This window comes from Pelobates fuscus, chromosome 11, assembly GCF_036172605.1.
Source record: "Pelobates fuscus isolate aPelFus1 chromosome 11, aPelFus1.pri, whole genome shotgun sequence".
Taxonomy (NCBI): domain Eukaryota; kingdom Metazoa; phylum Chordata; class Amphibia; order Anura; family Pelobatidae; genus Pelobates; species Pelobates fuscus.
The window spans coordinates 122,742,450-122,807,420 of NC_086327.1; the positions used below are offsets into that span (position 1 = coordinate 122,742,450).

Consider the following 64,971-nt stretch of genomic DNA (forward strand, 5'->3'; position numbering starts at 1 on the left):
ATGTCACCCTACAGTAAACCAGAAAAAAAAAAAAAAAATGATAAGTAGAGGAACAAATAAAGGAGTGAGAAATGAGCAAGGAGATAGGAAATAAAAGTGAAGAGGTCAGCGGACAGAGCTGTAAACCTGCAAGCACTAACCACCATAACTACTTCTGCTTTTAGAAGTTGCTATGGTGGCAGGAGACTATGTGCAGGGGTTCTGCTTGGAAAGCTGCACATCCAGAGATATACTCACATTTTTTGCTGGGCACTAGTTGCACAGCATTTGTGACTTAGGCACCTGTGAATTCTGAGCAAAAATGATGCCTATACCACGCACAGCGGCCTGACAGACGTACTGAGCTTTATCATTGCAAGCAGCACCTGCAAAGTTAAGCTTGCCTGACTCCACCCTCCTCGCATTTCCTTTTTTTCCCCTCCATCCACCCCAGACACTCTCGTATACCTCCCAAAATCTGCAGTCCCAGAATCGTGACGCCGGTGGGATGAAAGGAAGGGAGGCGGGACAGTGGCACAATTGCACCACTGGCTCTGTCCAAAAGGGGCAGACATGCACAGAAAGAGGGCGTGCCCGCCCACAATGTTGTCCTGGTGTCAGTAAACACGACAGTCTTAGGAAATGGAAATTTCTGTAAAATATGTATGGTAGGCAATATTTCGCATAAATAACTTGGACCACACAATAAACACAGACACAGTTTCATTTATTTAATGGGCTAGGCTGCCACCATAACTTGATAACGGTAGCATATTCACATAAATGTTTCACTTTACTTCCAAAACCTTTAACTTTCACCATCACTTAATTGCCAGTCAGTCATAGCTAACTTGACTGCCTTTTATATACAAAACCATTTAACACATATCCTTCCTCAGAACTTCAACCTGAGGATGACTTTGCCCCAATGCCTTCTAACACCGCAACATTAATTATAAAGAAAGTTAGCAAAAAGGGGAGGGAAGGAGGGAGGGCAGCGGTCCGTCCGTGCTCCTCCTGTCCTGCAAACAGCTGACAGGGATTGAGCTTGCGCTGCCACCTTGCTTCCGGCGCTTCGCTCGCGGCCAACAACAGCTGTGTCACCAAATCTGCCCAGCTACTTGTCCCCACTCTGCCTAACAATCTAAGCAGGGGTCATTAGCTCTCACTAAACCTTCCCTAACTGTACCAACCGGACAACTTAAGCCTTTATTGCCACCATACATATATGCCACAGAGCTTAATGCCTGTGGCATCTTATTGGCGGGATTTACTAAGGAAAAGTGGAACTTTTTAGATCACTTACAAAACAATCAAAATAATGACGGAATTTAGCAGTCACTTTTCAGAACGCATTGATAAAATGTCCCCCCCATATGACCACATGGTAAAAACAGACAGTTACAAACAGGTGAATTTACAGTCCTTAATTAAAACGCACACAGTCAGAGGATGCTCCGTTGTCACACACCATTACCCACGCAGCATGGCAATGTGTGTATCGTACAGTAACCGATAGGCTTGCAGCAAGGTCATGTGTCTGCTAGTACAACAGACAAAAGGATGATAAAGACGATACACAGTATCCAGGTAACCGGAGATGGAAAGTACTGCACGGTTTCTTAAGCAATCCTCGCTTTCTTAAAGGGACACAGCTGGGCCCCCTCATTAACACACAAAAAAACATTAATGCCTTGTACGTTATAACAATAATATAAGTCCTGTGATTTGTCAATTAAATGGACACTAAAATAAAAAACATTACACTACACACAAAAATAAGGTACGGCAATAAAAGCGGACTGGTAAATAGAAAATAGCAGCTGGAACAACCCAAGTCGGAGTCTCTCTTGTCCGGAAGAAATATGAGGTAGTGGCAGCTCAAGCACATCACTTTTGGAGCTATTTAATATCTTCCTTTCCTGTAAATGTATCTCTTTTTCCTCCATACTCCTTCACACTAAAGTACCCTCCTTTAGTCAACTTATTTCTCATTGCAAATGTCACCTGAGGTCACATCAAGGTGCTAATCCCAACTTCTTACTACCATGAACATAACACTACAGTTTATTGAATTGTAACAGTTTATTGCCGACTGTATGGCACAAGGAGGGTTTGCATACACTCCCTTCTAGTTTTGGACGATAACATTAAGCTGTATTATTGCCCTCCAAATTTGTAGAAAAATGTGGAGAAGTTAAAATTCCTCATTATCTGGATGCCAGTAGACGGTTCGGTCTTTATGTGCAGGATAACAGCACCTACAGATTTTTTCACCATAACCACTTCAATAGACTGTAGTGGTTCAAGGGATCAGAAATGTTCCTTTATTCGCATGTGTCGCATGGCATCTATGTTAACATACACTGAACAAAATTATAAACGCAACACTTTTTTGTTTTGCACGCTCCCTCAAAACTTGCGACATCTGTGGCATTGTGCTGTGTGATAAAACTGCATATTTTAGAGTGGCCTTTTATTGTGGCCAGCCTGAGGCACACCTGTGCAATAATCATGCTGTCTAATCAGCATCTTGATATGCCACAGCTGTGAGGTGGATGGATTATCTCAGCAAAGGAGAAGTGCTAACGAACACAGATTTAAACAGATTTGTGAACAATATTTGAGAGAAACAGGCCTTTTGTGTACATAGAAAAAGTCTTAGAACTTTGAGTTCAGCTCATGAAAAATAGAGGCAAAAACAAAAATGTTGCGTTTATAATTTTGTTCAGTGTCGATCAACAATAATTAACAAAGGCTTGAAAGAAATTTGGATTTATAGGGGGAACTCCAGGCACCATCGTCACTACAGTGCGCTGTAGCAGTTAAGGTGCCAGGAGTCTAATTGGTTTTGCACAGTTTGCCATTTTTCTTGATCCCTTGGGATCCTGTGGTCTTACTAAAGAAGACGTTCCTATCCCACGTTAGCAGTAACACTTGCTGGATTCACAGTCCCGTGGGTTTCCTGCTTGATCCAAATCGAACTATAGTAGTAGGTTTTATAGTTTCTATATAAGATGTATCTGACTCGACACACATCCACAATAAAGCTGGTTTCACAGGAGTATCAATTATTATAATTTATTTAAATTAAGAACATGCTTGTCATCCGCTGATGTGGACCATAGGCAGATTCATTGGTCACGGTGCTAGTTAGAAATTTCGTTGGATTTAAATTCCTGATCAATTCAGACCAAAATGAATTGCTATTTTGGGTCAGTAGAAAAATCGTAATTTGTGACAAATTCGAATCAACTCATCAATCAGTCTCTAAAATACAAATTATAGGAACTCTTGTGAATGTCACCCAATGGAACGTTCTGAATCACCGAAATTGCTCTAAAAGTCTTGTGGAAGATAAACACGCATTGTAGCAATGCAATATGGAGGCATTCTTAGAACATCTCACTTTGCTTTTAAATTTCACTTATTTGGAAATATAGAGAAAGACAGAGACAAGATATGGTCTGCTATTTAGACCAATGGATTTAGCCAGAAGATCAGTTGGGATGGGAGAGAAATAACTGTACCCCATGCTACACCCAGTTTCTTGGGACAATCCCATCACAGTATTCAGATTCCCATCAGAAGAGCTTAAGAACCATTGCTTTACACCTTGGTTCTCACGGACTCTGCAAACCTGTCTAAATAAAATATATTTGTTCATCATCGCCTGGCTGCTTAATGTTAAATATACTTTTTCCTCTGCATGACTGACATCAGGTACACACTCTGAATGTGTATAAATCAATTCGATACCAGGCAGGAGACAGCAACGCACTACATGTTTAGCCATGAAAAATCCTTCAATAGTTTTTTTGTCAATCTTTCTTTTATTGAGGCAATAAAGGTACAATACAGAAGAAAAAGGAGTGTTGGAGGTTAAGCACATGACATATACATCTGCAATGGTACATCAACTCCAGTGTACGACAGCCTCATTTTTTTTTTAAGTAAAACAGTAGAAGTAAATCAATAGCAAGGTTGGTAAGCTCCACAAACTCAGGCACATTATCTCAGACAGTGATAATAATCTCGGCTAAGCATTAATACGTTGTCTATGCAAGTGTGACAACAGTGGATATGTTAAGTTTGCGAACTAAACAGTTAATGAAAAGCAAGATACAAGTCAAGTGTTATGAGTCACACGTGAGTAAGGCAGGCAATATACATTGATCTAAACATAAATATCACTGCATGCGAGATGCACAAAAACTGGTTAACTAGCGGTACACGTTTGTTACATAAGGGGAGCAAATTAGGAGAAACAATTAGGCCTACATGACTGACTAAACACACTTAACAATTAATGCAAGTTAAGCAGGTGGCAGAGCGGTTAATGTGAACACACGGAAGTAAGACGTAGCCATTGATATATAACTCGCTGCACGTGTATGTGAAAATTCTAGACGCTATATACTAGGCACAGGTTCTTACACAGCTAGTGAAACTATGCAAGCAATCGTCAGTCTACATGCCCTGCCATTCAATAATGCTGGGTGTCATTTGAAAGTCTGCCATACGTTAAGAGAAAGTAAAAGATAATAAAATAAAGAGCTTGTCCATTTGTCTACTGTTTGAGCAATAAGGATTCAACATTACGCTTCGTCTAGTCGCTTTATCTATATGCATGCTATAGCTAATTACAAAACCAACAGGTAACTTAGAAGTGAGGTTACAAACGGAAGTCCAGCAAAGGGAGGTCGTGTAGCTGAACAGGTTATGTCCCAACAGTCCTTAACCAGGGGTGGTGGTAGTGAGACAGTCTGTTAGCGGGGTTAGTTCAGCCTATCCCGCTGCTGGGTAGAGCCGTCGTGCGTGTCTGAGGGGTGGGAAAGACGGCCTCGGCAACTGGTAAATTCCACAGGGGTACGACTTGGTGCAGACTGGTGGCAGCTGTCTGCCAGCTCCAGGCCCCTGTGAAGGCCTTCACCTGTATTCCACCGACTCGGTTGCTCGGAGAGGCCGGGTCGTCCCTTCTTCGGGCGCCATGTGGGGCTCGGATGTTCTGCCGCCGCCAGCGGCGGGTAAGCCTCCGGCGGTGTGGTCGGTGCCTTGGAGTCTGACTCCATGTGGTCTTCGGCCTGGGAAGGCATTGTGGGCGGCCCTCAGTACCGCGTCCCCGTCGTTGTGGGTAAAGCTCTGGACCGTGAGGCGCATCTTTGGGCCTGGTCAGGACTCCGCTGCTTGTGTGAGGTGGTTTTGTATGTGTTAGGTGCACACTCTGCTTGTGGGGTCTCGGCTGGTCCCTTTTGCTCTCATATGCAAACTGGCAAGTGTTATAGCCCCACCATGTCAGAGGTCTGCTAATTTCGTGTGAGGCCTTGCGTTTAGGGAGGGTGTGAGACTGTACCTCATTTATGTGTCTCGAGGTGTTCCGCCATCTTGATATGCCATCTGGGGGGGTTGTGATTGTCGGAGTCACCAAAGGTCGGCGCCCAACGGCTTTTCTCCCCGCTTTGTGCTTACCGCCGGCTTTAGCGATCTTCTGCAGGGTGATCAGTCTGCGTGGTCCCCGCGGTCTCTTGCGTTGTAGCAGGTTTGGCTGGGTGTTCGGTAGCTTGGGGCGGTCCGCGGGTTCACACGGGCTGGTCTGGGTAAGTGCTGGGTTTGTCGTGTGCTGGTGTGAGGTTAGTGCACTCGCTTGTCGCGCTGCAAGTTGCGCCCAAAATCTGTTGAAGATCAGGTCTAGCTTTGCTTGCGTGATCGCTAGGTGGTCCACTGGCGTGGGATTCGTTATACCCTCTGCCATCCGGATTGCACCCTGCGGCTCTGCTTGGCATGTATCATGTATGGTGGTGGTCTTAGCTTGGTGGGGACCGGGATGACCCCCGCCGGTCCATAGGGGGGGGGAACGGGGATTTCGCCTGTGCCATGCGGTGCTTCGGGACGGCGGGAGAGCGGCCGTCTCCCCCGCGTCCGCCTCATGTGTAGGCCTCAGCGGCAGTATGGTCGGGACTCGGGTGTATGACCTCGGGAGAGGCATTATCCCGTAGGTCTTGATGTCCTGAGTCGCTTGGGAACCGGTAGAAGTCGGATCGCTGGTTCAGATTAGTGGGATTTGGCGTTATTTGTGTGAAGTTGCAGGAGCATCGGCAACATGCGTCCGCTCCGCTGTCAGGCCCCGCCCCCTCAATAGCTTTTTTACCTTTTATATCAACCGAAGTAGAAGTCCGTGGCTGAGACCAAAGACCGACGTATATTGGTATCTGAAGTGGTTCTCTACTTGTAATCCGGTTAGTAAGGAGAAACTGACAGACCCAATACAAAATAAATCAAATGGAAATAGTCTTTGTAATACAGAAACATCATCGTTGGCAAGCTTAAAAAAAATTTAAAAAAAATATCCATTCCATTGAAAAAAATAATAATTATTTGCAAGAGATTTGGCTAAGGCTTATTTTGACTTAGGGAATAAACGCTGCCATTATTGTTTGGAACATTTAAAGTTTCATACTTAAAAGGGACACCCAAAGCACCAAAACAACTTTATTTTAATGACGTAGTTTTGGTAGATCATGTCCCTTAAACGTGACCAGGAAATAGTGTAATCCAAAGGCTGAAAACCTGTTTTGCCAGAAACACATCAGATACACAAATACGTTAGAAGGGACACACTAAACGCCAAAATCCCCGTCTTAAAGGGACACTGTAGGAATTTTTATAACTTCATTTTAATGCTGTCTGCATTCCTGCCACCCCACACCTACCCCCCAAATCTCTGAAGTATACTAATAAGAGGGCTTTGAAGCCCTCTGGATATGAGAGCCGGAGTTCTACTTCCCGGTTCTCATACGGTAACTTCCCACGTGCATGCGCAGTGCTGTCAGTCATTGTATTCTCTGTGGCAGAATCTTAGGCGTATATCAGTGAACGCCGCACATGTGCCTACAGTGCCCAATGCTCCTCTATGGATTGGAACGTCATCCTGGAGGCATCGCGGCACCGCTGACAGATACTTGTCACTAGAGAAATAGTGAGTAATGGGGCAGGGGACCATAATTACAAGGGGCATTTGGGCGGTAGCGTTAGGAATATAGATATGTATTCCTAACACCACAGTGTTCCTTTAAGTTATTTGAGGGCATAAATGCCGCCGCAGTTTTGCTGTTGTACGCAGTCTTACTTTGTGTAATCCATATGCTTCAGGCACTGTCAGGTAAATACCAACTGGGGCTTCTGACAAAGAGATTCCATGCATGCAAAGTATGTTGACATCACAGACTGTGAAGAATCTGGTGATAGCTGCGCATTTAGCTTCTTTTTTTTTTTTTTTTTTTTTTATCAAAGTGTTCTGTTCAAAAAAGTGGGGCAAAAGGGGAGGAGACACCAATGTACTTTACACTATTTCTCAGAACATTTTGATAAATAACCCCCAGTGTCCGCAATGCTTACGACTATGGGGGTTATTATCAAAGAAGCATTTGATTGAACAAAAAGCATGATGTTTGAGGGCTGGACTTGTGCACAGATCCTTTCACTTGCAACAAACAAATCAAACCAGGCCGGTGTTTCCGTGACAGATCAACTAAGTTGGGCACAGATTAACAATTATACGATTTGTAGAACCCTGGAAGAGGGAAGGGTCAGGAATTCGAAAAGAAATTAAAAGTGAAATTCAAATTTAGGCCAAATTAAAACCATAGCGGACTTGAAGGATTTTTCCAATTCAGCTATTAATTGAACATTTAAATTCACTTAAAGGACCACTATAGGCACCCAGACCACTTCAGCTTAATGAAGTGGTCTGGGTGCCAGGTCCATCTAGGATTAACCCTGCAGCTGTAAACATAGCAGTTTCAGATAAACTGCTATGTTTACATATGGGTTAATCCAGCATCTAGTGGCTGTCTCATTGACAGCCTCTAGAGGCGCTTCCGTGCTTCTCACTGTGATTTTCACAGTGAGAAGATGCCAGCGTCCATAGGAAAGCATTGAGAATGCTTTCCTATGGACTGACTGAATACGCATTCAGCCGAAGAGGGAGGAGAGTCCCCAGCACTGGAGAAAGGTAAGTGTTTAACCCCTTCCTCCAACTTCAGCCCGGCGGGAGGGGAGCCATGAGGGTGGGGGCACCCTCAGGGCACTACAGTGCCAGGAAAACTAGTTTGATTTCCTGGCACTATAGTGGTCCTTTAAAATTCCTGGCTCACAGTGTAGTGAAACCCGTTGCAATACTATACATTTTTTAGCATCTGAAACAATTAGAACTACCTTAAAGTGTAATAGTTTTGACTAGAGCTATTTTTCATGCATGTATCTGCATAGACTGCTTACAGTAAAAAATGTGTGGGGATGTTATAAAAAAAAAAAGAATTGAAAGCCCTTAACACCGTAATGTCATTAACAAGCAAACAATAGTCAGGGTTATTCACCAATGTGTGAATTGTTGGAATTTCAACATAGACGTCAGTTTTTAGGGCAAAATAAGCGAAGAGAAAACTTGCAGATTTTTACAGTTTGGGTCTAAAAGGTAGACTTCAACTACGGATTGTGACATCAGCGAATAAATCCGGCGAGTTTATTCGATAAAAACTCTGACTTCTACAGAACTGATATCCGAAAAGCAAAATTAAGGTTAATGTAGGAAAAATTCTCCATCTCAGCACCAATCACTGTCTGTCTATTTTAGTAAAAATGTTGCCATTTGAATTACATTTGCTACAAGCCAAAGTTTAGTAAATAAATCCCTTGGTTTATATTTTGGATTAATATGAGATATACGTGGGTAGTACGAGATACTACAACCATCGGTTATGGAGACAATAGTTGCCCAGTCTTTGGCAGGTATAATTGTAATTCTCTGCCAAAAATAAGGCGATATATAAATAATAATAATAATAATAATTAGTATAATAAAAACGTATCGCATATTCACGCTGTGACATTATCATGGTATAAAGTGAATGTTAATGAAGGTTCTCTTACCTTGTTCCTGAGCAACGTGTGGTTAAAGGTATATATATACTGGAGTTCACTGTTTACATATTGTTTATACTCCCTATCGAACACAGCCTTAATCTGTTGGATGTCCTTTTCTGCAATAACCAGGGACCCCCCAGGGGCCCACAGTAGCAGCAGCAGAAGGCACAGGGAGGCCATTTCCTTGCGGAGAACGGGGGAGTGCTAAAAACTCCACCGCTTTGTGTACCTTCCAACATCAGCAAAAGTTCACACCACACCTTCCGTAATCAACCATTGCAAGGCCCACGTCACCAGCTGATAAACCTGAGAGACACAATAAGAAACAGGTAAGCTGACAAATACAGGTAACCTACAGCAAGAAGACAGGGCAAGGGACAAAACCACACAGACAGTTACAAAGGTAGAAGACAAAGCACCTGGCCACAGCACGCTGCTGACAGGGAACAAGATTAGCCAAATTCTCACAAGCAGTGGATAAGAACAGAAAAAACTGTCGTGGTTATTCGATAAAGTGCAAATGTTCAGAAATTGAAAGTAGTCAAATCCATCAGGGTTATTAAATACAATTAACTTTAACTTGTAGACCATACCAGATGCACTAAATGCATAGTTGACTTGAGGATTTTTTTTTACAATTGGCTACTGTGGTGTAAAATGTTAAAATTCACGTTGAATAACTGAAAACTCACTTTGAGATTTATTCACTAAATTCCAAATTGTAGTTGATTGAAATCCAACTTGACAAAAAAAAAAAAATACAGGTGAAAATTGCAGATTTTGAAAAAATGATTTAACTCAGCTATAGTGCCAGCTTAGTTAATTAAGTCTGACTGTTGCCATCCTTAGAATAATTCACTACATTGCAGAATTTAGTGAATAAACCCCCTTTCATAGAGTCAGCCAGATTGTCTGTTACAAAGGTTGAAGACAACTCACCCTTAGCCACCACAGGCTGCTGACAGGGAACAAGAAGTCAGTAGTCTTCACAGGCTGGGGCTAGGAGTCCAGATCATGAGTCAGCCAGTTAGTGGACACCCATAACAGTCAGAGGGGGGAGGTGGGGGTCTCTAACTGGACATGATCAGGGGAAGCCCAGCCTGTGATCTGGGGGTACAGCTGGTATACCCCAACCAATAACGTCAACTGCCCAGTCCCATGGAATGAATACACAGACAGTGATGTCACTGCTGACAGACACACAGCACACACAGTCTGGTTACACTGTATCAGTCACCGCGTTCTATCCGGTTCTCTCCCTTCCCCCCATACCTCCAGCCTTTCTCTCCGGTTTCCCTCCCCCCAAGTGGGTTCCAGGGTCCCTGTAGGGGATTCAGTCTCAATCCTTGGCTGTCTGTGTAGCCGGAAGAACAAATCACAGGAAAGCCAGCCTCTGGTGACGTCACTAGAGTTTAAAGGGCCAGCGTGAGAACCCAGTAAACATATCTAGGAGAGGAGGATAGGAATTGTAGGCACCGAGGTTGATTATAATAAAAGGTGTTGTTTTTTTGTTTGTTTTTTTTAATATATATTTATATATTTTTATTTTGTGGAAATGACAGTGACTTTCTTTCAGTTAAGTTGTGACAATTTATGTTTGAATGCAGGTTGGGCTGTATTCTGTACAGTATGGTGAAATCTATCAGGTTAATCACTTAAAGGGACACTCCAGGCACCCAGACCACTTCTACCCATTGGAGTGGTCTGGGTGCCAACTCCCACTACCCTTAACCCTGCAAGTGTAATTATTGCAGTTTTTATAAACTGCAATATTTACCTTGAAGGGTTAACTCCTCCTCTAGTGGCTGTCTACTAGACAGCTACTATAGGAGACTTCCGTGTTCATAGAACATGAAAAGTGTGTTATACGATGCTGGACCTCCAGCGTCGCCGATATCCCCATAGGAAAGCATTGAAAGCATTATTCAATGCTTTCCTATGGGGAGGTCTAATGCGCGTGCTTGGGCTTACCTTCAGTCTGTAGTTCTGCTTTATGTAGTCTGTATTTACATGCCGTAGATATGGAATTATTTAATCAAAGCAGGTCCTTTAGGGTCTTTAGGCAAACTGGTTTCATCCAGCAGCGTATGAATGCTGCATACCACGAGGCAGCGCTCTTCACCATCAATACGTAAATGGATGTGTGTCCAGGAAAACATAATGAATCTGGCATGCCTAAAAGGGACACTAGAAAAATACAGCTTTTTGTAGTGGTAATGGTGCAAGGAATCTGTGGATGTCGTTTTTGAAGGGGTTTGCTCAGTGTCAAATTGTGACACATTGGAGCCATTTGCAGATTATAGGACAGCAGACCTTTTGCTAAATTCTTGGTCAGGTGTATGTGTGTCCCTAATATGCTGGCTGTCAGGGCTGGGTTTACACCTCATGCGCCAATAATAATTCACTTCCTTTGTGCCTGCTCCATGTTTGTAAGAAAAGAGTCATGAAGAACATTTCAAATACTACAACGCAAAATGAATGACCGTAATAAAGAAAACGTATATGGGGGCAAAAACAAAAGTGTTGCCTTTATAATTTTGTTCAGTATATATATATATATATATATATATATACTGAACAAAATTATAAAGGCAACACTTTTGTTTTTGCCCCCATATACGTTTTCTTTATTATATACTGAACAAATATATAAAGGCAACACTTTTGTTTTTGCCCCCATTTTTCATGAGCTGAACTCAAAGATCTAAGACTTTTTCTATGTACACAAAAGGCCTATTTCTCTTAACCCCTTCAGGACGGGTGACGGACGAGGTCCGTCATCCAGGGGATACCCTTAATGACGGGTGACGGACCTCGTCCGTCACGCGGTAAAATTAACCCCAGATCGCCGCGATCGCGGGGTTAATGGTGCTCCGGTCTGCCTCTGCATTAGAGGCAGACCGGGAGCACCGGATCGGGCTGTCCCAGCTCATGTGCCCGCTCTGACAGCATGTCAGAGCGAGCACATGTGCTCTGTATACTTACCTCTGCCTCCCTGCACTTCCGGGTTCACTGTGAAGTGCAGGGAGACGGATCAGTGATGATCCTGCCCCCTGCTGTTAAAAAAAAAAAGTAAAATTAAAATCCCACCCCCCTTTACCCATTTTAATAAAAAATTAACCCCTTCCCTGCCAATTGATCACTGACTACAGTGATCAATTGGCAGGGATTACATTTTAATATGATCTGATTTTTTTTTAACCCCTGAGGGTTAATTCTTTTTTTTTTTTAACCCTCAGGGGTTAAATTTATTTTATTAATTAATTTAAATATTTTAAAATTATAAATTTAGCTAGCTGGGGAGGGTGGAAGTTAGTGGGGAATTGGGGGATTTAGTGTTAGGCTAACTAGGGGTTAACGTTAAAAAAGTTTTAAAATAAGCTTTAAAAAGTTAAAAAAAAGTAAAAAAAAAGGTTTTAATAACGTTTAAGTTAAAAATTAAAAATAAATAAACCCTTTACCCAGTCCAAATAAAAAATTAACCCCTTCCCTGCCAGTCTATCACTGCCTACAGTGATCAAAATACAGATGACAGTATTATACTGTGATCTAATTTTTTTTAACCCCTGACGATGAACTTTTATTTATTTTTTAACCCTCAGGGGTTAAATGTATTTAATTAACTAGGGTTGGTGGGAGTTATGGGAAAATGGGGAATTTACTGTTAGTGCTGCTTACTGCTAGTTAGGGGTTAACGGTAAAAGAAAAAAGCTTAGAAAAATTTTAAATCTGTAAAAAAAGTTTTATGAACGTTTAGGAAACTTAAAAAAATTAATAAGCAAAACAAAAGTTTAAAAAATAGTTTTAAAAAGTAAAAAAGGTTTTAAAAAGTTAAAAAATACATTTAATAACGCTCATTACCACTACACCTGGTACAAGCTAGCGGAAAAATGATCCCACGCTAAGGTTCAAAATATGCCTTTTGAAATACCCTGGGATGTCTTCTTTAAGAAATGGTATGGCTTTATGGGGTATTTGGATTATATAGCCTAGTAAAATACTCTAAAATGGGACATGGGCACAGCGTAAAAATTAAAAGTTTGGAAAAAATGGAATGGCTGTGTCCCAAATGTGCCCCTCCGATGTCCACATATACCTGGCAAAGGTACATACGGGGGTATTTTTGTACTCAGCCGACATAGCTGAGCAGCATATAAAGTATTATAGAGTGGTGGTACACATTGTGGTGGAATCTCAGTAAAAAATAAAATTACGAGGACAAGTTTGCCATGTGGCATATGTGTAAATGTTGTATCAGTTAGTTAGTTACACGTAGCTAAGATACAATCAACACTGTATTGAGCAAATGCAGGAATGCAGAAACTGAAAACACTTCCCCTCCTCCATTGTTCTGGGTGAGCCATGTGGTCTAACAGGTAAGGGAAGTTAGGCTTTGTTCAGCTGATTGTGTAAAGAGTATATGTGGATAGAGTTAACTATAGGAGGAGCTATATGTCTATATCATGCATTTACACAGTCAGTTCTGGGCTCAGATCTTGCTGTATTTTGGTGACATTAGTCCCTCTGAGCCCCGGTCGGTGAATCGAATAAAGAATCTCTTCCTTCCTGAAGAAACCTGTGTCCATCTCTCTGTGCTTGGCTTCCATCAGTTTCACCGGTATCAACATAAGGTTTGCAAAATATACTGTGCAAACTCACTTTGTGTGTCAAAAAGGCAGAAAAAACGCTTATTACCACTACACCTGGTACAAGCTAGCGGAAAAATGATCCCACACTAAGGTTCAAAATATGCCTTTTGAAATACCCTGGGATGTCTTCTTTAAGAAATGGTATGGCTTTATGGGGTATTTGGATTATATAGCCTGGTAAAATACTCTAAAATGGGACATGGGCACAGCGTAAAAATTAAAAGTTTGAAAAAAAATGGAATGGCTGTGTCCCAAATGTGCCCCTCCGATGTCCACATATACCTGGCAAAGGTACATACGGGGGTATTTTTGTACTCAGCCGACATAGCTGAGCAACATATAAAGTATTATAGAGTGGTGGTACACATAAGGTTTGCAAAATATACTGTGCAAACTCACTTTGTGTGTCAAAAAGGCAAAAAAAACGCTTATTACCACTACACCTGGTACAAGCTAGCGGAAAAATTATCCCACGCCAAGGTTCAAAATATGCCTTTTGAAATACCCTGGGGTGTCTACTTTTAGAAATGGTAGGCCTTTGTGGGGTAGTTTGAATTTAAAACCTGCGAAGATGCTTGGAAATTGCACATAGGCTCAGCGTCAAAATTCAAAGTTCTGTAAAAGCTGATATGGCTTGGTCTCCAATATGGCCCTGTAGCTTCACAAAATAGTGCCAAAGACATTCATTGGGGATGTCTTTTTACTCAGAAGACTTAGCTGAGCATAATTTGGAGGTTTTGAACTTAGTGGCACATATGAAATATACAAAATGCCCAGCAAAAATGCAATCCGTATGTAAAAAAATGCCCCAAATAATTTTTTACCACATACTTTGGCATATATTGGTGAAAAAATGGGGGCATGCTAAGGCACAATATGCACCTTATGATATACCCTGGAGTGTCTACTTTTACAAATGGTAGGCCTTTGTGGGTTTTTTTTGAACAGTCAAACTGTTATGAAAGATAAAAATGTGGTGAGAGCACTCAGAACATGCAAAGATAAAAAATATATTACCAGACTTGATTAAAAATGGGAATATCTAGAACAATAAAGCATAAATACATAGAGTAATATTGTCATAAAAGAGATAAAATTAAAAAATGAGACTGGTTACACTCACATATTACTGAGTCACTTTAAAAGCTGACTCAGACTTAGGGCTTTAGTGGAGATGAGACTTCTTCAGCTTTAGACGTCCTGTACCGGTTATGTTTGGTCTGCACTGGAAAATGATTCTTCAAATTACTCCAGGAAGCAAGATCCAATATAAAATTTCTTTATTGTAAAATAACTTGATATTAAAAAAATAGTATCATCTATCTTTGTCCAATACAGGTAAAAAACTTCCTTGAAAGCACAATACCACGACGCGTTTCGGCACTCTCAGCCTTTCTCAAGTGGTTATAATACCCCAAATGGAAGCATAGGCTCATTAAATCCGTCTCTCAAAATTCTACTGTTAATACTGAAAAGGACAGGTCTCCTGTATGGCACTGTAGCTTCACGAAATAGTGGCATAGACATACAATGGGGGTGTCCTTTTACTCAGAAGACTTAGCTGAGCATAATTTGGGGGGTTTGAACTTAGTGGCACATATGAAATATACAAAATACCCAGCAAAAATGCAATCCGTATGTAAAAAATGCACAAAATTATTTTTTACCACATACTTTGGCATGTAATGGTAAAAAAATGGGGGCATGTTAAGGCACAATATGCACCTTATGAGATACCCTGGAGTGTCTACTTTTACAAATGGTAGGCCTTTGTAGGGTTTTTTTAAACAGTCAAACTGTTATAATACCCCAAATGGAAGCATAGGCTCATTAAATCCGTCTCTCAAAATTCTACTGTGAATACTGAAAAGGACAGGTCTCCTATATGGCACTGTAGCTTCACAAAATAGTGCCAACGACATACAATGGGGGTACCGTTGTACTCAGCAGAAGTAACTGAACACATAATAAAACTTTGTACAGGAATAGCACACACCAACTTTACAAAATACACATGAGAAGTTCTTTGTTATACGTTTGTGTGCGAAAACCCCCAAAAAACACAATTTTACTCCAATATTTAGCAGAGGTTGGCGGTAAAATGGCTACGTAGAAAGTGTCAAAACAACCTTAGGTAAATAGCCTGTGATGTCTACTTTATATAAATATATACTTTTGTGTGGCAATTTTGTTTTATTTTATGGCTATTAGGCTTACAAGACAAACATACCAAATTCTAAAATCGCTCCACATTAAAATTTTATTTTACTCCTTGTGCTTTGTGACCTGTAACTACCAAAAAAAACTTAAAATCCCAGACACATTATATATTCTGTAAATCAGAACAAATAAATGAATTTATTTTTAATTACTTTCCTTAACCTGCACTAATTATGCACACATTATGATTGCAAAAACTGTAAAAAAAAACAATATTTTTCATTTTTTTTGCATTTTTCTGTATTTTTTTTATAATAAGTAAGCATTTATATATATATATATATATGTTATATCAAATTAAAGCCCGTTCTGTCCTTTAAAAAACAGTATATAATATGTGTCGGTGCAATAAATGAGAGAGATGCAAATTGCAGTTGAACGCAAACAGCAAGAAAATGCAAAAATTGCTTGTGTCATTAAGCGTAAGTCAAGCTTCTGAAGCTCTGTCCTTAAGGGGTTAAATATTGTTCACAAATCTGTCTAAATCTGTGTTAGTGAGCACTTCTCCTTTGCCGAGATAATCCATCCACGTCACAGGTGTGGCATATCAAGATGTTGATTAGACAGCATGATTATTGCAAAGGTGTGCCTTAGACTGGCCACAATAAAAGGCCACTCTAAAATGTGCAGTTTTATCACACAGCACAATGCCACAGATGTCGCAAGTTTTGAGGTAGCATGCAATTGGCATGCTGACTGCAGGAATGTCCACCAGAGCTGTTGCCCGTGAATTGAATGTTCATTTCTCTACCATAAGCCGTCTCCAAAGGCATTTCAGAGAATTTGGCAGTACATCCAACCAGCCTCACAACCGCAGACCACGTGTAACCACACCAGCCCAGGACCTCCACATCCAGCATCTTCACCTCCAAGATCGTCTGAGACCAGCCACCCGGACAGCTGCTGCAACAATCGGGTTGCATAACCAAGGAATTTCTGCACAAACGGTCAGAAACCATCTCAGAGAAGCTCATCTGCATGCTCGTCGTCCTCATCGGGGTCTCGAACTAACTGCAGTTCGTCGTCGTAACCAAATGCTCACATTGGATGGCGTCTGGCACTTTGGAGAGGTGTTCTCTTCACAGATTAATCACAGTTTTCACTATACAGGGCAGATAGCGTGTATGGCGTTGTGTGGGTGAGCGGTTTGCTGATGTTAACGTTGTGGATCGAGTGGCCCGTGGGGGTGGGGTTATGGTATGGGCAGGCATATGTTATGGACAACGAACACAGGTGCATTTTATTGATGGCATTTTGAATGCACAGAGATAACGTGATGAGATCCTGAGGCCCATTGTTGTGCCATTCATCCACGACCATCATCTCATGTTGCAGCATGATAATGCACGGCCCCAGGTTGCAAGGATCTGTACACAATTTCTGGAAGCTAAAAACATCCCAGTTCTTGCATGGTCAGCATACTCACTGGACATGTCACCCATTGAGCATGTTTGGGATGCTCTGGATCGGCTTATACGACAGCGTGTTCCAGGTCCTGCCAATATCCAGCAATGTCGCACAGCCATTGAAGAGGAGTGGACCAACATTCCACAGGCCACAATCAACAACCTGATCAACTCTATGTGAAGGAGATGTGTTGCACTGTGTGAGGCAAATTGTGGTCACAACAGATACTGACTGGTTATCGAACCCCCTGGAACCCCTCTTTTATTGTGGCCAGTTTAAGGCACACCTGTGCAATAATCATCCTGTCTACTCAGCATCTTGATATGCCACACCTGTGAGGTGGATGGATTATCCTGGACAGAGGAGAAGTGCTCACTAACAGATTTAGACAGATTTGTGAACAATATTTGAGAGAAACGGGCCTTTTATGTACATAGAAAAAGTCTTAGATCTTTGAGTTCAGCTCATGAAAAATGGGGGCAAAAACAAAAATGTTGCGTTTATAATTGTATTCACTGTGTATATATACATAACACACAGGAATGGATATCATTACAGTTAATGCACAATGTGTAAGAATTAACAATATCCTTAGTTGGTGCATTACGTACATGAATTACACATTTGGATGAGCTTGTGTCACTAATGTGCAAGATATAAAGCAACCACAAATACTGGAAAATATATGGAAATGTGCTAAAATGAAAAGAAGACCCAACGTGCATAAAGCAAGTCCCAGATTGATGCAGATAAAGCTATAATCTAATGCTATATCTATATATATATGTACGGAAATGGCATTGTGCCAGTTAGAGTAGTCAGGCCTTCATGTGTTGGGGGTGGCTTTTAATCCATGCATCCAAGGAGGAAAAGTATATATTGGGATATAGTAATAGTCCTGTGTCCAGTCTTCATTTATTTGCGTTATGCATGAATCCGTAAGCCGATTGTTCATTCTTGTGCGTTATGCATTAACTCTAAGGATACCCCTAATGTTTGTGCATTTCTTGGTGTCATTGCATTATTTCTAGTGAGCTGAGGAGTTTAGTGTCAGGCTGGGAGGCTCTTTTTAAATTACAGTCATTATTGCTTTTGTTACATTGCCTGGTTTTTATTTCCTTAGTATAGCACTATATTGTGCAACTCTGAGTTTGTTTGTGGTACGACTTGGCTGATTAGCCTTTACCTCTGATATTTTATTTTAAAGGAACACTGTAGTCACTAAAACAACTTTAGGCTAACGAAGCAGTTTGGTGTACAGACCATGCCATTGCAATCTTATTGCTCAATTCTCTGCCATTTTAGGAGTTACATTATTTTGTTTATGCAGTCCAAATCACACCTCCCTGCATGTGACTTACAAAGCCTTCCTAAACACTTCCTGTAAAGAGTCATCTAAAGTTTACACTTCCTTTATTTCAAATTCAGTTTAATTTAGAATTTCTCATCTCCTGCTCGGTTAATAGCTTGCTAAACCCTGTAGGAGCTTTCTCTAGGTTATTAAACATCAATTTACAGAGCAGGAGATACAAAATTTTAAAGTAAGTTAACATTGGTGACATCATTTTTATTTTTCATGCAGGCTGTGACAGTCACTGCCAGGGTAGGGGTGGTTAGGGCTGCATAAACAGAAGCGAACATTATTTATAATCGAAATGGCAGTGAATTAATCAGTGAGACCTTAAGAGGCATGATCTACACACTAAACCGGCTTCATGCAGCTAAAGGTGTTTTTGTGACTATAGTGTTCCTTTAACCTTTTCTAGTTTACCCATTTGTGATGTATATGTGGAATATCCTTTATCTGACCAGCTGTTAACACAGCTCTCCTCCGTTATGATGTCATGTTTAACCGCTGGCCACGTTTAATTATTTCTGAATTTCTTTCAGATAAAATAAATCAAACTGTAAGGATGGTAGTTTTTTTTTTTTTATTGTCTGACCACAGCTGCATCTTCTGTGACCTCCATTGAATAAGATGTAATGATCCCCAGCAGTACAATAGCTACTACTATAGTCAACACAAAAGCACCAGCAATTATAAGGGGGGGATGAGAAAAGACTGAAGTGGAGGGAGTGGCATTAGGGAAGACAGGGTTGGACAGATAAGGGAAAGCTGGCAAAAAAGGAGAGGAGTCACAAAGAAAACAGCGTTCAATGGCCAAAAAAGACAAAGTTTAAGACAGAGATAAAGTGGGAAAATGCAGATCTACAGAGACTGGGGACATAGGTCAAAAGAAATCAAATGAAACACAGAGAAAGCCTGGGACAGACCACTGGAGGATTAGGGAAAGAGCAGAAACAACAGGCTGTACAACAAACTGCTAAGGGGAATGAGAGAAAGGATAACAGACTGGATTAGTGGTAGAGAGAGAAACAGGCTGGAAGACATGGATGAAGATGATGATATAACCTGAAAGGGATGGACAGGGTGAAAATAGCCTGTAAGGGATGGACAGGGTGAAAATAGCCTGTAAGGGATGGACAGGGTGAAAATAGCCTGTAAGGGATGGACAGGGTGAAAATAGCCTGTAAGGGATGGACAGGGTGAAAATAGCCTGTAAGGGATGGACAGGGTGAAAATAGCCTGTAAGGGATAGACAGGGTGAAAATAGCCTGTAAGGGATGGACAGGGTGAAAATAGCCTGTAAGGGATGGACAGGGTGAAAATAGCCTGTAAGGGATGGACAGGGTGAGAATAGCCTGTAAGGGATGGACAGGGTGAGAATAGCCTGAAAGGGATGGACAGGGTGAGTGTCACGCCAAAGCATGAGTTGGCATTTGATATATGTTATGAGTTGTTTTTGTAAATAGGTACATAGCTGAAAAGACTTGTGTTCATCAAGTTCAGCCTTCCTCACATTTGTTTTTTGCTGTATATCCAAAAGAAGGCAAAAAAAAAAAAGACAGTTTGAAGCAAAAAATTCCTTCTTGACCCCAGAATGGCAGTCAGATTAATCCTTGGATCAAGAAGCTATTACCCTACATTAAAAAATGATATCCTCAAATCTTATGTTTTTGCAAGTTTGCATCTAGTTGCTGTTTGAACATCTGTATGGACTCTGATAAAAGCAATTCTTCAGGCAGAGAATTCCACATCCTTATTGTTCTTACAGTAAAAAAAAAATCCATCTTTGCCTTAGACAAAATCTTCTTTCTTCCAGTCTAAACGCATGACCTCGTGTCCTATGTAAAGTCTGGTTTGTGAATAGATTTCCACACAATGGTTTGTATTGGCCCCGAATATATTTGTATAATGTTATCATATCCCCTCTCAGGTGATGTTTTTCTAAACTAAAGAGGTTTAAATCTGTTAACCTTTCTTCATAGCTGATATGTTCCATTCCTTTTATTAATTTTGTAGCCCACCTCTGCACTCTTTCCAGTGCCATAATATCCTTCTTTAGAACAGGTGCCCAAATTTGCACAGCGTATCCAATATGTGGTCTTGCCAGTGATTTATAAAGAGGCAAAATGATATTCTAATGCCAAGAATGAATGCCCTTTTCATGCATGACAATACCTTACTGGCCTTGGCCACTGCTGATTGACATTGCACATTGTTGCATAGTTTGTTGTCTATAACAATTTCCAAGTCCTTTTTGTGTGTTGTTATCCCGAATTCGCTTCCATTAAGGGTATACGTTGCTTGTGCATTCTTTACGCCGAAGTGCGTAACTTGGTATTTTTCTACATTCAATTTCACCTGTCATTTGAGTGCCCAGTCCCCCAGTCTATCTAAATCCATCTGCAGCAAAGTAATATCTTACTCACATTGTATTACTTTACTTAGTTTTGTGTAATCTGCAAACACTGAAACATGACTTTTAATGCATTTTTTTTCAAGATTATTCATAAACATGTTAAATAGAAGGGGTCCCAGAACAGAACCTTGAGGGACACCACTTACCACCTCTGTCCAGCTTGAAAATTTACCATTAATGACAACTCTATGTACTCTATTTTTAAGCCAATGTTCTACCCAAGAACAAGAATTTTCATCTAGACCAATTTCTTTGAGTTTGAACACTAATCTATTGTGTGGAACTGTATCAAATGCCTTGGCAAAATCCAAATAGATCACATCCACTGCAACACCCTGATTTATACTTCTACTTACTTCTTTGTAGAATGCAATCATGCTGATGTTTGCTGATAACCATGTTCTTCTCAAGGAATTCTTGAATATTATCCCTTAATATCATTTCAAATACTTTTCCAGCCATGAAAGTTAAACTCACAGGTCTATAATTTCGAGGCAAGACATTGTGAACCCTTTTTAAATATAGGAACCACATCTGCCTTCCTCCAATCCTCTGGAACACTTCTTTAAAGAAAAGAATCTTGAAAGATTAAAAACAGAGGTTTACTTATTTCTACACTTTGCTCCTTAAGTACTCGTGGATGAACACCTTCAGGCCCCAGAGCATTGTTTATATTAACTTTCTTTAGTTGCTGCAGGACCTTGTCTTGAGTTAACCAATTACAACTTTTCTGCAAGTTTTTAGCAGCAATCATTTGCACATCTATTGCCATGGTTTCTTCCTTAATATATATACACGGAGGAGAAATAGTTATTTATTGTAGGCTTTGATCCCACATCAGGCCTAAGCCATAAAACTACTAGATAACCATAACCAGAGCTGGACAAAGGTCATCGTAAAAGGTATTGGTGCATATGTTCTGACTTTGGGGTCTTCAAAGGACAATATAATTTAAGAAAATATAGAGTGGGCAATAAACTGCCAGGCCAAACCCCTCTGATCCACCCAGGGGCCTGCTCACTAAGAAACAACTAGTTTAAGGCATTGTGACAGAGTGCAAGGCATTGTTATGGAATGAGTGTATATTTCTCCAAAAGTATTGGAATATGTAAATTAATAGTCCCAGTAAGAAGGTCTGTCTGTTTTAGTCAGAGCAATTTTGCAATTTAATATGGGTTCCTGGGGTGATGCATTTGGAGTGAAGGGAGGAGCATTGAGAAATGCTTTCCTATGGACTGACTGAATGCGCGCGTGGCTCTTGCCGCGAATGCGCATTCAGCCAATGACGTCGGAAGAAGGAGGAGAGTCCCCAGCGCTGGAGAAAGGTAAGCGTTTAACCCCTTCCTACCCCTAGAGCCCGGCGGGAGTGGGACCCTAGGGGTGGGGGGGACCTATTAACACTATAGTGCCAGGAAAACAAGTTTGTTTTAGTGGCACTATAGTGGTTCTTTAATCCCTATGTATATTTAAACAAATGGAGGTCATTTAGTTACTCCAATGGCCACTGGAGGGAATGCCCGCCTGCCAACGTCAAGGCAGATCCCCCCCTAGACAGGTCCTACTCTGACCCTTCACCTTGCTTCTGTGAGTTTCTGGCAAAGATATCTCTAATGAGACAGAAAAGGGTATTTTTTTTATATACACCCCTATATACTTATTAACCCTTAATAGGGAACACATGGGATGGGCGGCAGCATTGTAACCTAGCTGTGTGATACAAAAAGTGAATACAAATACAAAAAGAAAAGTCCTGCGCTCACTCGTATCACTCCTGGGCCGGCAGCAAGGACCACAGTACACATCAGCTCCAATACATATAGTAAAAACCAAAGAAAAAAGTTACCTGCGCTCTCTCCTTAATCCCTATGTATATTTAAACAAATGGAGGTCATTTAGTTACTCCAAAGGCCACTGGAGGGAATGCCTGCCTGCCAATGTCAAGGCAGACCCCCCTAGACAGGTCCTAGTCTGACCCTTCACCTTGCTTCTGTGAGTTTCTGGCAAAGATATCTCTAATGAGACAGAAAAGGGTATTTTTTTATATACACCCCTATATACTTATTAACCCTTAATAGGGAACACATGGGATGGGCGGCAGCATTGTAACCTAGCTGTGTGATACAAAAAGTCCTACTCTGACCCTTTACCTTGCTTCCTTGAGCTTCTGGCAAAGATATCTCTAATGAGACAGAAAGGGGTATTTTTTTTTTTACATATTATATATGTCTGATCAGTAAGGTAAGGTTGTGATACTATAACTCTACAGTGTGGGGGGCAACCTAAGATGCTCAGATATAAAGTCTTGGTGGTGGCAGTAAAGTGCGTACTAGGGTGTTAGTGTAGAAGGGATTGCAAGGGTTAATTTTTAAACCAGAGGTCTGGTGTCATTAAAGGGACTCTCCAGCCAAGCCTTTTTACCCACCTGGTTCCAGCGCCGGGAGCCTCGTGAAGCCGCACCCCCTATTTCGTCAAAATGACGAAATAGGCGGGTGCGAGCAGGGAGCAATCAGACGCTTCAATTTGGAAGCGTCATTGCTCCCTTGTGTGCATGCGCGGCTTCGCCACACATGCACACATACTTCATAGGGTGGCATTCATGGTACTGAGCGCACTACCGCGCACGCGCGCGGTGTGCACGGCCACGAGCTGAGCTGACTGACAGCTCAGCTCGCGGTCTTTGCCCGCCCCCTCTCCTCTCTGACAGGCTGGAGAGAGAAGGCGCACACAGTGCCTTCTCTCTCCTGCACACGTCAGACGTATTTTAATACGTCTGACGTGTACAGGGTCTTTTGAGGGCCCTACATGATAGGAAGTCCCTCTGGTGGCCGTCTGAGTGACGGCCACTGGAGGTATTCCTATCAATCAATTTAAACACTGTATTTTCTCTGAAAATACAGTGTTTACATTAGATTGCCTGCAGGGAGCTATAGAACTCACCTGAACAAATACATTAAGCTGTACATTTGTTCAGGTGACTATAGTGTCCCTTTAACCCTTTCACTTCCACATTCTTCCCACGGTCTCGGCTGGACCAATAGCCCATGTTTGTGACAGTGAGAATAGCCAGGAATGGATGAACAGGGGGGAAATGGACAGGATGGGATGGACAGGGAGAAAATAGCCAGGAAGGCATGGACAGCTTGGACTAGATGGATTGGTGAATAGGCTGGATGAATAGGATATAGATATTGGAAATGATGAAGACAGAAAGGTTAAAGGAACACATACACTTATTCTTGACCATATGGTGTTGGAAACACCAACTAGTCCCCCTGGCCTCCCACCAATTATAGTAAAATCTTACCTTTATTCAAGTTTGCTGCTGTTGGGTCTGCCCCTGATCTGCCTGCTTGGCTGACATCATCAGAAGTGTTGATCAAAGCCAATTACAATGCGTTCACATAGGAAAGCATTGGATTGGCTCAGATTATCAAGGAGGCAGATCAGGGGTAGAGCCAGCACAGGCCAAACAGCATCTTCTCATACAAATGCATTCAATCAATGCATCTCTAGGAGGAAAGTTCAGTGTCTCCATGCAGAGGGTGGAGACACTGAATGTCAGTCACACTGTGCAGCACTGCGCCAGGAAGCACCTCTAGCAGCCATCTGAGGAGTGGCCAGTGGTGGTATCCCTAGGTTGTAATGTAAACACATTTTACTGCAAAAAGCCTGAAGGGAATGATTATACTCACCAGAACAGATACAATAAGCTGTCGTTGTTCTGGTGATTATAGTGTCCCTTTAACCCCTTAAGGACACATGACATGTCTGACATGTCATAATTCCCTTTTATTCCAGAAGTTTGGTCCTTAAGGGGTTAAGAGTGAGAAATAGCAGAGATATAGAAGAGAATTTAAGAGATAGTGAGAGGATATTGGGAAGAGCTGCATTGAAAGAGAGGAGGTAAAACAATGCAGAACTATTAAAGGAGAGGGAAGGTGCTGACATGGGTAAAATAGATGTAACGCATGAGTATTACAATACCAACCACCTTCACTATTATGCTGACAACGCATGACAATAAGATATTCTGTCACAATGCATCTAATGATATATTCCTTAATCTTAAAGAATTGTTCGAATTTTGTAAAGCACTCAGGATAAAAGCGCTATATAAGAACTGTTAAATCAAGAGATTAGAAATAAATATATTCTAAATGCCATCAAGGTAAATTTCAGAGCCTGGACTATGGTAAATCCTAAAACATTTAAAGTGATGTGTATTTATCACAGGATAAAAATAATATTACTGGTTTCTGAATCATGGGGAAAAAAGGCAAATAATAGCTAACTGCCTTATGAATTATTACCACTAGGGGGTGATAAAATATTACATCACAGCAAAGCATGCTAAGAAATACCATCTATCTTTCTGAGACACTGAATACACCTGTACACTATGATGGCCAAATATTACAGCATGAATTTAGAAAACTCGGAAATGTAATTACAAAACAAAAAAATGTAAAAAAAAAAAAAAAAAAGAGAGAATTAATACCTCACTTAATACCTAATGGTCCTCCTTGGCCAGTGCTTCAGGTAGGGACTCAAACGCTAAAAATGGTTTTCAGTAAAGTGTTAATTGTCAAAAATTCAACACAGATTAAAAATTTTAGATCAAAACAGACAAACGGCAGATCTGGCAAACGTAATGATACCTTCACTGGGTTACTCATTAAAGGGAGAATTCAAAGTGAATTTCAAATTCAACTGTGCTTCCAGTTCGAATACATTGGCCTTAAATTTTAAATTCACTTTGAATTCTCACTACAGAGAATAACACGCTGGATTATTGTCTAAAGTAGGACTTGCTAGGAATTTAAAGTGGATTCAAAGTAAATTGTATGGATTCCAATGCCATCTTCCCATCCTCTGCCATTTTGCTATAGAATTGGTGCTGTACCTCTCTCTGCAATGCAATTCATATTATTGCCTGCAGGGATAATTGGGCAAGGAATAACATATAATAAGACATATAATAAGCATCTAAACCATCCACATACAGCTACTGCCCTTTTTCTGAACAGAACTAGTGCTGTTACTGTGTCCGTAATAATTCTAATAATTGTCAGAAGGGATGTGTGGGGAGATTAAAGGTACACTATAGTCACCAGAACCACTACGGCTTAATGTACAGCTCTGCATGGAGATGCTGAATGTTCCCTATAGAGATGCATTGATTCAGTGCATCATTATCATTAGATGAGGATTGGCACAGTACTGTATTTTGCAGCGCATGCTATGGGAAAGCATTGGATTGGCTGAGTTCATCAAGATTAATGATCTCAGCCATGGAGGCAGAGCCAGCTGCATGTAAACCAGTGTGGCAGGGAAGAGAAGGTAAATGGAGAAGAGGTACGATCACCTAAATAGCTTCTACAACACTAAAGTGTCAGGAATACATGTTTGTGAAAATAAGTCTCATAAGGGAACTATAGTGTTTCTTTAAGACCTACGGTACATAAGCCTTCTTTTTACAAACTAGGACACCCTTTTGTCATTTAGTTTGTGATCATTGAGACATTTGGATAGATGTAAACATTGCTACATTTTAGTACCCAGACTTTTCTGTTTAACAGCTGTCATAACTAGTGGAATCCTGATCTTGGCTTGTGTTACATTTTAAACCTTATTAACTGAACTTTCTAAGGAAGTCAAGCATCACATTATAGTTTTACAACCTTTCCCCAATGTATCATATAAATCTAGTTACATTTTGCTTCTAAGAAATATGACGCCAGTTATGGACTTTTTGTTTATAATGGACAATAATGTTTTTTTTAAAGTTGCAAATCACTTTTTGCACATATGCAGCGTTAGTTTCTGGTTCTGAGAAACATGCGTGGCCCTAACAGAAAGATGACAAACACAGGTGCGAATTTCACAATGGAAATTTTATATCTCAACGCCATACACACGTGACAAGAAGGGACAGACCAGTTCATGAATCCACGTACAGAAGCAGGAGAACTTAGGGTCCATATTCTACAGATGGGTTCAGAAACTGTACAGGTCTGAGAGGCAGACAGGTGAATCACGAATACTATAGGAAATCCACCCTTTACAAACTTTGCTGCTAACCTTTTCCTCCCCATTTGAAGCTACAACTGCACAGGATCCGTGCCGATTCATTCTGAAAGGTACCATCTCATAAAGATTTTAAGAAAGAAAATAGAGATCGGAAAACAACAAGATTGATATCATTATACAAACTAAGGATTCTGCCACATGCACAGCTTTATGCCTGTTAGTAACTTACATTAGATGTATGGGCAATAAATGAAGGTTGCTACTGGTCTGTAAAACAAAGGGTTATTTCTTCTGTATTGATGTTACTTCAGTGTCATATTCCCATGTTTGCACAACTTTCTAGGGCTGCGGTAAGAGCGAAAAGAAAGTGTGTCAGGAGTGCGACTTTCCAGTCATTCTTAGACCGATTCCCAGCCCTAATGCTGATGGTGTCTTGTAAGTTTAACAGGCATTCAATTCTCTATTGGTCCCTGGATTATCTAGACATTCTCAAACATATAATTCATACAAGCAATTCAATACAGATATATATATATATATTCACAGACACTTCCAGCATCTGCTGTCCCTGTGTCATGGAAAGACAGATACACAACGAATATACCAGGTAATAAAACAAATGCGGACTGGTAATTTGGCACAGGCTGTCCTAACACAGAATGGGTTAAGTGGAAAAAAAAATAAATGTATTTCTGCATTTTCACCTAAAACCCATTGACGCTCCTTTCATTTCAGCATTAGAACTCCGAGTACCAATACACGCACTAACCCTTTCTATGTCGGAGACATTCGGCAGCCATAATTACAACTCTTCAATTTGTGGTTTTGTTTTTTTTTCCTTTTTGTTTATGATAACACTGGAACACCATCTAGCATCCAGTGCCACGGCACATAAAGATGAAGTGTGAGTCTACCACGTGGTGCAGGGCTACAAGCTATGAGATGCATTTAGTGCGCAGCTGCTTCTGAAGTGGTATCCTGATACCAGCTTTTATTAATGCTACTCCACGCCATAGAGGGTTTGCTGTACAACCACCTGTGCGATGGATATCTCCATACTATTCTTGATATATACAGCACCCGCCCATTCAAGATATCATGCTGCTGCCTCTGGGGTAAAATCCAGGGTCCATTCTGCACCTCTACAGGGGACATTACCAATAACATTATTACTGCCCCGCAATATCAAAGACAGCAAAAAAGGATTAGCAGGAGGGTCTGGAACTGAGCAGGTGTATATGAGTTCTGTGTATATACACTGAGCATTAGATAAACAGCTGAGGCGGTTTTAGTGAGCAAGGGGGCAGCCAATGATATAACACCGACGACGAGATCAGGAAGAGGACAGGAATCAGGCTAGGGTGACCTGTTTCTCCTCTGGTGTTTCCTCTAGCAGCTGCATGATCAGTTCATGTAGGGGTCGGCACACCTTGGCGTAGCCAGCAGCAGTGAGGTGGAGAAAATCAAACATGTCATGCCGGGAGATGAGGCCGTCCGAATGCACAAATCCACTATCTACATCCAGCAGCTGCACCCCAGGCAGACGAGGAAGCCATACGCGCAGGAGCTGGTTTATACGTTCGTTCTTCTCACGCAGTGGGTTGGGCCTCTCACCGCGTGGCATCAGACCCTACATAAAAGAAAATGGAAGCGGTAAGATGGAAAGTGATTACAGTTTATGATCAACGTTAATGTGCAATCAAACATTACAATTACTCAAAGTATTAAAAGGTTACAGATAAACATTCTGCAGATGTACAACTATAACAAACATATAGACACGAACACTGGGCACAAGACGCTATATGGAGAGAATAACCACCAGTCATAGAATATACCATAAAATTACTTATGTAGAGGATAATCATGGATGCTGTTTTTAACTCACCAGTGCCTCTCAATCGCATCAGTTTTAACCACCAAAGATGTGTCAATTAACTATCCTTGTAGGAATTAAAGTCAAGGTGGTCCTGCCTTCTTTTCAACAGTGAATTAAAGCAGAGATTCAATGTCCCATTACGTCTTCTTTTATTTCAACTGCTTAAAAGATATTTCCTGGCCAACATGGCAGCATCACTAATGGGTTAAATCCCCACTGAGCAGTCACGGCAGGACATAACAATTAACAAATCTTAATAAATGCCCCTTCTTCTGTTTTTTTTTTTCCACCTGTCCTCCAGAAGTTAGGAAGGAGGCTGCTTACGCAAGCCCAAATGTTATTTTATGCTCACCGGGCCAATATTTTGAAGGCTGTGCCAGGGTTCAGCCTCTTGTCCCTGAGGAACCCGTAAACCGAAGCTATGCAAGGTGGATGTCTGAGTGTATCCCTTTTAGTAAGGGAGGGTCTAACCCAGGGGTCCTCAAACTCTGGCCCCCCAGATGTTGCTGAACTACAGCTCCCATGATTCTTTGAATTACAAAGATAGCTAGAGAATCATGGGAGTTGTAGTTCAGCAACATCTGGGGGGCCGAAATTTGGGGACCACTGGTCTAACCTAACATCTCTCCTGGAGGAGAGGACACTGGTACAGGGGTTCACAAGCAGGCCCCTAGTTTAAGCAGATTAGAGTATTAGTTTGTAAAATCCACATATTCCAGTGGAATACAGGCCTGCAGCAGCTTACCTGCCTCTTTCCAGGCTATTTGGTATTGCGTTTTCTGCCTCAGGTAAGTGCATCAGTAGTTTACATTACTGATTAGTAGGAGGACTATGGATTTTCTGTAGTCCCTAATACTTCCATTGAGGCTTTCTAATAACAAATGGGTCATATTTAGGAGGTTATCGGCGAGCATCTAGGTAAGTTTTATATTAAGCTAGATAAAAGCGTGCAGATAGTGGTTATACTACATAAGAAGTCTGCCTGTTTGTTAAAAACCTGAAAAAAATAAAATAAAAACATGCATGGGTAATTGACTATTATGCAATGTGGATTCTGTTTTTGACCTATTAATCAAGTGTTTGCGTTGGAGTTATCTTCACTCTGGTTAATCTTGGGAGAAGTAATTAGCCTCTTCAAATGTGAGGCAGGTGCTGCATAGTCTACTAAGTTCCCCTCCCATTTGTGAAGAAGATGGAGAATGGTAATATCTGATTACTCTTACAAGTTCAACAATCTTCATTTGCAGGATTGAAACTGTATTTTTCACATATCTGAGGTTAAAGGTAATAAGTAGTTTATGCAGATTTGTCCAATTTTGATATCTGTATGTGAACCTCACTGTGCTTTTCATTACATAATGCTGGCATCGTGTGCTGTTGTGTTTTTTCGTTTTTGTTTTCATGAACACTCAATGTATGTCAAAATACATTGAAGCAAATACACAAGTACCTACCTTTCTATTAAACAAGGGTTTGGTTTGCTTTTGCGGAGTCTGGTACCAAAATGTATTTATTTATTTTGAAAATATTTTACCAGGGAGGATACATTGAGATTTCTCTCATTTTCAAGTATGTCCTGGGTCCACAAAACATTGCATTGATACAATAGGGTACGATAAAATACAAAAACAATATTAATACACAATATATACAAAATTGAACACAGAACAGGTAATACATATATAATCAACCATGACAGGTGCATTCTGTTTTGAGATATGTAGAGAGGGAACTCTTAACGGATTTTAGGCTTGGGAAAGATTTGAAAGTGTGCGGGAAGTTGTTCCATAATTGCGATGCTCTGTAGGAAAAGGAGGAACGAGTTATACAATGTTAATATTAAGTTTATTAATGTGGGATTGCGATGCAGATGCATATACTACATCCCCATAATCAATGATTGGCATCAGCATTTGCTGTGCAATCTTTTCCTTTACTGTAGGGCTTAGGCACGATCTGTTTCTGTACAGGGCATCTAGTTTTGGATAAAGTTTAGATGCAAGTTTTTCTATGTGGAGACCAAAAGATAGATTGGGGTCTAACATCATACCCGAGTATTTGAAAGAGTGGACTGCAGTCAGTGGGCTATTTGATTTTGTTTTGATGCATAGATGGGAATTTTGTAATGTGTGTAATTTAGGTACTGTTCCAAAGATCAATGTGACAGTTTTGTCAGTGTTTAGGAAGAGTTTGTTTGTTGTGATCCACTTTTCTACCTCTGTGAACTGGTCTTGGAGCACAGCCTTAAGCTGCGGTAGATTGGATTTGCATGCATAGATTACTGTGTCGTCTGCGTACATGTGTACATTTCAGGATTTGCAGACATTAAACAGATCATTTATAAATAATGTAAATAGTAGGGGGCCTAGAATTAAACCTTAGGTAACGCCACACGTGACTGGGAGATGGAGATTATTTGTTCTGTGCAACCTTAAATGCTACATTTGATACAGCTCAACTTGCCTGTTTATCTGCCCATCAACTGGGTAATATTTACTGATAAACCTGATGTCAAAAGCATTGATTATCAATTTATATCTCTTTGAAATACAGACATCAGAGCACATTTTTTAATGATGCTATGCGGTTTATTTTTCTCTGAAATTAGCAAATTATGCTTATATAATGCAGTTACTTTTGGAATACCTATATTTTTTATGCAAACCCTAAATGTATCATTGTAATTGGGTTTTGTCCAATTGTATATTTATACTCCTATCCCTAGCTGGTATCTGACGTTCAGACAAGTTTTCTTAATTTTTGTTTTTTTTCAAGAAACTGATTTCTTTATATGGGCATTAGCCCATTGTATTAAAGGACCACTATAGGCACCCAGACCACTTCAGCTTAATAAAGTGGTCTGGGTGCCTGGTCCATCTAGGATTAACCCTTTTTTCTGTAAACATAGCAGTTTCAGAGAAACTGCTATGTTTACCTATGGGTTAATCCAGCCTCTAGTGGGTTAATCCAGCCTCTAGACAGCCGCTAGAGTCGCTTCCGCGCTTCTCACTGTGATTTTCACAGTGAGAAGACACCAGCGTCCATAGGAAAGCATTGATAATGCTTTCCTATAGACTGACTGAAGAGTATGTTTTCCTGGCACTATAGTGGTCCTTTAAGAGCTACTTTTAATTATTTGTATGGTGCACTGCTTTGTCATAACTCTGACATTTTATAATACAAGAATGTATCTACTCATCTGTTTCATTCTAAAGGGATTGTAATCTGATCTAATAGCAATATGGATAACACCCTTACTCTTTTCAATTATTTATTTTTTGGCATGCGTGGCATGTCATTCGTATTAAAGGAATTAAGTAACTATAATTACAGGAAGTGATTATTATTATTTTTTTAATCATATCCTCTTAGCAGATTTAGGGCGTTTACTATTTGTTACAAATTCCTAAATAAGTCAAGTCTCCTGTTCAACTAATCCACATATCAGGATGAGAAACAAATCTAAACGCTCTGGGCTTTCAATACCAGCGTGGCTTAATGCTATGGGATACTTGGAAAGTGGGCTCAGAGGACATATTATGGTACTTTATCTGTGGACAATATTTGTCTAGGTTCTCTTGGGCCTTCAATCAGACAGGTTAGATAAGACAGGTTAAAAAGGGACCAGGAAATGGTTATAGATTATGCATTCAAAAGTAAGTCCTACATGACTTGAATTTTGGACAAAGTCTGTATAGGCGTATCAGGATTTTACATCTATACTAAGCAATTTGAATATTCAAAGTGCAGACTAATTTGAGATTGTTAGAATGATGTCCCTTACTTTATAGTACAGCATGTCTGTTTTGTTTCAGGTGACCTACATATGGTTTTACCAGGGTAGCCATCAGGTGGTGACAACCATGGCGGTTATCACTGGCCCGGTGGTCCTGCGGGGCCCGGTCACCCGGGTACCATTTTCCCAATCTGTTGCGGCAGAACTACTGCTGGTGTACCTGCACCTGGGCCTGCACCATGATGTGGCCCCTGTACTTAGGGACACCCGACGGGCATATGTCTTCAGGGGCCCAGTCAGAACTTTTCATAGCGCGACCGGGCCCCTTTTAAAATTACAGCCGCAACAATTGCTGGGAGGATGTGACTCCCAATAGCCCATGTCACGCTCCTGCAACCAAAAGGTAAGAAACAGAAGGGTGGCTGAAAAATGAGCTGTGTGTGTATGTATGTCTGTATGTGTGTGTCTGTATGTTAGTATGTGTGTCTGTATGTCAGTATATATATGTGTGTATGTATGTATAAGTATGTCAGTATGTGTGTGTCTGTATGTCAGTGTGTGTCTGTATGTATGTCAGTGCGTGTCTGTATGTAAGTCAGTGTGTATAGGTGTGTGTCTGTATGTAAGTCAGTCTGTATAGGTGTGTGTGTATGGCAGTATGTGTGTCAGGAATGTCTGTGTGTCAGTGTGTGTGTGTGTGTATCTGTGTTTACTTTCGTGTATTTGTGTGTCAGTGTGCGCATGACTGTCCCTGTAACTGTGTGTCTGCATGTGTATCTGTCTTTCTGTATGTGCAAGTGTGTCTGTGTATCTGCGTGTGTGTATATGTATAAGTGTGTGTGGAAGTGTATACACTACACACAAATGCACGCCTACATTCAAACACCAACATTCACACACATACTCCATACAAAAACATGCTTACATTCAAACACAAATATTGTGTGTATACATATATACACATACACACACACACAAATATACATATATATATATATATATATATATATATATATATATATATATTCACACACACACACATATATACACATAAATCCAAAAGGCTTTGCACGAATATATAAACAAATAATTACCGGTGTGTGATCCACACGTAATATAATAGTAATAAAAAGGGCCAGTACTCCCAGGAATTTCTTTATCTTCTTTATTTGTAATCCACAATAAGAGAGAAAAAACTTTGTTAGCCAAACTGAAACAATCGACTACATGATATAAAGTTTATTTTCTCTCTTATTGTGGATTACAAATAAAGAAGATGAACAATTTCCTTGGAGTGCTGGGTCTTTTTTTCACTATTATATACATATATACAGGCATGGAGGTGGTCCTGTTGGCGGACTTGGAAGCAGGCCCTGTGGGCGGACTTGGAGGAGGGCCCTGTGGGTGGGCTTGGAGGTGGTGCTGTGGGTGGGCTTGGAGGTGGTCCTGTGGGTGGGCTTGGAGGTGGCCCTGTGGGCGGACTTGGAGGTGGTCCTGTGGGTGGGCCTAATATTTAAGCTCTGTTAGGGGCCCAAAAATTTCTGATGGCGGCCCTGGGTTTTACTAAAATGGGTGAATATTACCCTATGCTATATTTTACACCACTGTACTGTAGGTGGTTTGATGAGGTTTCATTCCACAACAGCAACTTTTATATCAACAATATCACTGATTCTAGTATGTTGCCTACACCCTCTTATCCCTCCCTGGATAAGGATTGGAGATTACGTCATTCATCAGACGTCACTTTACCTTGGCAATGGTGACATCTTGGGCATCTGTTTATTTAGGAAATAATTGTAGGGCTGCTACCTGGGCTTCAGATTCTACTTTTATAAGGAATTACTGCCTAGACATGCCTAAGGATAAAGGTACTAAATTTGAGTCCAGTCTATGTCCTCTAAATAACGCTTCAAATACACCTAATATTTGCAGTCCCTCCCTTCCTGGCTTGGGAATTCCAGTTAGTGATGGTCAGTGCATGAAAATGGCCAATAAAATAAAGTTACGGTAAGTATGGGTGAGAATTTTTCTATATAGTCACACAGTGCAAACAGTATAGCGGTTTAAAGATTCACATACAGAATACAAAGGAACTTCAAGAATTGGAAATAAACACATTTTATGTTAAAACATACTTCCTGAAGATCAAGATTCCGAGGAAGTATGTCGGAATACAAAAAACGCACTGATTTCCAGTTCACATAGTTCCTTCATATTCTGTATGTGAGTCTTTAAACCACTATACTGTTTGCACTGTGTGACGATATTACGCTATTTCAATAAAAGAAGAATTGCTTTTAAAGACTAGGAACCAGATCCATTTTTGATTATGGGACATTATATGTATTTTTGAATCACTTTTATACCATTACCAACCAAGCTTTATGCATATTCTAACACAATCATTAGTATGTTAATCAAAATAGCTTGTCAATTTAAACAAGCTACTAAAATGGACAAAACTGCTCGGTTGTGCTCAAGATTACACTCCTATCGCTTGCCCTGTGTGTAGATTTCATCATGCTCAAAAACAGAGCTACTTACCATGACGATGACTTTTGCCTGTGGCTGCAGAGAGTTGACAACTTTTACGATGGCCATCACACCTCCAGCCACTTCTTCCACTGTGTTCCCATGATTATTGGTCCCAATCCATAAGACTATGACCTGCACACATTAACCGTTAAATTAGCAGTGCAGTGCTTATGGTACCAAGAATGCCCTGGTGCAGCCCACCTCCCCCAATCTAAGCAGCCAAACAGATTTAGAATCCTTTGACAGCTAACCTGGGCCCAAGTGGTACCACTCCCCACATCTCCTTCTAACACAAGATTCTCTTAGCTCTCCTGAGTAATTCGCTACCAAGAAGGGCAAGCTCATTGGTTGAGAGCAAGAGCAGAATGGGCTTAGCTCAGGCAGAGAGTTTACAGGTCTCTGAGAAGTGGCGAACCCCATTTAAAAAGTAAAATTGCTACAAACTTAGCCATCTTTTTCTTTATGTGTATAAATTAGCACGATGGTCTGCTTGGTAAAAGCATCCCAGCTGGACTGACAGCTCAGGTGGCTGACCCTCTCCTTGAACTTGCACCTCAGTTCTCAATATGTGCATTTAAAGGGACACTATAGTCACCAGAACAACTACAGCTTATTGTATTTGTTCTGGTAAGTATAATCATTCTATGCAGGCATGTTCATGTAAACACTGCCTTTTCAGATAAAAGGCAGTGTTTTCATTGCCCCCTAGGGACACCTCCAGTGGCCACTCCTCAGATGGTCACTGGTGGTGCTTCCTTGGGCAGTGCTGCCTAGTGCCATTCGGCGTCTCCACACTCTGCATGGAGATGCTGAACTTTCCTCATAGAGATGCATTAATCAATGCATCTCTATGAGGAGGTGCTGATTGGCCAAACTGGCGTTTGGCCCTGCCCTCACCCTCTTGCTGACATCTTCAGAATTTATTATTTCAGCAAGAAGGCGGGGTGGGGGCCAAACACCGGCTTGGCCAATCAGCACCTCCTGCATACAGACGCTGAATTTTCCTCATAGAGATGCATTGATTCAGTGAGGAGGTGCTGATTGGCCAAGCAGACGTTTGGCCCTGCCCCCACCCTGCCTCCTTGCTGATTTCAGTCAATCCATTGGATTGGCAGAAATCATAAATTCTGATGGTGTCAGAAAGTATACGGATCTGCCAACATCGCCAGACCTGCATGGTGCTGTAAATAAGGCAAGTTTTATTACCTTTCACGGGGCTTAGAGAGGGTAAGCCACCAAAATGGTGGTTTTAACACTACAGGGTTTGTGTTCCTGACCCTATAGTATTCATTTAAGCAAGTTCCTACCTTAGGTTTAATATTTTGCAGCTCTCCATTTTGAAGTCTCCACAGGACATTGCATGTAGTATCTCCTCCAATACCGAAATTCAGTGCATGGAGGGGAGAAAAAAGCTCCTGCCAAATCTATCAAGAAAGTAAGGTAAGAACAAATTCACTTTGCTAGTGAGACAACAAATATGATGTTAAGACAGCTTATCTTACTTTGGGGTCTGCATAATCTCTGGTTCTGTAGAATAAAGAATGTTCTCTAAAAGCAGCACACTGTATAAACAGGGATTTAAACACTTGTATTAAACTGATATTGAACAGTCTCAGCCCTCAGTGTAGCTATGGCCCTTTTGAATATGTTATAAAGAAGAGAGTTCATTCTGTTCATCTCTTCACAAAGCCTGACCCTCTCTGCAATTGTACTTTCATAATCTATATAATTTATTGCACCTACAAAGCATAATATGAGATTGAATATTCTCCAATAAGACCTGTAAAGATAAATCTTAATGCACACCTTCACACATATCATATGAACTGATCAGTAATTTACAATCTCAATAAACAATACTCTTAACAAAACAATCATCCTTTGAACTGTGTAAAGAAAATGTACTGGTATACTTGATTATTATGTAGCTCACGTTCCTCACTGATATATTTTTATATACCAAATTTTTCCACGTATAAGACTATGTTTTTTTTCTAAAAAATGTCTTAGTCTAAAATTGGGGGTCGTCTTATACACGGAATATCACTGCAGGGGTTAAAAAGAGAACTTGTGCGCGGGGCCTAAGTTAAGATGCCGTCTGCCGTTTTTCAGTGTGCCACGGCCCGCACACATACTTAGCCTTCTTCCCGCCTATCCACTTCTAAATGCTGTGGCAAGGAGGAAGAGGACTCTATATGCATGGGAGTTGCAGCAGACATCGGCACTTACCACCAACGGAGCTACAGAGACATAAAAGGAGCAGCCATATTAAGGTTTGCGCCACCTCAGGTAGGTCTTGTTTTCTGATTTATATTTATGGGGGAGGAAATAAGGATCAGCGAGCAGAGGGAATATTACCGTGATGTCCCAGCATGCCCTCACACCACCTGCTGTAGTCTCCCCGCATGCACTATAGAGCCATTAACTTCACAGAGTAGAGGGGGCACGGCTTGGACTCCGACGAGAATGGCAGCATAAACAAAGAGCTCCGCTCGCCAAAGCCCTAAATAAGCAAGTTTTAAATGCATTTTCCACCCTTTCCACCGCTAATTGGGAGAACAAGCCGCACTGATAACCCCAAGACCCCCAGGAACCTGCATTCCGGCCCTCTAAAAGGCCCCATGGATGAGTTTCTACATACCCTGGCCGGAGCAGGCACGCGGTTTCGGATTCCAGCATTGTGCCGCCTCCACCATCCTTTCCGACAGGATCCGGCCAGGCCGCTCTAGACAGCCTATGTGCCAAACTGCAATCCCTACCTGCCGGGATGGTAGTCAAACAAGACCTGCAAACCCACACCTCCACGCTCAACAACACCATCAGAGCCGAAATGGCCCTGATTCGCATGGAGGTGAATGAACAATGGACACGTCTACAAGCCCAGGAGCAAATTACTCGAGACCTCACAACCCGGGTCGCAGCCTCTGATCAGGCAATATCGAGGCAGGGCACAATACTACTGGAGATGCGCAGCCAAATGGAAAACTTGAAGCGCCTACTTACCTCACTATTCTGCTTCATTATGGGGGAAGATTCACCAACAGCATAATATTTTGTGAGGGCCAAGGTCAGATAATCCCAATCCCAGAGATATAATTTGCTGCTTAAGTTCCTTCAAACAGAAGGAAACAATTATGCTTAAGGCTTGCATCAGGAATATATGGGAGTTCCAGGGTGCCCAGGTGCCCATATACAATGACCTCCCTGCACTTACCTTGGATGCCAGACAAGCGCTGAAACCATTGACCGCTGTGCTCCAAGAACGCAGGATCCCAGACCGCTGGGGATTCCCATTCTGCCTGTCGACCCAGCATCAAAATGAATGGATCAACCTACGGTGGCCGGAGGAAGTATCAGGGTTTCTCGACAGACTACAGCTGCTGCCGCATCCCATGGTCCATTGGGTCCTGAGACCCTTAGACCCGAAGCCCTGTCCGCAGAGAGTCCCACAGGAGAGGGGACTCCCCAATGGTCCCTCCACCCCGACGGCTCCTGGACCCAAGACACCCGAGGGAGTGAACACGGCATCCCCCCAGGAGAGCCCCCGCTGCGTGTTAATGTAACCTTAAAATCCATTGCTACACCCCCCCAACATGTGCAGCCCGCGTGCGTCACCCTGGACACAGAGTGGGGTACACGTCCCTTGGGAGGGGGTAAGGCCTGGGCCTGGTCCCATCGTTTCAACCACTCACCTCCCTTCTCCGAGAACGCAACATCAGGTATACCTGGCAGTCATCCCGGGTCACCCACGGGAGAATCCACCTACCCGATCAGAGAGCTGTCTGACGCAACTGCTCTCCTGGAGACCCTCACACAGGACTCTCTTCGCCCCCCCGGACAGGGGAAGGACCCAGCGGTTACCCACAGATGGGACCCCACCAAGATCAATCCATTCGTTCCCCAGCAGGCAGAATCAATTGCCTATGCTGCAGCTACTACCTGAGGCTTACCACAGACTGTCTCACCCTGCCAACCTCACAATGCAGGACTATAGATAACCCACCATAAAAAGTTTGTTTATAGGTTGTTATACCTGTTCCTTTATCATGCATATTATGTCTCTCACTTTTATGCATATTTGCACTCAGTTGGGTTGGCTTAGTAGCCAACATCTTTCCCCCCCGCCTCTAACCACCTCACAGCTACTCACCGTAGACACAACATTCCCCGGAGGCAAAGAGGAGTAAAACCTTAGAGATAGCAGTCCCAAATATTTAACGCCTAATGTCTACAAGAGGCCATACCTGTCACACAAGGGACATTGGAGACCACTCAAGAACTCATTCGCCTAAAATCACCCCCACCAAACAATGTATACATCGCCGGCTAGCTGGCCACGCCACGATACAGCAAGGACCATGACCATACTCACAAGCTCCGAGTTCAACGCACACTGTAAGCTTGGCTACACATACACTAGTTTGAGTCTGAGAAAATAAAGAATTTAAAATATTGATTTCTTAACTTTGGGCTGAAAAAATAGGGGTCGTTTTATACATGGGGGTGTCTTATACCTGGAAAAATAAGGCACTTTTTTTTTTTTTTTTAAATGACTGAACACAGTGTTTACCCTGCTCCTTATTCAAAATGCCTATTTCAGTTAAAGCATATCTGCTGATTTACCATAATACAATGTAGTCTCTACTTTGTCTTATGATATCTTTGAATTCTGTTGGAATTTCAGTGAATATTCCATAAAGATTATATCTTTCTAAAATACTATTATTATTATTATTGCAATTTATATAGCGCCAACAGATTCTGTAGCGCTTTACAATATTATGAGAGGGGATTTAACTATAAATAGGACAATTACAAATAAACTTACAGGAACAATAGGTTGAAGAGGACCCTGCTCGATCGAGCTTACATTCTATAGGAGGTGGGGTGTAAAACACATTAGGACAGGAATTTGCAATCAAATAAGGTGGACTGCCCTTTAGGAGAGGGCAGGAGACAGGTATGTGAGGTATTGGTTAGTCTTGGAGGCCATAAGCTTTCCTAAAGAGATGGGTTTTAAGGCACTTCTTAAAAGATGCAAGACTAGGGGAGAGTCTGATGGCGGTAGGCAGGCTATTCCATAGGAAGGGAGCCGCCCGCGAGAAGTCCTGCAAGCGCGAGTTGGCCGTACGAGTGCGGACAACGGACAGAAGGTGGTCACGGGCAGAGCTTACTAAAAAATGTGACAGATCAGCTTTAACATACTCCCTGTGTAATGGGAAATAGACTCCAGACCAGGCAGTGTGTTTTTCCTGACTCACTCACCTCATATTGTTGGAGGAGTTGCACCATTGAATCACCTACAAAAAGTACATCTGGTTCTTTATCTTTACAGTCCAGGAGAAACCTGTAGTGCTGTAGAAAGGAAAGAGGTCGTTATGCACAGATAAACTTATCTGCTGGGAGGGGAAGCAACAGGGAGCTCTTGTATGTGCGGTTTCCTGAGTCTTCAGTGGGAAAAAGAGGCTAAACTCTAGTTGGTGAGGAAACACTTTTGGTTTGGCCTAATGATCAAAAAAATAAAACCATGGCTCATTCCTAACTGCTGTGAAGGACAGGAAAGGGTCTGCCTTGACATGGAGCAAATGGCTCTATTTATACTAATTTATAAATTCTTCATTCTTATAACCCTTGCCATGGTTTGGATGACAAAAACCACTAAGTAAAGGAAATAAAACTAAAGTATTAATTTGCACAGACTCCCAGCGGTGACTGTCCCTCTGGGTGTCCGGTAACCACAGGATGCAGGGAAAGGTGAGTTATATTTATCTGAACCTGTCTTTCATGGCCACAGCCACCATGATATTCCTGTCGGTTCTTTTCAGCTCCTGAAGGATCCGCTGCCAGCGGCCCACGGCAGTGCTGTACATGGACGATAAAGCAAGACCTTTTTACCTACAGCTGTCACTAGTGACAGCTGGGAGAAATTACTTCACAAAGGTAGTTCTGCCTTTTGTCATGTTTTGCCAACGTTGGAGAAATACTAAGACACAGTAGTCCCACTCTGTTTGATTATATAGTTCGACTGTTTTGGAATGTCAGTGAATTTCCATCACAGTCAAAGTTAGTATTTCATAAATTAAATGCATGCATGTTTTCATAGGGGGTATATCTACTAACCAGTGTTTAGTTTGCTTTTTCTTTATTTGAGCAGTAGACTTTCTCTTTAAGTTCACCTGTCACAACCAACACTACCTGGTTTCAGTATAAAGAAAACAAAATGTAATCTATAAATTGTGCTATCCAAAATTATACCAAATATGGAGATGAGGTTATTTCAGAAATTCTTAAAATATACACTCACTGAATATGGAGAGTAGGATTTTTATTATTACCAACTAGAATGGAAAAATTGTCAGCAATGCTATTTGAGGATGGCATGGTTCATTTTACATTATTCTACATGAAAGATTGGCATCCTTTCCTTCTTCATACCAATGGCCACATATAGCTTTCGCACAAGCAACTAAAAGTTTATATATATGTTGTAAAGATGACCAGCACTGACGGTTTAGTAGAAGTTAAAAGTTGTAGGCTTTAATGAAAACACATGGATAAAAGTAGATCGACGATTCAGTCCACGTCTGGGACTTTCATCAGGAAGAATAAAATCGTTTTTTAATTTTCCAGTTGATACCAAATGCAAGGCTGTCAAAGCACAGCTCAGAATACAATGCAAATCATTGTGACTACCATAAGGGAAACATGGAAAGACTGCTGCACAAATAAGTGTGTCTTACACCTCTGTGACAGACAAACCTGTCACCTAGGGCTGGTACATGTCTCATAGTTGCCACCTTCTCCTAAAAGAACTACATCACTACCATTTACCCCCTCCAGCTTGTGCCTCCCAGCTCAGCTCTCTCTTCAGCTGACCCAAAAGCATACAGAAACCAGCCAGAGAGTCACTGAGGCACAGTGCACTTGACTGGGAGCTACCCACAAATCGCCTGGAACTGCTGATTAGATCGCGGAGTTGCCGCGGTCCGGTGAAACTCTGACTAGTGTGCTCTCGGTCCCACACAGTGGCAAGGAGCCTAATCACGCTGGGGCTATAAACACAAGGTAAAGAGCGACCATGGCGGTAACAACCCAGCTACTTGTGGGTACAGCACCACAACTTCCCTCTGCTGCACTTCACCACTCCAATAGTGTTAAGTGATGTGAGAAAAAGGAACTCACTGTCAACAAAGTCACAGTTCCACTTTAAAGGGACACTCTGCAGTCGCTCTAGTGGTAATGTGTTATAGCCTTCCCCTGACACCAACTAAATTAAACTGTTTTCTTCCTCAGCCAAAGAATATGGTTCTAATTTGGATACAATTAACATTGCTAATGCAATATATCAAGCCAAAACCATTTTACAAAGCACCAGGGAAGGGTGGCAGTCATGCTGACACTATAACCACTACGATAGTTCCTCTTTAACCTCCCAAGTTCTGCGTCAAGACAATTTAAATAGCAGAAGCTTTATTTGCACTCTAAGTTTTCTAAAGCAGTAAGAAAGAGCCATCTGTAATGTGCAAGAACTTTAATATGGAAATATGTCAAACTTTTTAATTTTATTCTAAAACAAAATGCTGAGGTAGAGGGAACCTTGGAGATCCACTTTTTAAGGCTGATGGGAAGCATTTTATTTCGAACAGTCCACAGCTGTTCCAGTTTTAAAATCCTGGTTTAGATTCTAGTTAAAAATGATATATTTTCTAGTCCTCTTACCTGAGAAATCCACCGATCATCGCCCTGCACATCATTGCCAACAAGAGGCACAGCAGCTGGATTTATATCCCCATGACTCATTTTGCAGCTAAAGTGCCTCTGCGGAGAGAAAGCAAAATAGGTTGCTAAACGTGAGCACAAAAAATGGACTAAACACATAATATTTTATTTTCATGGAAAGAAATAGGTGCCTCGCACCTTTCTGGATATCGGAAATGCAAAACGCGACCCATTGCTAGGGAAATCTGCGCTGGGATCAGGTAAGTAGAGAGTTTTTAACCCTTTGTTTACCACAGCTGGGAGGGGCACGTGGGAGGCATAGGGAGCGATAGTGCCAGGAATGCAGTTTTGTATTCCTGGCACGATAATATCCCTTTAAAGTAAAATTGCAAAACTTGCACTAGATAAGCTCATCTGGAAAAAAAACAAATCTCAAAATCCACCACAGTTACAGCTTGGATATTTTAGCCTCGATTTTATAATTTAAATTTCAATTGCCTGAACCCCTTGAATTCACCAGGGAATTTCTAGGTCAAAATAGCAGAGTTGGAGATAATTAGAAATGCCCAGGTCAATAAAATGTCCTTTTGTAAAATAACTGAACATTAACAGAGTTGTTCACTAAAAAAGTGAATTGCCTAGAATCCAAAAGCAAATATCATACTCTCAGCTCAAATAAGCAGATATCAAGAATTCTCCAAGTCAGGTATCTTCTCATTTTGGTCATTTTTAAATTCATAGGACTCTTGACCATTCACACTTTAGCAAATAACCCTATGGGTTTGTAGGATGTGATTGATCTGAGAAATTATTCCAAACCAGAGCCAGAGTTAAATAACTACCACATACACATTTACTGTAACTAGCTTGATAAAGAGACAATTTCAGGGATTGAAACATCGCCTTATGTGATGGCACAATAAAGGGACTTGAGTGAATTTGCAAACTCAACATGTGTTAGACAATGTATTCATCTGTATATATTGCATATTATTCTGGCTGCAAAAGAAATCAGAATGGGCTATTTAAACCCCACATAAAAATTGGGAGCTGCTTGTCTCCATTCAAACACTATAAATAATTAGCAAAACATGGATCAAGACCTATCTCAGAAATTGTTTAGCATATGGACGAGGTGATCCAACATTATTTATAGGTACTGCTGTCGCCATAGCCCTCTTGAATTAGACATGTTAAAAAAGATGCAACACTGCAGGGCACAATAGGATTTAAACAGTAGTACAGTATCCTAGAATAAAAAAGTATGTTGTCGCATTGATCTTATATTTAAAACATACTATTAGAACAACCATCAAGCAGTATAAATGTTTACTAGTTATCTGATACCATGTGGGTGGCAACCAAGTTTTGTCTCATTGCAATTTATGAGGTATTCCCATTTTTTGCGCTTTAAAATGCCCACAATGCTCTCGAGTAATAAACAAAATATTAGTGAAAGGTCATTATCATCAAACCATAAAATATTGTTGTGGATAATTTCAACAAAGGTTACAGTGTTCTTGGAGACACAAGATGCTAATTTATAAAATTGCTGCATTAACTATTACGTTTGCTCCAGTTTCCGACGTACAAAACGGTTTCTAACACTTTCTACATTCATGCTTTTTTGCTGCCAGTTCTGTACTGCATCAAAATAATCTGTCTTTCGGTTACTTTTATTTCGTACATATTTTACGCTTCTTTTAAAGGGACACTATAAACACAAACAACTTTAGCTTAATGAAGCAGTTTTGGTGTATAGATCAAGCCACTGCAGTCTCTGCCATTTAGGAGTTAAATCACTTTGTTTATGTAGCCCTGGGCACACCTCCCTGCGTGTGACTTACACAGCCTTTCTAAACACTTCCTATAAAGAGAGATCTAATGTTTACACTTCCTTTATTTCAAATAGGTCTCATTTAGAATTTCTAATCTCCTGCTCTGGTAATGGCTTGCTAGACCCTGCAGGAGCCTCCAGTGTGTAATTAACATTCAATTTACAGAGCAGGAGATAAAAACTTTTAAAGCAAGTTACATCTGATTGAAAATGAAACCATTTTCCTTCATGCAGGCTGTGCAGGTTAAAGACAGGGGAGGTGTGGCTAATGCTGCATAAAAGGAAACAAAAGTGATTTAACTCCTAAATGGCAGTGAATAGATCAGTGAAACCTTGGAGGCATTATCTAAACACCCAAACTGCTTCATTAAGCTTACCGTAAGTTGTTTTAGTGACTATAGTGTTCCTTTAATTCCTCTTGACTTTAGCATTCATTCTATTTGCAAAATAAAACAAATAAAACTGTTCGGAAAAATGAAAAGAGCATTCACTATTTAAAGGATTATTTTTATACATTAAACAAAACAGAATGTGTTTATACAATAAACAGAATAATGCGAACGCAGCTTACCTGTCTCAGAATACCTGCCAGTTTAATAGTGGTGAAAAAAATATATTTTTTATATATATTTTTTTGTTACAAAGACGAGCACTTTTTCATCAATATTTTTTTTTTTTTTAAAACATTGGAAGCAATAACTACGTGAACCAAAATGATATAAAAAAAAAAACAATAGAAGAGACTCAGTAATATTTTGTTGCATATAAGGGAATAATTGGGTACAAATAGGGAAAATCAGAAGCAACGCAGTCCTAATAAAATAATGACCCCAACATTTTTTTTTTTATACATAACCCCCATCTTATTCTCAGCACATGAAAAGAGCTTCCCTGCAACATGTACAATGCATGTTGTGCAGGATTCCTGGTTGATGGCTGGATTTACTACCTGCCGCACTGTAATTGTACATATTGCTGTGAGTAGCACTTTTTACTCACTGCCCCAGTGATGTCTGTATTAGCAACCTGCAGCACTGTAATTGTACATTTTGCTAAAAGTAGCTCTTTTTGTGCACTGCCTAATTGATAGCTGAATCTGCTACCTGCAGCATTGTAACTGTACATATTGCTATGAGTAGCACTTTTCATGCACTGCCTGATTTATGGCTGGATTAACTACTTGCAGCATTGTAATGGTACATATTGCTGTGAGTTGCACTGTTCATGGACTGCCCCATTGATGGTTGTATTTGCTACCTGCAGCATTGTACCTGTACATATTGCTGAGTAGCACTTTTCATGCACTGCCTGATTGATGGCTGTATTTGCTACCTGCAGCATTGTAATTGTACATATTGCTGTGAGTAGCACTTTTCATGCACTGCCCCATTGATGGTTGTATTTGCTACCTGCAGCATTGTAACTGCACATATTGCTGTGAGTATCATGCATTGCCCCAGTGATGGTTGTAGTTGTACATATTGCTGTGAGTAGCACTTTTCATGCACTGCCCCAGTGATGGCTGTGATTGTACATATTGCTGTGAGTAGCACTTTCATGCACTGCCCCAGTGATGGCTGTATTTGCTACCTGTAATTGTACATATTGCTGTGAGTAGCACTTTTCATGCACTGCCCCAGTGATGGCTGTATTTGCTACCTGTAATTGTACATTTTGCAGTGAGTAGCACTTTTCATGCACTGCCCGGCGATGGCTGTATTTGCTACCTGTAATTGTACATATTGCTGTGAGTAGCACTTTTCCTGCCCTGCCTCAGTGATGGCTGTAATTATACATATGGCAGTGGGTAGCACTTTTCATGCATTGCCTCAGTGATGGCTGTAATTATACATATTGCAGTGAGTAGCACTTTTCATGCATTGCCCCAGTGATGGCTGTAATTATACATATGGCAGTGGGTAGCACCTTTCATGCATTGCCTCAGTGATGGCTGTAATTATACATATGGCAGTGGGTAGCACTTTTCATGCATTGCCTCAGTGATGGCTGTAATTATACATATTGCAGTAAGTAGCACTTTTCATGCATTGCCCCAGTGATGGCGGTAATTATCCATATGGCAGTGGGTAACACTTTTCATGCATTGCCCCAGTGATGGCTGTAATTATACATATGGCAGTGGGTAGCACTTTTCATGCGTTGCCCCAGTGATGGCTGTAATTATACATATGGCAGTGGGTAGCACTTTTCATGCATTGCCCCAGTGATGGCTGTAATTATACATATGGCAGTGGGTAGCACTTTTCATGCATTGCCCAAGTGATGGCGGTAATTATCAATGTCAGTGAGTAGCACTTTTCATGCATTGCCCCAGTGATGGCTGTAATTATACATATTGCAGTGGGTAGCACTTTTCATGAATTGCCCCAGTGATGGCTGTAATTATACATATGGCAGTGGGTAGCACTTTTCATGCATTGCCTCAGTGATGGCTGTAGTTATACATTTGGCAGTGGGTAGCACTTTTCATGAATTGCCCCAGTGATGGCTGTAATTATACATATGGCAGTGAGTAGCACTTTTCATGCATTGCCCCAGTGATGGCTGTAATTATACATATGGCAGTGAGTAGTACTTTTCATGCATTGCCCCAGTGATGGCGGTAATTATCCATATGGCAGTGAGTAGCACTTTTCCTGCCCTGCCCCAGTGATGGCTGTAATTATACATATGGCAGTGGGTAGAACTTTTCATGCATTGCCCCAGTGATGGCTGTAATTATACATATTGCAGTGAGTAGCACTTTTCATGCATTGCCCCAGTGATGGCGGTAATTATCCATATGGCAGTGAGTAGCACTTTTCCTGCCCTGCCCCAGTGATGGCTGTAATTATACATATGGCAGTGGGTAGCACTTTTCATGCATTGCCCCAGTGATGGCGGTAATTATCCATATGGCAGTGAGTAGCATTTTTCCTGCCCTGCCCCAGTGATGGCTGTAATTATACATATGGCAGTGGGTAGCACTTTTCATGCATTGCCCCAGTGATGGCTGTAATTATACATATTGCAGTGAGTAGCACTTTTCATGCATTGCCCCAGTGATGGCGGTAATTATCCATATAGCAGTGAGTAGCACTTTTCATGCATTGCCCCAGTGATGGAGGTAATTATACATATGGCAGTGAGTAGCACTTTTCATGAATTGCCCCAGTGATGGCTGTAATTATCCATATGGCAGTGAGTAGCACTTTTCCTGCCCTGCCCATCACTGTGCAGAATACCATGTTTGAACCCACAGCCTGCACTCTGCCAGGGGCCATACTGGCAGCTCCCTCATGGGCACCGTGTTCTCACGCGGTGGGACTGGGGAGAGGTTCCCCTCCCTGAGGAAAACCCCAGCCCGCACCGTGTGTCCCTCACACAGAGGGGGTCCCTGGCTTTAAGGGACGGGTATATTATCCTTCCTGCTAGCTGCCAATCAAACACCACGTTACCCTCTCTCCCCCTCAGCAACAAAGAATTTAAAAAAAACTATGACGTCACGTACTCGGTGTCCCGGTAACTCCACCCCTTCCGGTCTGAGGGTCCCGGTGCTGCAGCTCCAGCGCGATCGCCGCGCTCTCCGTCACTTCCGACTGGGAGACAGGAAGTGACGCCCGAGGGACAGGAAGTGACGGCAGAGGAACGCTGGATCACGTGACACATTTGCTGTCTCTGTGTGCATTTTATGCATTGACTTCAGAATATTAATATTATATATAGACATAGAGCTCTAATACAAAATATTATTATATATAAACATAGAGCTCTAATACAGAATATTAATATTATATATAGACATACAGCTCTAATACAGAATATTATTATATATAGACAGAGCTCTAATACAGAATATTAATATTATATATATATATATATATATATATATATATAGACATACAGCTCGAATACGGAATATTATTATATATATAGACATAGAGCTCTAATACAGAATAATATATATATATAAACATAGAGCTCTAATACAGAATATTAATATTATATATAGACATACAGCTCTAATACAGAATATTATTATATATAGACAGAGCTCTAATACAGAATATTAATATTATATATATATATATATATATATATATATATATATATATAGACATACAGCTCGAATACGGAATATTATTATATATATAGACATAGAGCTCTAATACAGAATATTAATATATATATATATATATAGACATAGAGCTCTAATACAGAATATTAATATTATATATAGACCTACAGCTCTAATACAGAATATTAATATTATAACAAAATACTATATATATATATATATATATACACAGACACACATAAATTTAACATGTAACAGGTAATAAATATATTGAACCATGACAGGTGCATTCTGTAGTGGGTATGTTGCCATAGATCTCTTAAAAGATTTTAGATTGAATGAATCTTTTACTGTGTCTGTGAGGTAATTTCATAATTGCGGTGCTCTGTAGAAAAAAAGAGTATCGAGTCACTTTATTTTTGTATTGCGGTATGCTAAATAAAGTGCTAGTACTGGATCGGAGGTTATAGGAGGTGGGAACAGCTGGAGAGAGCATTCTACTCAGGTAGGGTGGGAGCTTCCCAGAGGAGCACAAGGCTGGAAAGATAAAGAGTGCATCGGGATTCCAGCGACGGCCAGTTTAGCTCTTTTAACATGTCACAATGGTGTAATCACATTCAGTAAAAAGAGGCAGAACAAATTATACAATGTATTATGTTTATCAAGGTGGGTTTGCGTTGCGGGTGCATGCACTACATCCCCATAATCAATTACCGGCATTAGCATTTGCCGTACAATCTTTTCCTTTACTGTAGGGCTAGGCAGGATTTGTTTCTGTACAGTGCACCTAGTTTTGGTTAAAGTTTTGAAGAGATTTTTTCAATGTGAAGGCCAAAGGATCGATTGGGGTCTAGCAACATACCTAGATATTTGAAAGAACAGGCTGTGTGTGGTCAGTGTGCTATTTGAATTTGTTCTGATACACAGTTTTTGATTTTGTAGTTTATGTAATTTAGGTACAGTTCCAAAGATCATTGTTACAGTTTTGTCAGTGTTTAGGAAGGGTTTGCTAACCTCAATCCACTTTTCTACCTCTGTGAGCTAGTCTTGGAGCACAGCCTCGAGCTGCAGTAGATTGGGTTTACTAGCGTAGATTACAGTGTTGTCTGCATACATGTGTACAGTTGAGGCTTTGCAGATTTTGGGCACATCATTTAGAAATAATGTGAATAATAGGGGGGCGAGTATGGAGCCTTGAGGAACACCACACGTCACCAGGAAAGGGAGGGGTAACCCAGGTACCCTATTAAGTAGGTTATGGAGTTACCTATAACCTATTAAAGGACCACTATAGTGCCAGGAAAACAAACTTTTTTTCCTGGCACTATAGGGTCATTAGGTCCCCCTCCATCCACTTTGCTTTCTCCAGCGCTGGGCTCCCTTGGCGCTGGGGAACTCTCCTCCCTCTACCGACGTCAGCTCTGAATGCGCATGCGCGCGTTCAAACCACCCATAGGAAAGCATTACTCAATGCTTTCCTGTTGACGTCCAGCGTTTTCACAGTGAGAATCACGGAAGTGCCTCTAGCGGCTGTCAGTGAGACAGCCGCTAGAGGCTGGATTAACCCTCAGTGAAGCATAGCAGTTTCTCTGAAACTGCTATGTTTTCAGCTGCAGGGTTAATCCTAGATGGACCTGGCACCCAGACCACTTCATTGAGCTGAAGTTGTCTGAGTGCCTAGAGTGGTTTTATAAGGTGGTGGTAGGTGCAAATGGACATGACGTAAGAGAGAAGTCAATCCTTTTATAAAGTTGGTTAGCTGGGGACACTTTCCATCAGAAAGCTTACTGAGCCAGCAAGGGTTCAAGGAGAAATATTAAAAGTACACTTTTTAAGCCAAAAAAGCTGAAAAATGAGTTGAGTTGGAGATTGCATTTCAAATTGGGTTATTCTGGCCTAACTTTCGTAGTTCCCTTTACGGTTTTCCGAAGTTCCTCCTGGTTAATTAATGTATGCTGGAATATTCACTAAACGGGAACGGAGGACAATTTGTAAGAGAATTGCAAATTGGCCAAGAGAGCAAAATTTAAAATTTCGCCAACAATACTATGCTTTCAGCTCAGCTAGTTTGGCCTAAAATTTACAATTTCCCGGTGGTCATGCTAGTCTTTCCTATATTTCTAGTTATCTGTGAGCTCCTGACACATAGCCTAGCCCCCCAGAGGGTTAATGGGACAATAAGCTGATTTACTGGTCAGGAGTGTCTGTTATGTCCACATTTTACTATATCACTTTATTACAATGAGATGATACACTGTTGCTATCTCTTTTTCCACCACTAGGGGTCACCCTGAATCTGCCGCAGCGCTACATACGTCACTGTTGCCATAGCTACCCCTCCGCACATTTCTAAACAGCTGGTCCTCTTATTCCCTGCAGCATCGCGTCAGCCCAGAGCTCTAAATGCTAGAGTTCCAACACCACCTGCACTTTTTTAGTAAATCATTCTGAAATGCCGTTCGGAGAAAAAAAAGAGATTTGCCTTTACTGCAATAGAAACCCGATTAGAATAAGATTTATGAATATTTAAATATACGTTTATATTTGACTCGGGTGTTTAGCGCTCCGTGGTTATGTCATCGCGTTGTTGCGCCGCAGTCTGTGTCATTAGATGTTGGTATGGCAACATGATTGAGGGGCGTGGTCATGGGAAACCACGCCCTTTGCTGTTATTCCCTGTGCTATGTGCAGCTACAGATGCATTACTTGCAAAGCTTCATGGGAGTTGTAGTTTTACAGCAGCTGTATCTGTGCAGAGTGTGTATGCCATGGGTCACAGAGTAGCACCCTAGTCCTTGTAGTAGAGCAATTTTGGATAAATAGCAGAGTAGAAGAATTTTTTTATTTTATTTTTTTTACATTTGCAATAAAAAAAAATAATAATTAAATTACAGTTTTCAAAACTACGTGTTGGGGTTCAAATAAGCTGCTTTAATTTGTCCTGTTGTAAAAAAAAGAGTAATATCAGCTTAATAGTTCGATATAAAAAAAATAATCAGCTTATCTGTTATATTATTCCACTCCCCCATATGTTTGTTTATTTTTTTTCTATATGTCGTGTGCGCTTTACATGGCTGTACACTCTGCATATGCCAAACTCCCCTGTCTGGCTTTCTTGAAAGAGCCTAAGCTGCGGCTGTGCTGTTAATGGCTTGTGTGGTATGCTGTGCGCAGCCCAACTCGCTAAATTGTAAAGAGGTCTGTCAATGACCTGCTCACATCCACAGTAATGATACTTGCTGTCCGCTTGTTCGGCAAAAATGTGCATATTTTTCTTACATTTGATGGGGATCTACGGAAGGGCAAGCAGAGTGAATCAGCAGAAGATGCATGATGTGTAAGGAAGATAAACCAAAATTGGAGTTGAGCCAACATTTTATGAAGGCAAATAAAGAGAATGTTACAGTAGTCAAGGCAAGAGATAAGGGAATGAAGGAGTTTTTGTGGTGTCTTATGTAAGAGAATTATGGTGTCAAATAATAGCAGCTGCAACACCGAGTTAGAGATTACATTTAAGGGGAGAAACATAGGGCTGAGGGCAGCTAGAGAATAGAGTGGGAAACTATGTAGAGAAAAAAGTAATAGAACGTAGACACAAAATAGGGACAGAAAAGCTTTTACCGGCCCATAAGGTGGCTGGCGTAAACGTAAGGCCTTGGAGAGGCAAAAATGACAGAGGGTAGACTGGAGGAAGTCGTTATCTAGGAGACCAGAAATACCTCATAGCAGATAAGCGCAAGAGATATGTGGATGGTTCTACACAAAGGTCTCTAGTACCGCCAGGTGCAGGACACCAGAAGGTAGGAGAGATTCCTCAATTTGGTACTGTCCTACTGAACCTATGACTGCTGAAAGGCATGAAAGAGTTCTCGTCCTTATTTTTTTTTAAAAAAACAATTTTGTTTACAATCAATGCAAAAATAACATTGGTAATTATACATACAGGGAATGAATAATACCTTGATTTGTCCCAATCACCACCACAGCATTTTGGGTTAACAAAGCTGCATTATTTCTTGGGAATTTTCTTCCAAGAGTTGATACTATTTATGTGAATGACTTTCGAGTTATTTTTAGATGGAAAAAATAAACATTACAGAAAATGGCAAAGTTCAGTCTCTTGGTCTTTTTCAGAGAGAAGAGGGGATTGTGGGTGTTGTACTATACATTCCTATATAGGGCTTTAATAACAATACTATTTTTAGTCACAGTGGTATCAACAATAGCCAACTAAAATAAAATGTAGGGCTTTTACAATTGGTTACATCCATATCTCACAACTCATTGGTTCTATGGATGCTGCAACTATATGGTAAAATTCCTCCTATTTGTTTTTTCAATTACTGTTTGTTGTATTTGCAATAACCAAATACAAAGACTTAATGATGAGTGTTTTTTAATCATTCGATCATTTTAATTGTTTAACTGGACCAATCCCAAAACTGCTTAGGGATATGTAGACCCATATAAATAATTATAACCATGGCCCTCTAACCAGGCACCTCCAATCCATTTTGTGGCCACCTTCTTATGTTTTTTAAAGACTTTACATTAGATTAACAAGCTAACTGAAATATATCCTGTTTAAACTGCCAAAGGGCACCTATAGTGGATGGGTGTGCTGCTCAGCAAATGAGGAATCTGGTCTGGATTGCAAATCTATACAAAAAATGGGATTTTGGGGGCACACCCGGAACACCACTACACAGAAATTAAAGTAGGGTACTGTGACGTAGTGAAGTGAATTCTGTTTGAGCAATGTATGTAATCTGCAGTTTTTATATATTTTGGTCTTTAGGGTAGCACCACTACTTACTAATGAATTTTTGCTTTTCTGGGTATACCCCCAATTCCTCTCTTTTTTTTTTTTTCTTCAATGTATATTTGAAATCCAAACCAGACTCCTATTGGGTTGAGCACCCCACCCATCTACTATGGGCGAGTTGACCACAGGAAAGCATGAATTGAAGAAAGTGTCTGGAAGCAGCTTTAGCAGTAAGTATTGCAAGTTTCCATGTTTATCTCCCATGTTAAAATTAGTGCTGGACCCATTGATATTGGGGTAATGTGACATAGTGGTGGGCCTAACACAACATGGCAATATTGTGTAACTGAAATCCCACATCTGTTTCCTAAGGTAGGTGATTTTAAGTAGCCTTGTAAGACTTAAACTGTACGTGTTCTTGATTGTGCTCTGTTCTCTAATATGTATTTTGTATCTATATGCCTTTACGGCAACGCCAATGCTTAGAAATGCATATTCCAGGTGTGCCCTTAATTACCCTTTTTTCTGGACTTTTGGTTATTTCTGATCAGACTTATTAGCAATTAACATTATTACATTAATTATAATGTGTTTTCAAACATAAAAAAACACTATTTAGACCATTAGGTGATGTATAAAAATGGCCCATGGGATGTGCTAACAGATCTGTTTCTCTTTGTTGGTCTAGCGAGAGGGATGCAATGATCTAAGGATTTCTCATCATGGATTTTATTTTATGTGGGTGACAATGCCAATTTTTCAAAAGTTAAATCTCTAAATAGCCTACAAGGTTTATTGGCTACTTGTTACATTCAAGGTATGGTGGACACAAAACCATGATAATTCTACTTAAATTTGTTTTAATATGTATTTCTCAAAATTTGCAACTATGTATATGGATTTTCAGTGTCACTAAATAGTGAGTAGAGTTGATATAAGCACTCATTTACAAAACACAGGCTCCATTGTTAAAAACCTGGAATGTAGACAAGTTAGAGCTTTTTGAAATGTGTCTATTTTACTGTTTAATACCTGCCCTGCACATAAGGCATCAGGGAAGCTATAATTTAAAGGGTCACCAAAACAACTTTAGCTTACTGAAACAGTTTTAGTGTATAGATCATGCCCCTGCAGCCTCACTGCCCAATTCTGTCGTTTAGGAGTTAAATTACTTTGTTTATGAACCCTAGTCACACCTCCCTGCATGTGACTTGCCCAGCCTTCATAAACATTTCCTGTAAAGAGTCATCTAATGTTTATCCTTCCATTTATTGTAAGTTGTGTTTAATTTAGATTTTCTTATCCCCTGCTATGTTAAAAGCTTGCTAGACCCTGCAAGAGCCTCTTGTATGTGATTAAAGTTCCATTTACAGAGAAAGAGATACAATTGTTTAAGGTAAATTACAGGTTTTTTTTTCATGCTGGCTGTGTCAATCAGAGCCAGGGGAGATGTGGCAATGGTTGTATAAACAGAAACAAAGTGATTTAGCTCCTAAGTGGCAGTGAATTGAGCAGTGAAACCTGAAGGCATGATCTGTACACTAAAACTACTTGATTATCCTAAACAGGGACTCGCTAATGTCAAGGGACTCCAACGTAATACCCACTGTTTAGTGGTTTTATTTTATTTTTGTTATTTAGCCATGCTCTTTAGTTCAGCTTTGTTTAGCACTCTCATAATAGCCTCCCAATAACTGTATAAAACCTCAACACAAGCATCAGTTAAACACAGCCTGTAGCCTGCTAAGTTAAAGATGACAAGCCCGCCTGCCTGGTATTATCTATGTTCAGTTAAGTAACTTAGCGCATGGGTTAATCGCATTTACTAATTGACTGACATAATCAATGTTGTTCTCTCATTAGTTTTATTTAATTTTTTTTTTTTTTTTTTTTTTTTTCTCGAACTCGAAAATCAGCATGTTTAAATCATACTTATAAACGTGATTGAGGCAGGCAGGACTAGGCACTGTCTAAACATAAGGTGAAATCTTACTCGCTCTCTAAACATTATGGTAGAATGTATAACCTGATATAATCACTCACCTGCCTTAAGCACGAAGTCTAAGCTAGAGTACAGCACCAGATAGATTAATCCTGCAAAACTTGGCTAATAAGCCTATATCTGTTAAAGTTGTAACTCATCTTCATTCATAAACCAAAAAATGCACTATTGTCAATGCCACTGTTTAGCCTGTTTAATATGCATATATGTACGCTGTTGTGGCGTATGTCGTTGTTAATGTAATCAACTGTGCAACAAAAATAAAGAATTTAAAAAAAAACAAAAAAAAAACTACTTGATTAAAGGGACACTATAGTCACCCAGACCACTTCAGCTCAAGGAAGTGGTCTGGGGGCCAGGTCCCTCAGGTTTTAACCCTTCAGATGCAAACATAGCAGTTTCAGAGAAACTGCTATGTTTACATTTGGGGTTAAGCCAGCCTCTAGTGGCTGTCTTCCGGACAGCCACTAGAGGCACATCTGCAATGATTGAGGCATATTATGACGCATATTAGGACGCAGAGCATCCATGGGAAAGCATTGTGTAATGCTTTCCTATGGACACTTTGAATGCGCGCGCGGCATTTGGTTTTCTGACACTATAGTGTCCCTTTAAGCTAAGGTTGTTTAGGTGACTATAGTGTCCCTTTAAACGGCAGGCTTCCCCAAACTCCAGCCCTCCAGATGTTGCTGAACTACAACCCCCATGATTCTCAGCCTATCTATTTCATTCATAGAATCATGGGAGTTGTAGTTCAACAACATCTGGAGGGTCGCAGTTTGCAGAAGCCTGCTTTAAAGTAAGCAAGCTATTGTGAGCACTTTATAGGCAAAGGCCCGTTGGGAACCCAGTGTAAATTTGTGCTAGACTCCTGTCTAGCATTTGGTTTTAGGCTGCCGTTATAAGTAGATCAGCTGATATGTGTATTATGTTATAATTATTACCATTTCTTTTTACAACAGTGGGTACAAAATGTAACAGGTGATCCCTATTGGTTTTTTTTTCTATAGATAAACCTATAAGCTTTTATAAAGTTACTTTAAGCACTATAGTGGTTATGGTGCAGTAGGTCTTTCAGTGCGGTTTGTCCAGTTTCTGTCAAACCATTGCACTTGCAACCTATCGCTGTAATTTCACCCGAAGACTCATAGGAAATCATAGGATGCTAACCACTAAATAAATTTAAAATTTTACCTCAAAACACCTAAAATGTAAACATTCGCAAAGTCTCAAAGCTATGTTTCCAGTTCAGTTGTTTTTATCCTAAAAATTTAAATTCACTTTGCATTCCTAGCATTTCCCACTTCAGTAAGTAATTGTACCAGCGATTAGCTGCCTGTGATAAATGAAATAATAGTATCCTGATTGACTTGAAGTTTCTGAACTCTGCTCTGTTAAGTGACACCTGAATTTGCGATTGAATACACTTTATGAATGATTCAATACTGTTAGACAATGTTTCCAAATGATTTATCTATAAAAATGACCATAGACTTAAATAGTGACATCTCTAAATCTGGCTTTTTTTTTTTTTTTTTTTTACATCTAAGCACATTCCCGTTCCTAGCAGATCAGGTCTGCATTTAGATTTTATTGTATGCATTTATTAAGGAATATCCACACAAGATGCTGGTTAAAGGGATTCACTATCCTTGTGTTGGAGTCAGCAACCTGATAGTACTGCAGTCCATTAAATGCTTTCGATGTTAGTTACCAGAACAACTACAGCTTATTGTATTTGTTCTAGTGAGTATATTTATTCCTTCAGGCTTTTTGCTGTAAACACTGTATTTTCAGAGAAATTGCAGTGTTTACATTACAGCCTAGGGATAACTCCACTGGCCGCTCCTCAGATGGCTGCTAGAGGTGCTTCCTGGGGCAGTGTTGCACAGTGTGACTGACACTCAGTGTCTCCACCCTCTGCATGGAGACACTGAACTTTCCTCATAGAGATGCATTGATTCAATGCATCTCTATGAAGAGATACATATCGGCCAGGGCTGTGTTTGGCTTGTGCTGGCTCTGCCCCTGATCTTCCACAATTCTATGGAAAAGCATTGTGATTGGCTGCAAGTTGCTATTTTAAGGTTAAAGGTTACTAACTTTAGACTGATGAATCACATTTTCTTTTAGATCAGGTGGATGGCTGGGTACGTGTGCGTCATATACCTGAGGAAGAGATGGTGGCGGAATGCACTGAGGGAAGAAGGCAGGTTAGTGGAGGCAGTGTTATGCTTTGGTCAAGGTTCTGCGGGGAAACCTTGGATTCTTGCATTCATATGGATGTTACACTGAATAAGATGACTACTAACACCTCTTCATGGCATTGGTGTTCCCTGATGGCAGTGTCCTCTTTCAGCAGAATAATGCACCCTGCCACACTGTAGCGGAGAGCTGATTTCTCGCAGCTATTCTCCACTTTAGATCCAAGAAAGGCTCAGGAACAAGTCATTAGTAAATCCACAGCAGAGTTTCCAGCAGGTAAAAAGTTACAGAAATATCCCCACAGCACTCCCAATAACTGGACGACACACAGTTTCAGGAGTAGAACTGACAATCGTTTATTCCAAGGTTTCTTATAAAGCCTGCTCCCATGCAAGGGAGGGAACTACAGTAATTATGACAATAACCAATGCAGTGCTTGTTACCTCCCACACATCTCCTCCCCTCAGAGAGCGTCATAATCCCCTTAACTTGTACAGTGCTTTACCCCAAACTTGGATGTACCCCTAAACCATCACATATCCTTAATATTAGGGTACCGCTAGGTAGCCCTGATCTGGGTGAATATAATATCCAAAATTCACCCAGATCGGACCAGTGGTTCGGCAGTTACAGGAAGGTGAAGTTTGACCGACCGCACACGAGTTGGTATCCGAAAAGGGTTCCATGAGAATGGGCCCTGCGGTCGGTCTCCGTTCGGCAGTTAAAACAGACATTTATAACTGCCATCCATACTTTAATTCCCCTGGATAGTGATTCCCTCATTCGGTACTTTGTAACTACCGAATGGGGATTCGTTAACTCTCTCCGTTCGGCAGTTACGGAGCTCTGGAGGTCTCAGCGGTGTTTGGTTGTTTGAGTGTCCGATTTGAGTTCCAGACACTCGACGACAAAACACCGCTGAGATTTTCATGCGTAAGATGGCCGCCGCCACGTGTACGCATGCCGAATGGCGGCCACCCAGACACACTGTTAATGAGCCGGTTAACTTGCGGCTTGGAGAGAATGTGAACCTTAATTGCTGGCACACTTCTCTCCGGGGTGGTCTCTCCGTTCGGTAGTTTCCAGAAGTATATAGTACGGATGGAAACTACCGAATGACATACACTTCACATATTACATAGGCGAATAGCACTTTCAACATAGGAAAAAATATAACAATTACAGTCACACAGGCATTTTGCAGGACAGGCTTACTGCGTTCCGCTACACTGCTCCCCCTTGCCCACAAGCCGGCATACACAGTCTGATCCCACACGGATCGGCTTGGGGATGACCGGGGTGCTCACGGATTATTTCTCCAGATCAGTTTGTCGTGACAACCCGTCGGCGTTCCCATTTTGCTTACCCGGGCGGTATTGAATGTTAAAGTCAAAGGGCTGCAGCGCCAAACTCCAGCGCAGCAGCCTGGCATTGTCCCCAGCCACCCGGTTCAGCCAGACCAACGGGTTGTGATCCGTGAGCAAAGAAAAAGCCTGTCCATACAAATAGGGTTGTAATTTCTTCAAGGCCCACACCACAGCCAGGCATTCCTTCTCGATGGCGGCGTAGCTTACTTCCCGAGGTAACAGTTTGCGACTGATGTAAGCCACGGGGTGTTCTCCGCCATCGGCCCCGACTTGGCTCAGTACTGCCCCCAATCCAAACATAGAAGCGTCTGTGTGAACAAGAAAACGTTTCGTTGGATTGGGAGCGGCCAAGACAGGGGCATTAACAAGTGCATCTTTCAAGTGTTGGAATGCCTGCTCACACTCCGGGGTCCAGGTTACTTGGCGGGGAAGGTTTTTACGTGTCAGGTCAGTGAGGGGTTTGGCCAGGGCACTATAATTGGGCACAAACTTCCGGTAATACCCTGCTGTCCCTAGGAAGGCTAATACCTGGGTTTTAGTTTTCGGGGTAGGCCACTGTGCTACTGCCTCTACTTTGGCTGGTTCCGGTTTTTGTTTACCACAGCCCACTCTGTGGCCCAGGTACTGTACCTCAGCCATCCCAATGCTACATTTCGCTGGTTTTAAGGTCAAGCCAGCTTCCCTGATCCTGTCTAGAACCGCTCCTATATGGGCTAAGTGTTCCTGCCAGGTATCGCTAAATATGGCAATATCATCGAGATACGCGCAGGTATAGTCTTGGAACCCATCTAGGAGGCGGTCCACCATCCGTTGGAAGGTAGCCGGCGCGTTTTTCATCCCAAACGGCATGACCTTAAATTGGTACAAGCCGAATGGGGTGACAAAGGCGGACTTAGGGATGGCGTCCGGGGCCAAGGGAATCTGCCAATACCCTTTACACAAATCAATAGTGGTAAGGTATTGACCCCTGGCCATCCGGTCTAGTAACTCATCTATCCTAGGCATCGGGTATGCGTCGGATACGGTTTTCTCATTCAATCTCCTGTAGTCCACGCAAAAACGGGTCGTGCCGTCCCGCTTTGGTACGAGGACTACTGGGGAGGCCCAGGGGCTATCGGAGGGCTCAATGACTCCTAACTGAATCATCTCTTCAATTTCCTTGCGCATATTCTCCCGTACCGCTTCAGGGATGCGGTACGGAGTCTGGCGCATGGGAAGTTGGCCAGGGGTTTCTACTCGGTGGGTAGCCAGAGGGGTGTATCCAGGTACATTAGAAAAGGTCTCCTGCTTTTCTTGCAGTAGTTGTTGTACCTCGATACGCTCCTGTGGGCTTAACCGATCCCCCAGTACAACTGCTCCTAAATCCCCAGCCATCTGTCCGTCCTCTAACAGATCGGGGAGGGGTAGGCTGTCGCCTTCTTCAGAGGTGGGGGCGCAGATAGCTGTCACCTCCTCTGATCGCTCTTGGTAAGGCTTCAGCATGTTCACATGGATCATGCGTCGCCCCCCATTCCCTGCGCAGTGGCCAATTATATACGTGGTGTCACACCGTTGCTCTACCACCTTATAAGGGCCTTGCCAGGCGGCCTGTAGCTTATCGTGTCGGACAGGTTTTAAAATTAAAACTTTCTGTCCGACCTGAAAGCTACGGTCCCTGGCGCCTCTATCGTACCAGGTGCGCTGACGCGTCTGAGCGGCCTGTAGGTTTTCCTTTACCGTCTTTGTGAGAGCTTCCAGGCGATCTCGGAGGGCCAACACATATGGTACAATAGGGGTGCCGTCAGCGCTACGGTCTCCCTCCCAGTGTTCTCTAATCAAGTCCAGGGGTCCCCTTACTCTCCTCCCGAATAGCAGTTCAAAGGGAGAAAATCCCGTAGATTCTTGCGGCACCTCCCTGTAAGCAAACAGTAAGTGCGGCAGGAATTTTTCCCAGTCTCGGTGGGTCTCTGCGAAGGTTCGGAGCATCTGTTTTAAGGTGCCATTGAACCGTTCGCAGAGCCCATTAGTCTGGGGGTGGTACGGGGCACTAATGATGGGCTTAATCTTACAGAACTTCCAGAGCTGTTGGGTGACCTCTGCCGTGAACTGAGTGCCCTGATCCGAGATGATCTCCCTGGGTAACCCCATCCGGGAGAAAATCTGCATCAGCGCCTCAGCCACCGTCTCTGCATGGATATTAGTTAAGGCTACCGCCTCGGGGTAGCGAGTGGCGTAGTCCACTACGGTCAAAATGTACCGTTTGCCTGATGGGCTAGGCTTCCGGAAGGGGCCTACAATGTCTACTGCAACCCTATGAAAGGGTTCCTCAATTATGGGTAGGGGGTGCAGCTTTGCCTTACGCTTATCCCCCCTCTTTCCTACCCTCTGGCACGTATCGCAGGTGTTACAATACCTGCGCACCTCCTGGCTAATCCCTGGCCAGAAGAAACTTTGGGTCAGCCGATATCTGGTACGGCTGACCCCCAAATGTCCGGATAGCGGAATATCGTGCGCTATCCGGAGTAATTCGGTTCGGTACCTCTGCGGTACCACGAGCTGTCTTGCAGTTATGGGTTCTGACCCAGCTATCTCTTTACTTGTTTCCCGGTATAATAACTGCCTGTCCCATACAAATCTTTCCCCCTCCGCCCCAGGTTGGATAGAGGTGACCTTGTCTCGATATACTTGTAAGGTAGGGTCAGTGATCACCTCGGCTACAAACTCGTCAGGAGGGGCCCACGGCATACAGTCTAGGGAAGGGGAGGAATCTCTTACCTGGACCTCCGGCAGTGCGTTGTTGTTGTGCTGGGTGCGGGCCTGTTGCCTGGTGACTACTGGGTGTGCTTCCTCAGTAGTTTGTGGTTCAAAGGCGGAGGTGAGTTTGCCCAGATCATTCCCTAGGACCACCTCAGCAGGTAATTGCGGCATTAGTCCCACTTCCACATTCCCAAACCCCGCACCCCAATGCAAATGTACCCGGGCTGTGTCTAGCCGATACACGGCTCCCCCTGCAACCCTGACAGCCACAGTCTTATTCAGTTTGGCTTTGTCCGAAACCAAATGACTTTGCACCAGGGTGATGGTGGCTCCCGAGTCTCGGAGCCCCTGCATAGGCTTCCCTTCGAGATATACGGTCTGCCTATGGTGCTGTCGATTATCCGCCTGTGCTTGTAAGGGATTGGCCTCATGCAGCACTTCCCATTGTTCCACCGTCGTAACTGGAACGGCAGAGCTGTAGGGAAGTGGTACCTCATCTTAGTAGTGATGCGCGGCTGCTCTCGGTGGTGGTGGTGGAGGCCCTGGTCGGATCCAGGTGTTGCGGTCTCTAGACTGTGGACACTCTCGTTGGAAATGTCCCCACTTCTGGCATCGGTGGCATTGCACAGAAGCAGGTGTGCGGTATCTCTGCTGTGCTGCTGCTGGTGCTGGTGGAGGGAGTTGTCTTGGTGGGGGTTGAGGGTTAGGAGAGAAGGAATTCCCCCCTAGTGGCCGCATGGCAGGTTTGGTACTCACTGCCTTGGTCTGTCTGCGAGCGTCCATAAAATCATCTGCCTTTTTGGCAGCCTCGGTGAGGGTGGTGGGGTTGCGATCCCTCACCCATTCCTGTAGTTCTGAGGATATCCCCTCATAAAACTGCTCCAACAGCAGCATTTGTAACAAGTCCTCCATGGACCGCGCTTTACTGGACTGCATCCACCCAAGAGCTGCCCTTTCTAGTCGGCAAGCCCACTCTGCGTGCGAATCTTTGTCCGCCTTTTTCAATTCCCTGAAGCGCCTCCGGTATGCCTCTGCTGTTATTGCATACCGGGCCAGGATAATTTCTTTTACCCGGTTATAGTTCCTAATTTCAATATCAGGCACAGTGCGGTAAGCTTCAGCTGCCCTTCCTGACAGCCGTCCTGCTAATATGGGTACCCACTCTTCCCTTGGTATGTTATGCAGCGTACACAGTCTCTCAAAGTCTTGGAGGAAGGCATCTATATCCTCCTCTGCTTCCACATACGTTTTAAAAGCTTGATAGGGAATTTTGGGCTTACCCTCTTGTGTCACAGCTCCTGCTGCACTTCTTTCCGGTGTTTGTGGTCTCCTATTTCTCATCACAAACTCCTGCACCTCTGTCATTGTTTTAGAGATGATCTCTGTTGGTGGGTTTTCCCCATAAAAGGCCAGTCTGAATTGTAAGTGCCTTTGGAACTCCTCCTGTTCTGTTTCAGATCTTTGTTCCGTGGCCTGGACCTCTTCTGCTCTGTACTCTGCCATTACTTCGGTGATAAGCGTTGCTTTGGATTTGCTGCTGGCAGAAACACCTTTCGCTTCCAGAAGGTCTTTCAATGTGGTTCTCTTTAGCGTAGAAAGGTCAATCTCCATTAATCCTTGTTCCTCTGTGAGTCTGGATCCCACCGCTGCCAACCAATGTAGCGGAGAGCTGATTTCTCGCAGCTATTCTCCACTTTAGATCCAAGAAAGGCTCAGGAACAAGTCATTAGTAAATCCACAGCAGAGTTTCCAGCAGGTAAAAAGTTACAGAAATATCCCCACAGCACTCCCAATAACTGGACGACACACAGTTTCAGGAGTAGAACTGACAATCGTTTATTCCAAGGTTTCTTATAAAGCCTGCTCCCATGCAAGGGAGGGAACTACAGTAATTATGACAATAACCAATGCAGTGCTTGTTACCTCCCACACATCTCCTCCCCTCAGAGAGCGTCATAATCCCCTTAACTTGTACAGTGCTTTACCCCAAACTTGGATGTACCCCTAAACCATCACATATCCTTAATATTAGGGTACCGCTAGGTAGCCCTGATCTGGGTGAATATAATATCCAAAATTCACCCAGATCGGACCAGTGGTTCGGCAGTTACAGGAAGGTGAAGTTTGACCGACCGCACACGAGTTGGTATCCGAAAAGGGTTCCATGAGAATGGGCCCTGCGGTCGGTCTCCGTTCGGCAGTTAAAACAGACATTTATAACTGCCATCCATACTTTAATTCCCCTGGATAGTGATTCCCTCATTCGGTACTTTGTAACTACCGAATGGGGATTCGTTAACTCTCTCCGTTCGGCAGTTACGGAGCTCTGGAGGTCTCAGCGGTGTTTGGTTGTTTGAGTGTCCGATTTGAGTTCCAGACACTCGACGACAAAACACCGCTGAGATTTTCATGCGTAAGATGGCCGCCGCCACGTGTACGCATGCCGAATGGCGGCCACCCAGACACACTGTTAATGAGCCGGTTAACTTGCGGCTTGGAGAGAATGTGAACCTTAATTGCTGGCACACTTCTCTCCGGGGTGGTCTCTCCGTTCGGTAGTTTCCAGAAGTATATAGTACGGATGGAAACTACCGAATGACATACACTTCACATATTACATAGGCGAATAGCACTTTCAACATAGGAAAAAATATAACAATTACAGTCACACAGGCATTTTGCAGGACAGGCTTACTGCGTTCCGCTACACACACTGCAAACATTATTCAGGAATGGTTTGATAAAGCGTTCAAGGTGTTTCCTGGACCACCAAGTTCCTCAGATCTCTATCTGATTGAGCTTCTGTGGGATGTGTTGAAACAACAAATCCGATCCGTGGAGGCCCCAAATTGCAACTTGCAGGAGTTAAAGGATCTGCTGCTAATGTCTTGGTGCCAGATCAGAGCTGTTTTGGCAGCACGAGGGGGACCTACAAGATATTAGGCAGGTGGTTTTCATGTTGTGGGTGATCAGTGTATGTGATCCTAGAGGTGAAGAGAACATATGTTCTACAAAATGGGTTGTTTGCAAATGTTTTAAATAGACAAATCATTTCTAAATGTCAGGGATATTCACTAAAGTAAGATTTGAAGGGAATTCAAAGTGAATTTCAAACTTAAAGTCGAAACAACTAAACCT

At 41.8% G+C, this 64,971-nt stretch overlaps 2 protein-coding genes across 7 annotated transcripts in view; both read right to left on the reverse strand.

Annotated features, from left to right (window-relative positions):
• The window catches only part of SIDT2 (SID1 transmembrane family member 2), a 40,614-nt gene extending 30,332 nt beyond the window's left edge, over nt 1-10,282 (reverse strand). For all 6 annotated transcript variants that reach the window (XM_063436073.1, XM_063436072.1, XM_063436075.1 and 3 more), the window contains exons 1-2: nt 10,174-10,282; nt 8,908-9,207 (exon numbers count right to left, since the gene is read on the reverse strand). In XM_063436073.1, the coding sequence (XP_063292143.1) occupies nt 8,908-9,081 (174 nt within the window). In that variant the 5' untranslated portion in view covers nt 9,082-9,207; nt 10,174-10,282. The remainder of the gene's footprint in view (nt 1-8,907; nt 9,208-10,173) is intronic.
• A 16,534-nt stretch (nt 10,283-26,816) lies between these two features.
• Nucleotides 26,817-48,295, reverse strand: PAFAH1B2 (platelet activating factor acetylhydrolase 1b catalytic subunit 2). Its single transcript, XM_063435892.1, has 6 exons — nt 48,192-48,295; nt 42,844-42,942; nt 40,390-40,479; nt 36,432-36,548; nt 35,134-35,256; nt 26,817-28,601 (listed from the first exon to the last, which is right to left on the reverse strand). Exons 2-6 carry the CDS (start codon nt 42,922-42,924, stop codon nt 28,323-28,325), a joined length of 690 nt encoding a protein of 229 aa, XP_063291962.1. The 5' UTR covers nt 42,925-42,942; nt 48,192-48,295; the 3' UTR covers nt 26,817-28,322.
• Between the last annotated feature and the right edge of the window lie 16,676 nt (nt 48,296-64,971).

Bases quoted from the DNA above. Each gene is read 5' to 3' on its own strand.
- PAFAH1B2 (XM_063435892.1), bottom strand. From the start codon at position 42,924: ATGAGTCATGGGGATATAAATCCAGCTGCTGTGCCTCTTGTTGGCAAT. The intron at 40,480-42,843 runs GTAAGAGGACTA...TCCTTTCTACAG, and splicing joins ATGATCGGTGGATTTCTCAG to CACTACAGGTTTCTCCTGGA. The intron at 28,602-35,133 runs GTAAGTAGCTCT...TCTTTTATGTAG, and splicing joins AGGCAAAAGTCATCGTCATG to GGTCTGATGCCACGCGGTGA.